We start from the raw sequence: 72,089 nt of genomic DNA, 5'->3' as shown, positions 1-72,089 counted from the left end.
TTAAAAACAATTCACAAGAAAGGAGAGGGAAGTTTTGGCCAGAAAGGAATATGAGGCAAGCACAGAAGGAGTGTGGGAAAAGTAGCCAATGGTGTCACCGTTTTTTCGGCCGTTTGGCTGGGGGAGGGAGGGCGCCAGACCGGGTCCGGGATGTCATCGGGCTGGCCTGTCCAGAGGCAGATGTTGTGGCCTCTGGACTAGGCACAGGGCTAGGCACATTTGGAGGATTGGCTGATGTTGTGCCAGAGGTGGAGGATCCTGATGTTCCGGCAGGAAGGGAGGTCGGCTCCACCATGTGCTGGCGAACGAGCTGCTCCAGAGCAGTGGCGATGCGAATGTTGGCCCTGGTATTTTCAGCCAGGGCCTGACCAATGGTCACGTTGGCCGCAGCATTTTGCTCCAGGGCCTCAGCCACCCGTACCAGACTGGCGTCCATCCTCTGCAGAATCTCCGTATGGAAATCCGATTTAAAATTGAGTTCTGTGAGGAGGGACACTGCCTGCGAGGGGGATTGCCCTGGACTGGCTTCTGCAGGGTCCTCAGCCGGATGTACTGGTTCCTCCCCTGCAGAGCCAGCAGAAATTCTGCGGCCAAGTCTCCCCTCTGGAGCAGACTCATCCGCCTGTGTCTCTGTTAGAAAAATGAGAAAAGACTCACATTAGAATCTACATATTGGCACAATAACATTTCAGAGTTGGTGACATCACAACATTTACCTGGGACAACACGAGGAGCCGCAAAGTCTGGCATGTCCGTATCCATGTTGGACACGCCAAACACCTCCACAGGCTGCACACACAACCCTGTGCCAGCTGTTCTAAATCAGTAAACTCCAATGACACAGGGGTGGGACCTCCACCTGTCCCCCTTGCATGCCTAGCCCTGTCCGCCATTTTTTGTTTCAGGCGATATTTGAAGTCGCCCCATCTGTGGGTGAAAAAGGAACCATTACTTTTTATTTGATTTTGTTTTTGGTTTTAGGGTGGTCAAGTGTTTACTTACTGCCGTTTGACATCCCGGGCTAGACGGACATAATCACCCACCCTATTGACCTCAACGGCTACCTCTTCCCACATTCTCCACTTCTGGCTTGAACTCATATTCCTGTCTGCCTGTGGCAGGATGTCCACACACTTCTGAATCAAAACCTCCATCTCCTTTCTTGTGAATTGTGGCTGCCTTTTCTTTTTGGCAGCTTTGCCCGGAATACTGGGCCCAGCAGCCTCTTCCATGTCATCCTCCTCACCTATTTGTGTAAATATGGAGAATTCTCAACTTCACAACTTGCACAATATTATGTTTCTAATTAATCATTGAGTCAAAATGCATGAAATACTTACCGCCAGACTGTTGTCCATTGTTTCTCTGGTCTGTAGCCATGTCTGAGCTCCAAACAAGAAATACACCAGAATTTTGTTTTTGTCTCGTGACGTATTTATACATGCGTCCTTATTTTGCGGCCGCATCATTGATTGTGCGTTCCTATGATCCCTCCTTAATTTGTGCGGGAAACAAAACACTATTTATGGCTTGGGGCGTCTCGATTCGAGGTGGCATTTTTTGAATGTTGGAGGTTACGTTGGTTGGAGTTGATTGTTGGCTGGTGTAGGAGTTTGCGTTTTTGGAAGTAGTTTTTTTGGATTTATTCGTTTTTTGATTTCCGTTCTTTTTTTTTCCGTTGTAATTTTTTTGGTCGTTTCCAGTTTTGGTAAGTTTGTGGAAGTCTAACTTTGGGTCAATTTGTCTCTCATTCTGGTTAAGATTTTTCTAATAATTTTTTTCCGTCATTTCATCTTTCTTAGGTTTTATTTTGGCTCTGCCCCTACGACCTTTTGATCCGGATTCTTATATATTATCTCTTGGTAAGTTCATTTGTTAAACTGTTTTGGAAATGTTCTTGTTTGTCTTTACGCAACTTTGGTTGGCCTTACACATGTAACCTTTGTTTTTCCAAATCCGAAATCTGTGTTTTAGTAAATTTTTATTTACGCTGCGTTTTTGTAACTTGTATTTGCGAACTAATTAGCGCATTTTTACTACTTACTATTGTGACTTGTATTTGCGAACTAATTAGCGCATTTTTACTACTTACTATTGTGACTTGTATTTGCGAACTAATTAGCGCATTTTTACTACTTACTATTGTGACTACTATTTGCGAACTAATTAGCGCATTTTTACTACTTACTATTGTGACTTGTATTTGCGAACTAATTAGCGCATTTTTACTACTTACTATTGTGACTTGTATTTGCGAACTAATTAGCGCATTTTTACTACTTACTATTGTGACTTGTATTTGCAAACTAATTAGCGCTTTGTGAAATGTTTATTCATCCCTTAAAATTGTTTGTGTTTTCTCGGGAGCATTTGTTGCTTACATTTGGCCTCAATTTGACGTAGTGTGCGCAACGTCGTTTTGCTCTTTGCCCAAATGTGTGTGTGTCCCCTTTTATGTTTTGTCTTGCTTAAATTTTTGAAACAGACACGGCCAGCATAAAATGATGTAGATTTATGTTGTGATTATTTCCAGTTTCAACATATCATGACAATACCCCGGCATGTAAGCATCAATGGATGGTATCTTCAAGCTAAGTAAAAATGTTTATTTTTGGGTGGGGTAAAAAGCCTGACATTCCAATCTTGCCTTTTCAGGTTGATATGGGTCGGATTGTTCTGGCCCTGCTCCCGGAAGCCGACCAACCTCAATCTCGTCCCAGGCGTAGGCATCGTAGGCGTGCAAGGCCCCAGATATTTCGAACACATGTCACCCTTTTTGGAATGCCCGATGATGAGGTTTTAAGACGCTACCGTCTTCCTCCAAAAATCATCATAGACACTCTCTCATTAATAGAGAGTGATCTTGAGGGGCAAATTGACAGTCCTACAGCAATATCACCACTTACGCAATTTATGGCGGTGTTACATTTCTGTGCCTCAGGATCGTTCCAAACAACGGTGGGAATAGTGGTGGGCATCTCACAATCCTCCTTTTCCCGGATCCTGAGGGCAGTGATGGAGGCACTTTTCAAGCACCTCCATCATTTTATTCAAATGCCTTTGGATATGGGTGCCCTTTGTGTGGCCAAGGCCAATTTTTACCAAATAGCTGGCTTCCCACACATCATAGGGGTTGTGGATGGTACTCACATACCACTTCAGCAATATTTAGAAACCGGAAACACTATCACTCCCTCAATGTAATGGTGGTATGTGATGCCTCCCTCCAGATCCTGTCCCTGAATGCAAAATTACCAGGAAGTGCACATGACTCCTTCGTCATCCGGCAATCAGGGATATGGCACAAATTAACCAACCTACAAGCTGGTGATGCGTGGCTTCTGGGTAAGTGGAGACCTTTAGTACATAACAATGTTAAGCTTCATACAGAGTGAGCCTGATGTTGACTATTGTTTTTCACAGGAGACAGTGGCTACCCTTGCATGCCCTGGCTGCTCACTCCTTATTTGGCTCCCACACCAGGGCCACAAAGTGAGTATAATTCCGCACTTACAGCCACCAGGCAAGTGGTGGAGCGCTGTATCGGCCTTTTAAAAGGCCGATTCAGATGCCTCCACCGCTCTGGTGGCGAGCTCATGTATTTGCCGGATATGGTTTCGAAAATTGTGGTCCTGTGTGGGATATTTCACAACATCGCCATAAGGAGTGGTGTCCCAATGCATCCAGAGGATGCCTTACCTGAGGATGGCCCCCCCGAGGTTGGTCGGAGGTCAGTATGTGGGGGGGCCATACGCGGTGATGTGGTGGCCCGATTTTTTAGGTAATTATTGACAAAACAACAGTGTTTATACCTAATGTGGTCGGGTTTGTTTGAGAACATCTAATTATTTTTTTTATTTTCTCCATCTTCTGTTTTTTCACATAATCTTTGGCACTCCAACGATGACTACTTCCTGCTACCCTTACAAAACCTGTATGTGGACATTTTGGGGATATATTCTGGAACCCATATTGCAACGCCATATTTGTGGAATCATGTTGGCATGGTCCTTCGTCAACCAGTTCTTGATTTGTTGTTTTTTTATTTGGTTTTGTTGGTATGTGTTGTATTTGTGATTATCACTGTGTGTTTTGTTTGTGAGTGACCACTTTGATTTTTCAGTTATGTTGTGAATAAATGTTTTGAGAGTGAAATGTTGTACCTTTTTTGGAACGTTACAAGCAAGTGTAACCAGGTTCACACACGTTACATTTGACTAAGTGGTAATCCAGTACTGACGCCAGTTGAGCTAAAATGTAATCTGTTTTCAGGGTCCAAACCAACACCCAAAGGAAGCCTGTACAATCATTTGGCTAAGTAAGATTGGCCTAAGCAGCTTGCACACCAACTAGGAACCTGTAAAATGTAGAAATATCTAATTGTGACTACACCAAAAAAGGGAAATGAGATTGTTACTGTTAGGTTTTTCTTGTGGCTGTTTTACATAAAAATACAACACTCAATCTTAGTGTAAAAAAATGGAAATCCTTGCAGGAACAGTCTACTTATGTCAGGGTAAACAATCTGTGATTTTAAAAAAATGAATGAGCCAGAACGTTACTTCGAAAATAACACTTTATTTAGATAATGAGCCAAAAAATAAAAAAACTAATCCCTAAGGAGGACCGACATACGGTCAAGGACCACCAGCACCCCGATTATATTGTGGCGCATCCGGGCCACACAGGCGGATAATTCTGCCCGACGCCTCTGTTCCTCTGTGGGTGAGAAAAGTGTGGGGATTAATACAACAATAGTGAAACCACATTAAAAAACAAGCCAAAACCAAACCCCAACAAAAAAAATAAAAAAAATAAAACATAAATACAGCATTAAAACACATCAAACTAAAATGGTGTAGGCCAAAAATACAAGGCCAATGTACAAATTCCGACAGGTGTGATATGTGTATGTTGAAATCAGCAGTACCAGGTAAAGGCAATCGCCCAAATCCCCAAAAGTGTAGCCAAAATCCCCCAAAAAAGGAACCACACATGATTACATACAAACAGTTTGTGTCGATAAAAAACCGCAAAGAAAAACATACCGGAAGATCCAACGCCAGCTCCGGAAGGCCCTCCATCGTCCTCCTCGGAGGTGCCTCCATTCCCCAAAGATCGGGGCGGGGTAATGACCGACTCCGGGGAGGGGGTAATTCTAAGAGGGGTGGTTGGAGGAGAGGGGGAATTGGGACGGAGGGGAAGGAGGCCCGAAATTTCAGCCTGAGGGTCTAGGAAGGCTGGGGAGGAGTGGGGAATAAGGGAATTACTATTGTTGGAGTGTTGGCTGGGGGTTGGGGAGAGTGGCCGTGAGCGCCGTTTGGCCGGACGATGACGGCGTAGTCTTCGCTGGGCCCCTAAAAGATGTGAAACAAATTGTGGTTAGTTTCAACACAAATCCGCGCAAAAAACCATTTTCGAATCCCCCCCCAAAAAAACGAAACATGCAGATATGAGGACAATGAATAAATATGAAATACATGGAAAACATGGCCATGCAGATATGAGGATAATGAATAAATATGAAATACAGGGAAAACATGGCCATGCAGATATGAGGATAATGAATAAATATGAAATACAGAGAAAATATGGCCATGCAGATATGAGGACAATGAATAAATATGAAATACATGGAAAACATGGCCATGCAGATATGAGGATAATGAATAAATATGAAATACATGGAAAACATGGCCATGCAGATATGAGGATAATGAATAAATATGAAATACAGAGAAAATATGGCCATGCAGATATGAGGATAATGAATAAATATGAAATACATGGAAAACATGGCCATGCAGATATGAGGATAATGAATAAATATGAAATACAGGGAAAACATGGCCATGCAGATATAAGGATAATGAATAAATATGAAATACAGGGAAAATATGGCCATGCAGATATGAGGATAATGAATAAATATGAAATACAGGGAAAACATGGCCATGCAGATATGAGGATAAGGAATAAATATGAAATACAGGGAAAACATGGCCATGCAGATATGAGGATAATGAATAAATATGAAATACATGGAAAACATGGCCATGCAGATATGAGGATAATGAATAAATATGAAATACATGGAAAACATGGCCATGCAGATATGAGGATAATGAATAAATATGAAATACATGGAAAACATGGCCATGCAGATATGAGGATAATGAATAACTATGAAATACAGGGAAAACATGGCCATGCAGATATGAGGATAATGAATAAATATGAAATACATGGAAAACATGGCCATGCAGATATGAGGATAATGAATAAATATGAAATACAGTGAAAACATGGCCATGCAGACATGAGGATAATGAATAAATATGAAATACAGGGAAAACATGGCCATGCAGATATGAGGATAATGAATAAATATGAAATACAGGGAAAACATGCACACGCAGTTAGGGCCTCAAAGACAAACATGAAAACCACAATCCATAAAACTTACTTTCTGCGATCTGCATGCGAAAGCATGCCAGCAAGCGGGGCGTCCGCCGTTGCAGGTCCGACCACCTGCACTCCAGCTGCCCGATCTGGCGGCGTGAGCAGAAGGAGCGCAGGCGGGCCCGTACCTCCGCATATGCGGAACGCTTCTCGCGGTTGGTGATGGGTGGAGGCTGGCTGGTGATCCGTCTATCCATCACCTCCATAAGCACCAGCAGCTCGCGCCTGGTGAATGCGGAGGCTCTCATGATGGCAATGGTGTTTTTCTTAAAAATCATTTTTGATAAAGTGCACCAAAATTTTATGATTGGCTAATGTATTTGGGTAATTAACAGGACCAATTCTATTGGTTAGTGTATGAGTCATGTGTTCGACAGGGCCAGAAATCTCTTGAGACTTATGATAGGCTTGATGCAGTGACATGCGTAAGCAAATTTAAATAAAGAAATGAACTCCGGGAAATATGCGGGCTGAAAAACAAATAGAACAATTATTTAATTGAGGCTAACATGTATTTTGACAATTAAAAGCGAATGTTTAAGCCGTACGTATTCTGCGGGTAAACACAAACACGGACATGAATAAAGTTTATTGCATTGTGTTAAAAAAATAAATAAATTTAGCGAATTGATATATTGATTGGCATGATACGATTGAGGGAGGTAGGCAGAATAAATGAGCAGTTAATCGAAATCTGACAGTCCAACTTTCGGGTAGTACTAGTGCGTGCGTTCCCTTCAAGCCACTTCGGGGATGTACGCTCGCTATTTGGCACGCTCGTTAGTTAGAGGAGGGGTCGCTTGAGTTTGGGGAGGATGTTTGGCTGCGTGCGAAAATACGAGCGTGTGCTTGAATTTAAATATTTTTTTACGTACGCCGAACGTACGAACGGTCACTTGCGTCCGGGTCTGAATGAGGGCCATAGTTAGTTAGTGGCCTCCAAACTGCCACTTAACCAGCACAAAGATATTACGGGGTAAATTTAATTTACTAAAGTGAGAGTTTTTAGAAGTGCATTTTAGAAGTGATGTTGCCCATAACAACCATCAGATTCTACTTAACATCACTTTCTAGAAGATAATAGCTAGAATCTGATTATTTTCTATGGGCAAGTAACATCACTTCTAAAACTCACTTCTAAAAACTCTCACTTTAGTAAATTAAATTTACCTATTAAGGGGCTCTATTTATTAACATTAGTTTTACTAAAATAAAGTGAAAAAGGGTGTTTTCACACCCTTTTCACATTATTTTAGTATCACCTATAGTTATTACAGGGCAATTGGAGTAGAATTCGTAAAATTCTACTCCAACCCCTAAGTATCACTTATTTTTAGTAAAGCAGATCGCATGTCCCATAATTGTAATGGGAAATGTGATCCGACCAAAGTTACTAAAAATAAACTGTAAAAAAATACAGGGGAAAGCCCTGTGACAATAACGCCACCTGGAGGTGGCGTTATCCAGGGTCTTCCCCGGTTACCGTTCTCCTGCTCTGCTCTAAAAGGCATAGCAGAGCTAAGAGCCTGCCCCAGTGATCAGCTGTGTGGTCTAAACAGACCGCAAGCTGATACACTGCAAAAAAAAAATAGTAAAAAAAACCATTCACTTACCTGACTCCAGGGACTGGTGATCGTGGCTCCAGTGATGACTCCCCTCCTGTTAGCTGGTCTTCCATGCTGCACTGCGGCCCGGTCATCAGGTGATCGGGTCCCAGTGCAGTATGGGATATCAGCTGACCGGAGGCATGGAAGACATCACCGGAGCACCGATGACTGCAGGTAAGTGCTATTAAGGGAGGGGGGTCGCGGGGGGATCCGCGATCATGGGGGGCGGGGCTTAGTTTTGGGGCGGGGCCAACTTCTGCTGCTAGGAGTGGATTTTCATCCCAGAAGGGGCCCAGGAAGACTGCTTTCCAAAACAATTGACCAATTGACTGTAAAATAATCCTTTGCAATGCTTCCACATTGAACATTTCCCAACATGTACAGGGACATTCAAAAAAACATAGTTAGTGGCCTCAAAGTGCCACTTAACCAGCACAGATATGTATACAAGCGTAAGATCTATGATTTAAGGCAGGGGTAGCCAACCCTGGTCCTCGAGAGCCACCAACAGTGCATGTTTTCCAGGTCTCCTCACAGAATCACAGCTGTAATAATTAACTCCACCTGTGGAACTTTTTGGAATGTGGTACTGTAATGAATACACCTGTGCAACTGCTAGGTGGTCTGGAAAACGTGAACTGTTAGTAGCTCTCAAGGACCGAGGTTGGCTACCCCTGATTTAAGCCTTACGTTGTGTCTTTCTTGAGAATCCTGCATCTGCTTCTGCGGCTAGGAATGGATTTTCATCCCAGAAGGGGACCAGGAAGAGTGCTTTCCAAAAACAATTGACTGTTAAATAATCCTTTGTAAACCTTCCGAAAAAGCATTTCCCAACCTGTACAGGCACATTAAAAAAAACATAGTTAGTTAGTGGCGTTCAGTTCAAACTGCCGTTGTACCCACTGTCCACTTAACTGGAGCAGATATTGTGGACAAGCAGAGCAGAGTAGCAATGCAACATTTAAGATTTAAGTCTTATGTTGTGTCTTGAGCGCCATGCCTGCTGCTGGAAGTGGATTTTCATCCCAGAAGGGATGAATACATTGTTTTTTTTTTCCCAACGGACACAGATCTGAAGAGATGTAAATACTGACAGGAAAAAGAGGCAATTTGGAGCCCTTACACAAAACTGCCTTTGCTTTACTTGAGCTGCCGACCTTCCAGTGTGTACTCAGAAAGAGTTTTCAGCACAGCCAGGAACCTTGTCAGTGATTGGCTTGAGACTACTTCCCCAAAATGTGGAAAAGATGATGCCCATCAAAATGAACTACAAATTCTACAAGAAAGACTATTACCGTCAATTATGTGCAAATATTACAGAGGCACCTGTAATGGTGGATTCCAGCGGGGACAAATTAATATTGTGTGAAGAGGATGATGTATTATTATTATTATCCTTTATTTATATGGCGCCACAAGTGTTCCGCAGCGCCTTACATAGTACATAGAACTAATAGGTGAACAAGAAACAAGTAACTTACAGTACATTACAGTGCAGGACAAGGACACAATGTATATACATTGCTGCAATAGCGATTAAAGCACTCACAATAAGCTGCCGGGAGTTGGCAGTCCCATGTTAGGTGCCCTTATGGGGAGTAAAGAGTAGAAGAAAATGTAAAGAGAGTCACATGAGGGAAGAGGTCCCTGCTCGTGAGAGCTTACATTCTAAAGGGGAGGGGCAGACAGACAGGCGTGACACCGAAGTGATGTATACAGATGTATACATCACCCAGATTATACCATCACCCAAGCCTATATCGTCATCCCATCCTGTGTTGTGTATAAATTACAGCTGCGCTCCCTGTTAGATTGGGGATTCATTGTCCACTTTAGTGGATGTGAGCTCCATTTTAGTACATATCATCACCACACCCCTATACATCTTCTCAGCTGGGCTACAGGAGGAGCAGCTGCACTCTGGAATTCGGTGCATGGAGTTGCCCCTCTGCCCTGCTGAAATTCAGGTAGAGGGGCTATGGGTAGGGACTGGGAGTAGGGACACTATAATCAGAGAACGCAATTTTTGCTGCTTTATTTAATTTTTTAAACCATATCCCTAATTTCACCTTTGAAAATGTTTATGCAAATCTCAGCAGAGGCGTTTACTGATGCCATGGCTTATGCGCACACACACACACACACAAAATAGATTGATTGATTGAATAAATTTTTGGGGGCACTTGGGAGGGAGAGCACCCTGAACGAGGCAGCAGCCTTTTGATAAAAGATCAATGGCAGTACCCCTGACACACACACAAAAAAAGATTGATTCATTGATTGAATAAATTTTGGGGGGGGCACTTGGGAGGGAGAGCACCCAAACGAGGCAGCAGCCTCATGTTAAATGACACATGCAGCATCCCTGACACACACACACACACACACACACACACACACACACACACACACACACACACACACACACACACACACACACACACACACACATATAAAAGATTGATTGATTGAATTAATGTTGTGGGGGCACTTGGGAGGGAGAGCACCCGAACGAGGCAGCAGCCTCTTGATAAATGACACAGGCAGCACCCCTGACACACACACACACACACAAAAAAAAAAAGATTGATTGATTGATTCAATTAATTTTTGGGGGCACTTGGGAGGGAGAGCACCCGAACGAGGCAGCAGCCTCTTGATAAACTACACAGGCAGCACCCTTGACACACACAAAAAAAGATTGATTGATTGAATTAATTTTTTGAGAGCACTTGGGAGGGAGAGCACCCGAATGAGGCAGCAGCCCCTTGATAAACAACACAGACAGTACCCCTTTTTTATGGACAAAAATGCACCCCTGCCTAGTGTGGACAGACCACCTGCAGAGTCACAAATATGTGGATGATAAACTTCGGCAGTGTCACCGTACAATAATAGCGCAGCTAAGTTGCTAACGCATACACAAAAAAAGAAAAAAAAGTACTATTATTTTTTTTACACTGGGGAGGAGCACCCCTAATTGACATAGCACCTCCCTAGACAACACAGCACCCCTTTATGGACTGCAGCCCTAGCCTGATGGACAGGACAAAAACACAGCAGCAGCCACAGTTAATTGACAGGACAAGTGACACAGCAGCTGCTGCATCCACTGAAGGAAGCCCCCCTTTATATACTGCAGCCTAAGCCCCTTTATGGACAACACAGCAGAAGCCTTCAGGCCAAGACCCCGACTGGACACACACGCTGAGTGACTGACAGTGAGTAACTATGTCTGCTAGCCTCTCTCTCTATAGCCGGAGTGAAAATGGCTCAGATCATGGGGACCTTTATATAATCCAAAACTGAGATTATCCGACAGCAGGAGGATGACGCGTTTTGCCTCGTTTTTGGATCCGAGTCAGGCAGGAAAACCCGAGCCTAGCTCGGTTCTCGCCTCGGATCTCGAAGTTCGGGTGGGTCTGTTTCTCAGAGAACCGGACCCGCTCATCTCTAGTTATCATCTACAAATAGATCTTACTGACTGCTTTAGGGCACATTTACATTTGGATATAAATCATTTGTAAGGCACACCTCTCAGATGTAGCAGTACATGCCCACTTTAACGCCATGCTCATAGGTGTTGCTTTCACAATCTCCTTGAAATGCTTTTTCAAAACTAGGCAAGTATGTTTTGATGTCCTTGATTTGGGACTATTATTATGGTTTGTTGACAATTTTCATGATAATGACAAATATATCCCATGTGCATCATATGACCGCTCCTGTAAATGCATTTATCCATATATACAGTCTAACTCCATTATACATCCCCTAACTTTACACTTTCCCATGTTCTATCATTTTTTCACAGTCCCTTTATTCTCTAATCCACAGGTTCTCAAACTCGGTCCTGAGGACCACAAACAGTTCATGTTTTCCAGATCACCTAGCAATTGCACAGGTGTATTCATTACTTACTAGCACAACTAATTATTTCACATGTGATTCTGTAAGGAGACCTGGAAAACATGCACTGTTTGGGGTCCGGAGAACCGAGTTTGAGAGCCTGTGCTGTAATCCATTTCCCAAAGTTTATACTACCCATTCCCACATTTTAAGCCTTCCTTCCTTCCTTATTTTATTACTTTAACAGTAAAATACTATTTGACTGTTATAGTAAAAAAAGGTGACAAATGCTAGAGGTCCTACTTGACCTCTAGCGTCTTTCAGAGAAGCACAGCATGTATAGAGAACTTCCGGGAACACTGGCACCGCCAGGAGAAGCATCTTCTGCCATAAAATCCCTGACAACGAGCATGAAACCCTTGGCAACGAGCCTGACTGTCACCCGGGGCACGTGCACTGCCTGTCACCCTCCCACTTTCCCTGCTGCACCCCTGCTGGACAGTGCTATTAATAAATAGCAAATTTAAATTTTCCATACCAAGTACAGTTAAATACAGATACAAATAGACAATGAAAGTACTAATTAAGTTAATATCAATACAAGCATTCATTTTATTTCCCTTTTAAAAAATCTAATGGGAATCTGCTTTATTGCTACGGACTGATTGTAAAGAACAAGTAAAAGTGACAAATAATTTGAAGCAGCCACACCACAATAGTACTATTATTAGAAGGAAGGGGGGTATACAGAATTAAACCAGCCAATCAGAAGCATTGTCCCATCATCATCACCACCAGTTCAAGAAATCAAGTACCCTTAAATTACTGACCTCCTGTAAGGCGCACATGCTTCTTTCTTATGGTCAGCATGCAGTGCATTTTGCCCGAGCGCCTCCTTAGTGTACACGCCCTCCTTCATGCTCCTTTCCACTTCTCTAAGCGCATTGGTTATTAAGAGCAAAGGGTCTGATTTGGAGATGTACGCAAAGAGATGTTTGCGTACATTTCTCATGGTGGGATGACTGGGCTCATGTGCAGAATGGGTCCTGCATCGTCGCACGCAGTGCCCCCAAGCATGTGGCCGTTTGGGGGTAGGGACAGGGCGGCGCTGCTTGCGTTTCCAGAAAACGGGCAAGTCGGCCCCGTTTTCTGGGACTGCCAAGGCCAGTATTTACATTTTCTGACGCAGATTTACTGGCCTTGCGTCCGGCCGTGAGGTGGCCATTCTGAGCAAGCTTTGGTTTACTCAGGTGACCGATGCTGCAAATATCGCAATGTTGATCAGATCCTGCATCTTCGGACGCAGGCATCGGATCTGAGATGCCAGCGGGAGGCGTCATTTTCCTTCAGATGCCCCCCGTAGGCATTAGCATGTTTTTGCAAAGCAGCCCAAAAGGCGTCCCAGTCGCCATAGTAACAGATGCATAAAATGTTTTAAGCAGTACAAAAAAACCCTGCAATTTGCAGGGGACAGAAACTCAAATGACATCGCTACATGAGGCACAATATGTACAGTAGCCATGTAATGATACTAATATTAACAGGTTAACAAACTGGAAGTGACTGTACTGTGACCTCTGTTTACTTTTCCTATTTAAGCCTCACTTCCGTTGCGCTCTGTTTAGCACAGTCTGATAGGTGGTCATCACCCACACTTAGATTTATGCATTAAGAGGGGATGTGGTCACATACTTATAGGGAAAAACTCTACGTCCCCGCAATGACAGGTGCTGTGTAACAGATTCTCTCAGTGAGTAGAGAAAAGGAGCATTTCATGGACAGAATTACACAAGAGGGAATAGAGTCATTTTAAGGACAAGAAAACAAGAAATTGCAAAAACAAAATAATGTAAACATCAAATTCTATGTATAGATGGGACAGTTTCTATATGTATGTGGTGTATTTCAACAACCCCAAAGCGTGGAGTCGGGACACAATATAACCTCACCGTATATCCATTGCATTTTACCAGTATCGGGGGTGGGTTTGAGTGCTGCATTGTCATGCAGTGTGACTGGCGCTAGATTGTGCATTTCATGTAAACATAAGAGGCCTGGAGTCCCGTCCCACGTCTGTCACATAGTAGTGACATCTAGTGATTGTTTGCAAACGCACATGCCCTGAACAATTCAGACGCACCTTGATGGAGGCTATGACCACGACTGGTTCTCTAATTCTTTGAAGTGCGTATTTCTGGGTGGCCACCTTTCGGTCGCATGCTAGGGATCCGTTTTGTGGAAGTGTCACTGAAGTGTCGTGGTCATGTTGCTATAGTAGCCTGCAGTGGCGTCCCTCACCATGGTGACACCCGGTGTGGGGAGGCTAAGCAGCGTGCTGGCAAAAAGGGGTGTGGCTTCGCAGCCCGAGCCCCTGTTTTAGTCACTCCGGGGGTCCCGGATGGGCGGACTGTCCCCGGGGATCACTCTGTGTGTAGTACCGGCTCCCTCACTGTGTCAGGAACTGAGTGCTGCACCTAATGCTACAGTGCAGCACCCGGTTCCTGTCACTGAGGCGTGTGTATGGCATAGGGATGCTTATATCAAACGGATCTCTTGCTTCTATGGGGTATGTGCAAGAGCCAATACTAACGATGTGGGTGGCCCGGCTCTGTGCTTGAAGGCGTTTGTATAGCTGTATAAGGCACTCACTTTGTCTGTGACTCAGAATCAGGCTTAATGAGAGCAATGCAAATATGGGCACTTAGCTGCTGAGTATATATGTGACAAATGTATATAAGTCACATATAGGGCCTGATTCTGATTTGCACGTGGTGCTGAGGTTCGCTGAGTTGAGCAACTTTTTGCTACTGTATGTGCACGAAAATCCCTACAAACTCCTACAGCGCAATCAGTACACAGTGTGTACACACTAAAAGGTGCCGTTATACTCCGGGGCATTTCTAGAGAGGAGGGGGCCCATGTGCAGTCTCCAACACGGGCCCCCTCCTCTACGTCTGGCTGCGCACTGAGCGGTGCTCGCCCAGCGTCACACTTATAGACTCTGGGCACTAGAGTGTGCCCAGAGTCTATAGTCTATGCACAGGTCACCGGGAAAATGGCCGCGGCAGCCATTTTCCCTGTACTGCGCATGCGCAGACGACGGCATAATTACTGCAGCGCCCACTTTCCAGCAGTGATTACAGGCGGAGACACTGGAGCCGATGTGGGACTCCGGAGAGGTAAGTTTTATTGGTGCAGAGTGTGCGGTGTGGGCCCCCCCTGGACTTAGGGGCCCGTGTGCCCTGCACACCCTGCACCCATTATATATACGCCCCTGGTTAAACTCCACCTGCACCTGTCACAGGGCTTGTGCAAGATTCAATGGTGTGACAGATGGTGGCGTCTTAAGACGTACCCTGCTGTATTACAGCATCTGCAGATGCTCAAAGTGGGCGTCTCAGTCCTTGCACATTCAGATGCCCGTTTAAACGCCAGGGTCGGACCGCCAAAGACGAAGGCGCGGCTGCATCCACGTTCACCTCTCAATTGAGTCCATGATATACACCCTGAAAAATCTGATCCTTACATTAATTGGAATAACTATTGTGATGGCTTTTGTCCAGGTTCTGAGTCAGTGTTTTGCTTACCCAGGAAATACTGTCTCGCTATCGCTGCTCATATTGCAAAACTGATATAACTGATACCTTATCTGCCCACACTGTGCTAAATACAGGATAAATAGCTAGAAAGCTGTAACATGGGGCTGATTCACTATGAGTAGCAGACAGGTAATACATTTGTTTAATGCAAACACAGACATTTTTACTAACAGCATCAATTAGCCTCAGGAAAGGGTGGGTACCGTAATTACAAATCCAAATAACTACAATTGCAAATGATAACTCAAATACAAATGCTAACTAATGACATGTCCATGCAAATACTGTTTTATAAGAGATTTCCACTTTCAGACAAATAGCTTCCACTAAGTAATTGGCCCCAGAACATAAACTACACTATGTAGACAAAAGTGATTGGACACTGACAGCAACTACTGTAGATCAACGAGATCTTATTGTCGTCAGTACTTTGTAGGTTCCCCATGTGCAGTGATTACTGCAGACACCCTTCTTGGCAAACTGTCCACAAGTTCCTGGACAACAGCAGGCGGTGTGTGCTTTGCCATTCTGCCTTATGTACAGTGACCAACTGTGACACTGAAGAACGTTGAGTCGGACAAGGACGCAACCCGGGTTACTGTGCACTGTGAAAGGGCCCAGTTGAAATAACCTGGGTCGAGTGACCCGGCATTTTAACTCTGGTAACGAGCAGGATTGAACACGAGTTCAACCCGGCTCGCGGTGCAGTGTGAACGGGTAACCCGGGTCGAGGTGGTGCGGGTCCTGTTCACTGCAGAGGGATAGCCGGCGCTTGGAGATTATCTCATCTCCAAGCAACGCCTCAGCAACGATGGCGGGTCGGGCCAACAGTCTGAAAGGGGTCTCAGGCGGGTTGCACCTGGGATGGACGCGTTCACATATCCCGCGTGTGACCCGCAATTGCGATGTGAAAGGGGTATTAGTGTTTACCTTTGGAAGAGTGTACTGGTTATTTAATATAACAAAAAAAGTGGAGAAAACCTGGTATATGAACCAGCCATTCCTGGTTTCTGGTGGGGCGATACTTAGCTTGGATGCTTTGGCTAACAGGCTTTATTACTATACAGTCTTACAGGTGTACCATTCACTCATCCTTTTTGCATCATATGACACGACTAAGGCTGGGTGCACATCAGAACAATGTGTATCTCAGGCGTCACGAGGCCCGATGGAATGATATATCAGTCGGCCGCACAATATAGCCTTCCATCCTCCACTTACCTGCATGCAGTTGTCAGCGTCGTCATCCCATCTAACGTGCTGCACAGCCAACGTGACGCTTACGATGTACAGGCACGCGCGATTGTGTGTACAGATAGACGACATGTCATTCCGATCCATGTCTGAGCGATATATCGTCCAATACATTGTCTAATGTGTATCCTCTGTTACAGTAGATGCTCCGCTGCAGGTAGCCACTCTGGGCCTTCATTTAGCATCTGTGTCTCATTGTAGCTGCATTCAAATTCACATACAGTGTGGGGGGCCCTTAAGAGAATTATTTTTTGCCACAATGGAGTTGGTATAAAGTCGCAGATTAAGCACAATAATGGCAGGATGCATGGCGCAGCTCACTTGTATCGGTCCTTGGTCTTTAGCCATTTTCCGCAGGTTAGTGCCTAAGATACACAACGCTGCTGCATGCAATGCCAGGGGCAGTGTCCACCCTACTTTTGGAGCATGTGTTGTGACTAAGGGCCTGATTCAGCAATGCACGCTAGTGCACTGCTGATTGCAGATTCCTGATTATCGGGAATCTGCGCGTGCGCAGGACCCATTCTGCGAGTGTGCAACAGTGTGTAACAGGCTTCTCAGTCTTCAAAGTCCAACCAAGCATAAATAATCTGCTTTATATACATAACCGATTGTTATGGGTGACGGGTCTGCTCTTGGGCATTTGGGAGGTGGAGCGGTGGGTGGTGACCAGGACCGTTTAATATGTGCGTGTTACCCCTGTTTTGTAGACATTCCAGGCCCAGGTTCTGCGTCGTCGGACACAGATTTCCTGGATCTGGCAGAGGGGTTCCAAAGGGCAGGCTGAGAAAACTTCAGCTTATGCAGATTGGCCGAGGGCAATGGTCGCCATGGGCAACATCTCCACTTATAGAAACCTGCACTTTAGTAAATATACCCCAAAATGTAAAGGAAAGTATGGTACGCTACTCCTCTTGTGGCATAATCTCAGCTGCTCCGGCCGCCTCGCCTCATATGGCATAGACACGCTAGGTGTGTGAGGACACATCTGTAAATTACAAATAACTGTTGTTATTCACTTTAAAAAACAAATGGACAGCTTCTTTCTTGCTGCAGTCCAAATGAAAGTATATATCAGTTATGCGAATAGAGGACTGTGGCTTCCGCTTATTGCCCGCCCCTAAGCTACACTAATCCATTAACTAGTGTAAGTGGAAGGGGTCAAAACAAAATCAGCCAATCAGAAGCAGCTAGATAGCACTGCTGATAGTTATCATCAACAATGAATCTTGTTAGGTGTATATATGCATCTGCCTCTAGTGTCTACTTTAGCCGCAGAATAAGCCCTCATTGTACTCACCCTATGTTTGATCACCGTCCTCCACTCTACAATCCCTTTCTCAATTTCATCTTTCCAGTCATAAAGTGTTGTAAGTGTAAGATCATACTTACCTACAGTTCCGAAAAATGTCTGGGAGACTACCGAATTTTTGTGTAGTCCCTCGGACTCCCAGAAGAATAGTTGGACCTCCAGCATCCCACCCACCTCCTAGTGAATTGGACAGGATGAGGAGCAAAAAAATGTAAATAGTGGGTCCACGGGAGGGGACGGTGCCAATATGGGACAAAGAATTTAGCCTCACCCCCATCAGCGATCAGCTGCATCTACCCTCCGGGCTTCTCCAAGAGGGGAGAATACAGAGCCAACATTAGGGGAAGACCACTGGGTAGATGCTTGGGACCAGAGCTATAGGAGGCCCCAAGCATCACTTTTTTAAAAAAATGTTTAAAAAGACAAACACCCCCAGCCAGGCCCATGGTCTCCCATCAGAGAGTTTCTTCACTACCTTACTGCCAGGATGCGCCACCATTTTTTCTGCCTATCTGTCGTGAGTCACTGTACAGGATATGATGGGACTTTCCTACGTACAATAGAACAATCAGAGCACTGTTGTTTGGAGCAGTGACAAGCCTGACCTATTGTTTGTACGTGGGCAACAGAACACATCCAGTTTTGTGATTTGGATCAATTCCACTAATTACCTGTTGAAACAGAATGACCTGGCCCAAGTCTGCCTATACACATAGATGTGTTATCACATAGGATTTAATACAACTACAGAATACCTGCAAGGTTAGATTACTTCTAAATGTAATCACTAAAACCAGCAATGGGCAACCTGACACACTTAAAAAATAATATATGTGTTGCCCTCAATTCTGTAAGAGAGCCGCACACTAACCTTAAACATAGTAAAACAGTTAAACTAGATACTTACAGTATAGGAAAGAAAGAGATGGTAGTATGTAATAATAAGATTATAGGGAATTTAATGTACAGTAAGATAAACAAGTGTTACAATCAATAAAAACAAATCTGACAATATAATGTGATTTCTTAGGTGTGTAAGGCTGGAGCAGGCACAGTGAAATTCTACAGAGAAATTTCTAACCGTTAAGTTATTATTATTATGGCCAGGGCCAGTGCTACCATTATGGAGCCCTAGACAGTCACCTAGGGCAGTGTTTGAGGGGCCCCTAAATCACAGAATGACGTTATGGGCCTGCTTCAGAGGTGGATGCAATTGAGCGATTATTTGCTACTGTGCATGTGCGAAAGTTTTGAAAACCCTGACGGTGCATGTGTTCCCCTGAGTGTACGCATAGACCGCTGTTGTGTACGGAGTTGCTGGCATTAGAACTGGTGGTGCAAAACCATGGACGTTCCTAGGAGGTGTCTGAGAGGTGATTGAAGTGGACACAAAAGGACATGTCACGGGCGTGTCATTGAATGCGGCTGTATTCCCAAACGCAGAGCTGCAGCCACAGAGGCCATGTTTAGAGCAATTTTAGAAGGAGACACTGTGTCTGCCATAGGCTGGTGCAAGGATCAATGATCAATGCGATGGTGGATCTGGTGGAGAGCCACACTGCATGACCTTCGTACATGCCAGAGGCTCAGCTTCCTGGTTCTGGCAGAGTCCTGGCCCACTCTTCATGACATCATGAGTGGGGGATGGGGAAGAGGAAGGAGGGCCTCCCGGCAACCTCTCCCCGGCACCCCCTCAAGTCCGGCACCCAGGTCATGTGCCCCCTTAGCCCTCCCCTAGTTGCAGCCCTTGGGTGTGGGGCAAAGGAATGAGAGCAGAGACCATGTGGTGCAGATAGAGCTTCCCTCCTCCATTGATCTCAAATCTCTGCTTTCTGTGGACAAGGTCACGTGACACAGAGGTCATCTGCTCCAGGAAATACATAAGCTTCACCAGGGGTTGCAGCACACATTTGGCAGAAGTGGGTTCAGATTGGTGCCAAATTATATCCTTTGATGTAAGCTTCTTAATAGTTCCTAATCCTTTGTCCAACCTAAATGAAATAACAGAGTCTACGAATTCCTGTCTGTTTACTTTAAGAAAAGATGGGGTCGTCCCTTGGTGCAATTTAACACCAAACTTAAGTCAGTATAAGACACTAACAATTCTTCAGAACAGCAATTACAATATGATGCAATATGATACAATTTCAATATTATACACCAACAATATTAATTGAACTACACTAAAGCTGCCCATCCACTAGGCGATGCGGGGGACGATGGCACAATTACGACGCCGTCGTCTCCCGCGGGGTGAACTGCATACACTGAACGTTCAGACATTCAGTGTATGCAGATCAATCATCCCCGAACATGGCAACCTGACGGCGGTCGTCAGGTTGACCGTCATGTTCGGGTGATGATTGATGTTAAAAACGACCAGCTGAGCGCGTGCATCGCTGGTCGTTTTTAACCTTTTACTTGCGGCCGATTACCAAGTGATGGAGCGATAACGACCGTCGTTATCGCTCCATCGCTAGGTATAATCACCTAGTGGATGGGCAGCATAACACTCTCTGTATTTTTATTTTACAGGAACCCACTCTCTGCGAAGATCGACGGAACCAACTGGAGCCCTGTGAAAGGTAAATGGTTAACCACAGAAATATATCACAACAATTTACACTTGCAATTAATTATTACCGGTAACGTATTTTCTAATAACATAACCCAGGGTTATTTAGTAGGTTCTAACTGGCCAGTTTTTAACTAACTTAACAGAACGTCTTATTTCAGTTTATAATAACTCACACTGACTCACTTAACGTTGCACGGGTTGATGAGGTCCAGAAATAATAATTTTGTATTTTGTCTGTTAACAAGTCTCCTAGGGGTAAGTTTACTAAAGTGAGAGTTTTTAGAAGTAAGTTTTAAAAGTGATGTTACCCATAGCAACCAATCAGATTCTAGCTATTGTCTTCTAGAAGGTGCTAGTTAAATGTTAAGTAGAACATCACTTTTAAAACTCACTCCTAAAAACTCTCACTTTAGTAAATTTACCCACTATAGTCTTTTTAGCGATTATTTATAGGAAACTCGATTCCTCTCTTGGATAATCTGCGGTGTTGATTAATACTAGCAGATTCCTCCTGTTTTAGCTACTTTGTTATTCCCTGCAGCGGTTTCAATAATAAAGTTCAATGTAGCTCTTATATGGCAATCATGTATCCATTAGTTACCATATAATTCAAGGCTATTGTCTACACTTGACTGAAGTTTACGATGCTATACTGTAGCTGTTTTTAAGGATATAGGACCTCATTCAGACCCGGTCGCAAGCACAGCGCCCTCGCAACCGGGTCGATGTTTTGGTCCTGCGCACGCGCAGCGACCACACTGCGCGTGCGCAAGCCCCAGAGTGAGAGAGAAACTCTCGCTACGGAGCTCACTACAAAAGGGCCGGCTTGCGATGTTGATCGACAGCTCGGCCCGTTTTGTAGGCGGGGCGGGGGGGTGGCTACACAAACGGAGGCGTTTCTTACGGAACGCTTGCCGTTTTGTGGGCGGCCGCACTGACATCAGTAGTGATGTCAGTGGGGAGTTTCCTGCTTGATTAGAGCAGGAAGCTCCCTGGGGCTTGCGGTTGCCGAGACCCAACCTTAGGGTCTCGTCGCAAGCCCCGATGGTCGCGATGGTCTTGACCATCGCTACCATCACCCTGGTCGGTCGCTAAGCTGTGGGTGGTAACCCACAGCTTAGCTAGCAACCAGGAGGCCGCACTAAAAAAAAGATTGCTTCTTGCGACCGACACTGAATGAGGGCCATAGTTCACAGCTGGTATTATGGTCTCTTTAATCTCCTAACTGAGGAATTAGGCATCCAGAGTCTGCAACTTATCCCTGACGATGTCTCACTACTATATTAGTGGTGGTGCTGATGATTAATAAACAGTATTCTGCAGCTGTAACGTAACTGAAGTCCTCTCGGTTCTGTAAAACTGGGCATCCACTACACAATTTTCTATCAGATATCTATCCAATCTAGATGGTTGGAATGAAAATCTGGTAATGTATGGGAGCAAATGACAATCGTCCACATACACTGGAAAATATCCAAAAATGGTTGTTCAGACAAATTCGTTAAAACACACAAATTTAACCGACTTGAAAAAAAAATGTTGACCTTTTTTCAGTGTTTAAAACCATATGATCGACTGTACTTCGATGTACTGGATTTCGGCGTTGGTCTGGATCACTCCTTCACAGACCAGTTCCCACTGTGAACATCCCCAGAGACAATAGATAGAGAGCTAAAGAGCATAGATAGGTAGAGAGCACCCGCGCACGCAGGGGGGGTTTCTGAGTACCTAGAAACCCCCCCTGCCCGCCACTCCATCGCAGCCCAGCTTAACAATATATATTTTTTTTGTTTAAAACATGTGAGCCCGGCAACTGTCCCTGGCTGAGCTGCCTGTAGGGGGAGCTGCAGCGCTTGCGCACAGCTCCTCCCGGGCAGTTCCCATAGGGCACAGCACACCAGCATTGTTGAGGCTGATACATCGGATCCTGCTGCGTGGCAGTGACCAGCGCTCTCTCCCAGAGCCGCACCACAGGTGGGTGTAATGTTTTCCATGTGGGGGGAGGGTGATCTTTGTCAGTGTGCCATCTGTGTGTGTATAGGTTTTGTCAGTGTGTGTGTGAGTAGGCTTTGTCAGTGTGTGTGTGTGAGTAGGCTTTTTCAGTGTGTGTGTGAGTAGGCTTTGTCAGTGTGTGTGTGTTTGTGTGAGTAGGCTTTGTCAGTGTGCCAGTCTGTGTGTGTATAGGCTTTGTCAGTCTGTGTGTGAGTAGGCTTTGTCAGTGTGTGTGTGTCAGTCTCTGTGTGTGTGTGTATAGGCTTTGTCAGTGCAGTGTCTGTCAGTGTGTGTGTGTCTAGGCTTTGTCAGTGTATATGTGTGTCAGTGTGTGTGTGTGTGTGTATATGCTTTGTCAGTGCAGTGTGTGTATAGGCTTTGTCAGTGCAGTGTGTGTGTTAGTGTGTCTGTGTCAGTGCAGTCTGTGTCAGTGTGTGCGTCTGTGTGCGTGTATATGTCACTGTGTATGTTTGCGGTACCGCCTTTTTTTTTCTTCAAGGAGCTGAAAAGCGCCATATAAATATAGTCAAGTAGACTCCAAATAAAAAAGTTCAACAGCCGGGTTGCAGATCCTAAGAACTAAGCAGACCGCTCAGTCTTGAACATACAATCACATACAGACAGCGCTCCTCAGGTACTCAATAATCCAAGCTTGTTAATCCATTATTGTGCAATGTTTCAGATGCAATTATTACATATTTCGTCAAGGCATTGATGAAATATGTAAAAAATTCATCTGAAACGTTGCACAGTAATGTATTAACAAACTTGGATTATTGAGTATTGATTATTGAGTACCCGAGGAGTGCTGCCTGTATGTGGTTAGATTTTTTGCCATTGGTTTTGTAACCAAGTATTGGAAACCCCCCTTTCAAAATCCTGCGTTTGCCACTGGAGAGCATAGCCAGAGAGCATAGATACACAGAGAGCAAAGATTGGTAGAGAGCATAGCCAGAAAGCATAGATAGGTAGCGATCATACTGTAGATAGAGAGAAAGCATAGATAGACAGAAAGCATAGATAGGTAGCGATCATACTGTAGATAGAGTGAAAGCATAGATAGACAGAAAGCATAGATAGGTATAGATCATACTGTAGATAGAGAGAAAGCAAAGATAGGTAAAGAGAATAGCTAGAATGCATAAATGGACAGAGAGCATAGCTAGACAGAAATTATAGATAGGTGGAGAGCATAGATAGCCCCTTTCAGCCTGGGGGGAAAACCAGAGCAAGTGGCCCAGCTTTTCTACCTGCAAATGCAATTTAAAAAATGGGCATAACAATAATGTTGGGGGTGTGTACCACAGTAAACTACTACATGCCTGATTTTTGAACCTATATGGTACACATAATAATTACCTTTTCCTTACTTCAATGACATTGAATTTACTACACTATAAGGTGCTTGTTTTTCACCTTCTGTCAAGTATATATATATATATATATATATATATATATATATACAGTGATTGAAGTGTGACGTATGAAATGGTATGTCATGCTGTCACTTCACTTCGGCACCCGTCCGGCACTGGGACTGTCCCAGTGCCGGTCAACAAGCGGCTGCTCTCTGCTTGTTTAAATTTTTCTCCTGCCACGAATCAATCATGGCTCGCGGAGCGGCAGCCAATCAGGGGAGGCCGGGGCTGGGACTATCACTGTCTCAGCGCCGGTCACCAAGCAGCTGCATGTTTAAATTTGGCTCCAGCCGCGAGCCAATCAAGGTTAACAGACCGGCATCCAATCAGGAGTAGCCACGTGGCCGCCCCTAATTGGCTGCCGGTCCGCGAGCTGTCATTTGCTGTTCACAGCCAGTGCTGAATTCAAAATGCCAGTGCCACCAAGGAGAAAGATTGGGGAAGGGCCCTGGGGGGAGCGCCGTGACGGCGGTCACCAGAGCAGAGCAGGGTGAGGTGGGCAGAGTGCTGTGGTGTGAAGTATGCTATGAGCTATGGTGTGTGGTGTGCTGTGACTGTGAGGGAATGTGTGCTGTGTGAAGTGGGGGTATGAAGATATAAAGGGGGCTCAGGATTTGGGCCTGCCTAAGTAAAGCCCCCCTGATATTTCAATACACACACACACACACTTAGTCAGCACACGCACACACAGTCACACTTAGTCAGCACACAAATATTTTAAGTAACAAAACAACAAAATTTTTATGCCACTGTGACACATTTATAAGCCCCACTCCACCCTCCACTTACCTGACATGAAGCAGGCACTCCTCATCTCCGCCCTTTCTCCTCCATGGGTATGATAAAAAAATTATTTTATCATTCAGCTCCTCTTTAGGCTCTTCCCACTCCCCCGATAGGCCACACCTCCTTTCTCATTCTCCAGCCTCTTGGAATTGTGGGTAGGGAAGCCTGGCTCCCCATTGGTCAACAGCGGCCATCTTTTTGTAGCCTGATATGGGGGCAGCCATTTTATTTTAGCCTCAGTTACCTGAATCGGATCTCTCTCTGGGCAGCAGCGCGGTAGCCAGAGTATCGCATCCTGTGCCTGCCAGCCCTGAAACACTAGAATTGTACCGGCCCAGGGGGCAGATGGCACCCTGCCCCCCAGCCCAGCCCGCAACTGGTAGAGAGCATAGCTAGAAAGCATAGATAGACAGAGACCATAGCTAGGTAGAGAGCATAGATAGGTAGAGAGCATAGCTAGAGAGAGGGGTTAAAGTGGGTAAGAACGGGGTGGAACTGAGTTCCGTCACCTCTAATGGTAGGTGGAACTAGTTCCACCTCCACCAAGTCCCTGCACAAAAGTACCACAGACCGAGAGCCACTCACTCAAGGTTCAATTTCTTCAGAGAAACCAGCATATACAGTAGGTAAGGAAAGAATCAAGCGAAGGCAATACATAGGGGTTGCAAAAAAACATTGGGCATCCAAGTGACATAGAATAGTTTGTGGGGACCCCATAAAAAACTCAGAGGCATGGCAGAAAAATAACACTGATGATATAGAATTTTTATTTTTAAGTGATCTAACATTGTAGACTCAGCTGATGTCAGGAGGGCTAAAAAAGCATCTAAAGTGTATTTCACACTGTCATTGCCCTTAAATGAGTTCCACCACCTTTCCAGGACCACTTTAAGCCCTGGCTAGGGAGCATAGATAGGTAGAGAGCATAGCTAGAGAGAATAGATTGACAGAGAGCATAGATAACAGCTATAAATCAGCTATAACACGTCATTACACGTCTAACACATCACCATTTACATCAACTTCTAACATTTATAAATCATCTCTAACATCTATACATCTATACATCACATCTAACATAAAAGCATCACCATCTAACAGTTATACATTACCTCTAATATCTATAAATCATCATCTACCATCTATACATCACATCTAACATATATGCATCACCATCTAATAGTTATACATTACCTCTAACATTTATAAATCATCTCTAACATCTATACATCACATCTAACATATATGCATCACCATCTAACAGTTATACATTACCTCTAACATTTATAAATCATCTCTAACGTCTATACATCACATCCTAACTGTGTGGAGTTTGTATATTCTCCCTGTGCTTGCGTGGGTTTCCTCCGGGTACTCCGGTTTCCTCCCACACTCCAAAAATATACTGGTAGGTTAATTGGCTCTCAACACAAATTAACCCTATTGTGTATGTGTGTGATCATGTGATAGGGAATATAGATTGTAAGCTCCACTGGGGCAGGGACTGATGTGAATGGTAAGATATGCTCTGTAAAGCGCTGTGGAATATGTGTGCGCTATATAAATAACTGGTAATAAATAAATAATAATCTAACATATATACATCACCATCTAACAGTTATACATTACCTCTAACATTTATAAATCATCTCTAACATCTATACATCACATCTAACATATATGCATCACCATCTAACAGTTATACATTACCTTTAACATTTATAAATCATCTCTAACATCTATACATCACATCTAACATATATGCATCACCATCTAACAGTTATACATTACCTCTAACTTCTATAAATCACAATCTAACATCTATACATCACATCTAACATATATGCATCACCATCTAACAGTTATACATTACCTCTAATATCTATAAATCATCATCTAACATCTATACATCACATCTAACATATATGCATCACCATCTAATAGTTATACATTACCTCTAACATTTATAAATCATCTCTAACATCTATACATCACATCTAACATATATGCATCATCATCTAACAGTTATACATTACCTCTAACATTTATAAATCATCTCTAACGTCTATACATCACATCCTAACTGTGTGGAGTTTGTATATTCTCCCTGAGCTTGCATGGGTTTCCTCCGGGTACTCCGGTTTCCTCCCACACTCCAAAAATATACTGGTAGGTTAATTGGCTCTCAACACAAATTAACCCTATTGTGTATGTGTGTGATCATGTGATAGGGAATATAGATTGTAAGCTCCACTGGGACAGGGACTGATGTGAATGGTAAGATATGCTCTGTAAAGCGCTGTGGAATATGTGTGCGCTATATAAATAACTGGTAATAACTAAATAATAATCTAACATATATAAATCACCATCTAACAGTTATACATTACCTCTAACATTTATAAATCATCTCTAACATCTATACATCACATCTAACATATATGCATCACCATCTAACAGTTATACATTACCTTTAACATTTATAAATCATCTCTAACGTCTATACATCACATCTAACATATATGCATCACCATCTAACAGTTATACATTACCTCTAACATTTATAAATCATCTCTAACATCTATACATCACATCTAACATATATGCATCACCATCTAACAGTTATACATTACCTCTAACATCTATAAATCACAATCTAACATCTATACATCACATCTAACATATATGCATCATCATCTAACAGTTATACATTACCTCTAACATTTATAAATCATCTCTAACATATATACATCACATCTAACATATATGCATCATCATCTAACAGTTATACATTACCTCTAACATTTATAAATCATCTCTAACATATATACATCACATCTAACATATATGCATCATCATCTAACAGTTATACATTACCTCTAACATCTATAAATCACAATCTAACATCTATACATCACATCTAACATATATGCATCATCATCTAACAGTTATACATTACCTCTAACATCTATAAATCACAATCTAACATCTATACATAACGTTGAACATCTACACATTTTTTCTAACATGTTAAGCAGTTTATATTTATTTTATGAGATCTATTTATTTCTGCTGGTATTACACTATTGTATTTCATCTATTTATTTTTTTTCGGTATTGCGTTGAGTGACGACCCCATCTTTTTCCTAACCAGTTACGTTAAGCTTAGTGGAGGATAAAGCATAAAATGGAATGGCGCGACCATTGAGTTATAAGGCAGGAAGCATCTGGGGCACACATGAAGGCTTGGCGGGCAGCAGATCGCCATAGAGTCACTTGTTGCCCATCACTGTTTTTAATCCATTAATTGAGACAAACTTTGATTCCCATGTACAATAGCAGAAAAAGCTGAACATTCACTTACACATGTGCAGCTGATACATCTCTATTACAAGGGTGTGGTGCCAGACATAACTAATTCATTCATTTGTCTGGATATAATTTGGTTGGAATTTCCAATCATGAAATAACACAACAGCAGCCTATTTCTGTGAGGCCCACGGGGCAGTGACAAACTACTTTTAATTACTGTTGGAGGGGCTGATTCACAGCATTGCGTGTACATAAATAATTGTGGACCTTCGCCCATATGCAGAGTTGGCCTCATCTATACAGTCGCGCTGTCCCATCCATCCATTTGCAGAAGTAGCCATCATTACCATCAGCGGGCATTTGCGCCATCCCTTTTTCTTGGTGCTAAAGATCTGTCCAAAACCAGATGGATCTCTTTGTACGTACAACTCTTCTTAGCCCACAACGCACGCGACGCGCCATCAATACCTTTAGCCTGCACGCAAATGGCCATTTAATGCCAAGTTACATCCATTCAGTAACAAGTGCAGGGTAAGCTTAACGGGTTGGCGCCGGGATTCTAATAGGTGTCGGGATTCCGGTGCCGGCATTCTGTCCGCCGGAATCCTGTGTGTCCGTATTATGACCGCATCCAAGATTAACAATGGGGTGAATGGAGCTCCAGCTCCCGGCCTCCACGTAAAAATAGGCCCATCATCATGGCAGGATGATGATAACCAGCTCCCCACACAGTTGGCTATAAATCAAAAGTATTAACATTTTATTTCTAGTTATCTCACAAAATGATGTAATTTTTGTATTATTGAAGACATTGGAGCTGATAGCGTAGGGGTGGACACACCCACATGACTCTGGCCACACCCACACAGCACTAGCCACAGCTCCTCCCCTTCTCAGTATAGGCCCTTGAACATTTTCAGCCCCGGTGGCCCTTATTTTGGCACTGTGCAAGTGGAGATGTGACTGGGTTGTATATAACACCCAAAGTTGCTCATACTGTAGTTGCCTATGCTCTGCTCGGAAACAAGTGCAGCGTGAAAATCACAAGTTTTGTACTAAAAAAGTCTTGTGTATGTGTCTGAATCGGCCCCTGATTGTTTCTCTGTAATAGGAATGTGTAATTTTTTGCTTAAAGATTATTGAAATAAGTTTTGTACAGTGTTACTACCTGCTGCAGAGTTACAAATTCATATACAGCATGTTATCAGGCCCGAAACTAGGATTTTTGTCACCCAGGGTAGGGCAGTCATTCCCCCCCCTCTCTATCTCACCATAACAATAGACTATGGAGCTCATTCAGACCCACTCGCTAGATGCATTCGCACGCAGCTACTTGGCTACTAATATATGCATAGGCTGCGATCGCACGGTAAGACATTAGTATGCTCACTATGTCTTAGCGTCAGTCTAATGATGTTCCTTCTCCATTCGCAGCGCACGTCATCTCCAGGAAGTGTGTGTTAAAACAGTAACATCGAGTGCCATCGGAGCCGCCCGAAACACTTGTGGTCGACCCTACTCCGCCGCAAGCACTGCGATCACTGCAGTGTGGAATACAACCAGGTGACGTGTACAATGACGCTCCGTGTTAATTATGCACGCCTATTAAACGCCGTTTGAATGCACTGGCACAACTGCGTTTGCACGTACACTCCTACATTTTCATGGACCATCCCCTGTCACCACCCACAAACGGCACTATCTGTCACTCATGCTGGCGAGTGGACTATGGCTGGCGTGCGATCGCTTCCCGATCGCAGAGACTGGTTCGCGCACACGCGCTGCGATGCATACGCATGCGCAGATAGCAAAAATCGGCCAGCTATGAGCGAACACAGCCTAGCAAGCCCCCCTATATCCTTTCAGAAACCTCCCCTGGTGTCTCTACAGCAGTCTGTGCCCCCCCCCCTTCTCGTATGACTGCAGCAGCCTCAGGGCCTGATTCTGACCCGCTCGCGAGCGCTCGCAAGCGGGTCGATGGTGCCCTAGTGCGCATGCGCACGACGGAGGGAGCTCCGTCGTGCGCATGCGCGAGACCCAACTAACGACGGGGTAGCCGTCATTATGGGTCTCGCATCAAAGGGGGCGTGCTGTTGATGGTGATTGACAGCACGCCCCCTTTGGTTGGCGTGCCGGGGGCGTGGCTGCCAGATGTCAAGCTCTGATAGAGCCAAAAGCACTCCTGGGCTTGCGGCAGCGAAACCCTACCGCAAGGGTCTCGTCGCAAGCCCGATGGTCGCGACCATCTTTTTGGCCGCTCGCATATGCTGTGGGTCACCCACAGCTATGCGGGTGGCCAGGAGGCCGCTCCAATATTAGGTAGGAGGGCCCTGATTCAGAGCGAGCGCTCTGGTCAGAGTGTCCGGCTCTGAATCAGGCCCTCTGTCTCTCCCCCCTATATCTCTGCAGCAGCAGCCTGTGTTTCTGTTAACCCTTCCCCCACCACCACTTACCTGGATCTTCACTTTGCTCTTCCTTAAGACAGCGCCGGCAGGCTCCTCACATACGTCACACCTCATGATGTCACACGCGCAGTGCAGATAGGATTTTTTTATATTGTGCTGGGTGATCCCGGTCCCTCTATTCCTGTGCCCTGCTGACTATTCCAGCCGCGCAGGCCCGGAGCCTAGTCACAATCACTGGACCGGACATCAGATAAAGATGGGCGGTGGAGCGCAGGCCGGGGGCCCTCTGAGAGTGAGGGCCTGGGGGTACTTTCCCCCTGTGCTCCCCCTTAATCTGGTGCTGGTCTACCATCTGAAGTTTACCCGCACCACGGCATGCTTCCTACTCATTACGGGTTTCCCTCTTTTTGTTTCCGACCATCTGGGCACCCCCTCAGATCCGGTGCTCGGGGCATGTGCCCTCCAGCTGCAGCCCTGTCACAGTCGCTCCTGCATAAATTGTATGCTTATAGGTGCGTTTATGTGCTAGTAACAAAGAGATTATAATAACTCCATCATAAAGAATAAAAAATGAGTACAAAATCTTTTTTTTTTTAAACAACCAGTGGAAAGAATAATTTAGCATTCACATTTGATATGTCCCTTTGTCTTTCTATACCCGAGGAACTGCTGGTTCAATAGCATACGTACAGATAGATACAGATACATATAGAGGGTCATATTTTATACACAACTATTTTGATAATGTGTTAGATCTCATCCTCTCAAGTGTATGGAAGCCATACAGAGCAACAAGTAAATTTACAATGAGGTTAGTTTCCAGTTATAAAGCAATTCTCCAATCTATCATAATTTGTCTTTGTAAAAAGTGAGAAAATATTATTTTTCAAAGGTGCTACTGTACAGATGGGACGCAGTCAGGAAGCCGATGGTCAAAATGCCGACCACCGGCTGTCTAATGACAGCGTCGAGATCCCGACGCCTGTCATTATACCTACGCCGGGAGCCCGACACCCAGCATACCGATCGAAGGTTAGGTTAGGGACTCCCAGGGGGGACTCAGGGTTTGGCACCCTCCCATGAGGGTTAGGCTAGGGAAAGGGGAGGTTAGGGTTAGGCACCCCCTCGGAGACTTAGGTTTAGGCTGCACGGAAGCGGGGGTTAAGTTCAGGCACTTACACACAGGGCACCACAGGTCAGGGGGCGCTGTTTGGGCCTGTCAAATTTCTGTTTATTATCATTCTTGCTTGTAGCTTCCTCTTATTTCATCCCCAGCATCTCCTGGCCTCCACTATCTCTTCCCTGGCTCTTCCCCATGAAGCCATGGCCCTTTTTTGGGTGCATTATGTCCCTTTGAAAAATTAGGGGGCGCCAATGCTCTTTCTGGCACAGGGCACCAAAATGTCTAGTCACGGCCCCTAAGGTACAGATAGGGTTGGGGGGGGGTGGGTTAGTAAACAGTTAAAATACCTACCGATCCCGTACAGATGTGTCCTCTCATGCCATGTGAGATGCTTGGCGTGACTAAGATCAGGCCCGCCAAGAGCCGTGGTGGGCCCCTGTAATAGGCATGGCCTAATCGCGGGAGGCGTGGCCATGCCCCTTGCCGAGAAAAAAAAAAGATTTTCAGCGTCGCGAAGCGACGCTGTGCGCTGGGGAGGGGGGGCGCTCTGAGCCCCCTCAGCCCGGTACAAAGCCAGGGGGGCGCGATCAGTGTGATCGCTCCCCCGCACAGGAATAGGAGACTGCTGTGGCCACGAGCAGTCTCCAACTGCAGCTCAGCACACGCTGTGTGCTGGGCTGCTGTGAGGAGGGGGGAGTGGCGCCGGACCCGGGCCCCCACCGGGCCCCTCAGGAATCCCGGGCCCGGGTAATCTGTACCCGCCCCACCCCCCTCTCGGCGCCCCTGACTAAGATGCTCTGACGCTGCTAGCGTAGCAAAACCTTTTAAAAAACATTTGCGTCCTAGGCTCATCGCAGCAGTAGACAAAGGTGCTCACAGTGTATCAGAGGTGCCAGGCTGCAACTTTTATCCCAGAGGAGTAGGTATAACACACGTACCAAGTGGCAGAAGAAGCGTAATGAAACGTGGCAGGTTGAATAGCCACGGCTGCACTTATCGGAACCATTTTCAGACAGATTTGAGACTCAGTCGCACACAGATGTACAAGTACCACAAGCCCCAGTGGTCAGTGGGCCTGATTCAGAGTCTGACGCTCTGAAAGAGCGCCCGCTCTGAATCAGGGCGTTTTTTTTTTTTGTGCGGCCTCTAGGCCGCTCGCATAGCTGTGGGTGACCACCCACAGCTATTGCGGATGGCCAGGTTGATGGTCGCGATGGTCAAGACCATCGCGACCATCGGGCTTGCGACGAGACCCTTGTGGTAGGGTCTTGTGGCCGCAAGCCCCAGAGAGCTTCCTGCTCTAATAGAGCCGGAAGCTCTCCCACTGACATCACTGGTGATGTCAGTGGGGCCGCACCCAAACGGCAGGTGTTCCTTCGGGAACACCTCCGTTTGGGCAGCAACCCCCCCTGCCCGCCTCCCAAACGAGGCGAGCTGTCAATCACCATCGTCGCTAGCCGGGTCTCGCGCATGCTCACGTCAGAGCCGGCTACGGCGTGCGATTGTGCAGGGGCCAAACATCGACCCGCTCGCGAGCGCATAGCGCCCGGAACTGGGTCTGAATCAGGCCCAGTGTACGCTTGCAATGTTATTTTGCCACTTCTAGTTGTTTTAGCAGTGTGAATAAAGAAGCACATTATGTCCAAATAAGACGCTCAGTGCGGCTGAGTCACATGGACCATGGTGTGCCGGAAGGGGCCATGTGGCGCAAATTGAGCCACAGTGTATGAGGAGACATCTGTAACTCAAAATATTATGTAATAATAATAATAATAATAATACACAATCGAATAATGTGATTCAGTTTTCCTGAAAACCAAATACACACAAACTTTGGGGTTCCGAGTCCCGGCTCAGATCACTTGTGGGATCTCAAGGAGAACTAAATCCTGGCTTGGATCTACTGTAAGATCGGAAATCATATTTAAAAAAAGGAATCTCGGAATTTGGATTGAGTGTATACAGGGCCTAATTCAGACCCGCTCGCGAGTGCTGAGCGCTCGCAAGTGGGTCGATGTTGGCCAAGTGCGCATGCGCACGACGGAGGCGGCTCCGTCGTGCGCATGTGTGAGACCCGAATAGCGACGGCCAAGCCGTCGTTACGGGTCTCGCACCAAAGGGGGCGTGCTGTCGATGGTGAGTGACAGCACGCCCCCTTTGGTGGGCGTGCCGGGGGCATGGCTGCCCAGACGGAGGCGTTCCCATGGGAACGCCTACCGTCTGGGTCCGGCCCCACTGACATCACTAGTGACGTCTGTGGGAGTGCTTTTGGATCTGATAGAGCCAAAAGCACTCCAGGGCTTGCGGCAACGAGACCCTACCGCAAGGGTCTCGTCGCAAGCACGATGGTCGCGATGGTCTTGATCATCGCGACCATCATTTTGGCCGCTCACTATAGCTGTGGGTGGTCACCCACAGCTATGCGAGCGGCCAGGAGGCTGCTCTTAAATTCAGAGGGCCGGCCCTGATTCAGAGCGAGCGCTCTGTTAGAGCGTCCGGTTCTGAATCAGGGCCACAGTTCCAAATTACATGATTTTACAAATTCAAAACAGAATTTTTACCAAAGCACTTGAGGGTGGTTTTCCCAAAACCAAAACCATAACATACTGTATGAGGGTGGTTTTGCCAAAGCCAAAACATAGGGGTCCGCGCACATCTCTATTATTTTGTCGGCTTGACAGAAAGATGACTAAATATAAATTGTAACTTTGTTTTTAAGTTACAAAATTACCAATATAACAAAAATGTGCCTGTCTGTGTTTCTCGTCATGTCAGGAGACAATGCGTTTCAGCACACCGGTCAGGAATGTTATAGTCTGATAAGAAATTGATGTCACACTGTATCTAACTATAAATATAATTGCATAGAGTTAAATGACAGATGTTTTACAAGTATGAACATGTTCCAGGTGAAAGTCTGCTTTCTTTTCTGGGGGATAACAAACAGCATGCCAATCCCGGCAAACAAACCATCAGAACAGACATTCCATTCCAATTATGATCTGCAGATTTTGAAGGTATGTACTAATTCAAGGGAATATATCATTACCTATGTTACCATTCGTGCCTCTAGGTAGTTTTAACATCAGGATTTATAGTCTTGTTTTGTGTGTATTTCTTTCTCTTATGCCTGTGTTTCAATGTTCGGCTCTCCAGTAAAGCTTTAAGCTAAATAAAGCATCTGATCAACCAATAGGCTGATTAGGCTGCAGCCTAAAGAGAGCCGGGACTTGGGGGGGCTCTGGGGGTCATTCAGACCCGCTCGCGAGCAAATGATGCTCGTGAGCAAATGACGCTCGCAAGCGGGTCGATGTTTGCCGAATGTGCATGCGCACGACGGAGGGAGCTCCGTCGTGCGCATGCGCGAGACCCGGTGAGCGACGACAAATACGTAGCTCGGGGTCTCGCACCAAAGGGGGCGTGCTATCGATGGTGACTGACAGCACGCCCCCTTTGGTGGGCGTGCCGGCCAGTAATGATGTCAGTGGGAGTGATTTTGGCTCTGATAGAGCCAAAATCACTCCTGGGCTTGCGGCAGCGAGACCCTACCGCAGGGTCTCGTCGCAAGCCCGATGGTCGCGATGGTCAAAACCCATCGCGAACATCTTTTTGGCCGCTCGCATATGCTGTGGGTGGTCACCCACAGCTATGCGAGCGGCCAGGAGGCCGTTCCATTTTCAGGTAGGAGGGCCCTGATTCAGAGCGAGCGTTCTGCTCAGAGCGTTCAGCTCTGAATCAGGCCCTCTATCCTGTTGGGGCACATCCTGAGCAAACCAGCACATCGGCTCCCTGTACATTTCATGATGTGGTCATTACCTAATGCTGCCTGTCAGTGTATACAGGAACCAATTGGACTATACTAAATCTTATAGAGCATAAAGGACGCAGCTTTTATGCCCATGAGCAGATCGTAATACTATGTGCTATGCTGCAGTGGTTTTGAGAGAGGGGTACGGGGTTTGTGATAAGAGTGTGTGTGGGAAATTCAGTTTAGCGTTCTCTGGCAATAAGCAGCCACCAGCTTTGAGGGTTTTCCCACACACCCCATGCAGGTGCAAAGGAAAATCTGCAATGTTGCTGCACTGTAATTCTTGGGAATGAGCCCAGCTGAACATTGCGTCACTTGCCGGGTCTCGTGCATGCGCACGACGGAGCCGGCTCCGTTGTGCGCATGCGCTGTGGGCCACCATCAACCTGGTTGCGAGCGCTCAGCGCTTGCGACCGGGTCTGAATCAGACCCAGTGTTCTAGGGATAACCATCTGTGATAAACATCGATGGTACAATAACAATCTGTGGTGAACCATTGATTGTTTGCACCACTCATTCTGGCTGCAGCTTCTGCATTGAGAACTAGTGATACAAGGCAGCCAGGTCAGCATAGCGGTCGGGGCATGGCTAGGGATATTACCCAGCATTATAAGCGGGTGTCGTGACCACGTGAATTGCATCATCGTTTGTGTGGGAGCTGCAAGGGGGTCCGGGGGGGGGACATGTTTGCAACCTTGTTGCATGAACACCGTGTATCACTGAGGGATAAAATTTTACATATAATAGTTACTTTATGCCGTCTATCATCCTACCAAATTTCATGAAAATCTGAGACGGTCGGGTTGATGATGACTTGGCATGGAATGACCCAATATTGAGTGTGACTGAAATAGTGACACCTTTGCTTTTAGATGTTTTCAGTGTTAACAAACTTTTTTTTTTAATGCACAAAATTATTAAAAATATTGTAGAAAATTAACTTCAGGCTGTGTGTATAAGGTGTATATGAAACATCAATGAATTTTGTGTATGTACACAAACTTTGTTTGATGTACAATATAATTAAAAATATTTTATACAATTACCCTAGAATTTTCTGCAGATCGGTGGGTCCACGCAGGGCCGGATTATAGGGGAGGAGCGACAGGGGCGGTCGTCCCTGGGCCCCCACACATAGAGGGGCGCCACACAGTCATCCCCAAGAATACATTAATGGAGGACAGAACAGCATTTCGCTGCCTGCACTACAGTTCTCCGTGGTTCAGCAGTTTGTTGAACCTGTCCCCGCCCCCGTCCTCAGCAGCAGCAGCAGCCAGTGAGAGGATTGGCAGAGAGGCCATAGCAGCACAAACCCCATCGCAGACTCCGCGCACAGGGATGGCCGCTGCTATTGCCGCTCGGGCTGATGACAGAAAGTCCCAATGCTGTCCTAGACTCTGAGTGCTTCCCCCACCGCTGCCGCTATACTTCAATGGTCAGGTGCCCGGCGGAGGAAGCGGATTCGCTGGACAGATGAAGAGGAGATGGAGATCCCCTGCTGTGCTCCACACACTAACCAGTAAGTATACTGGCATGTCTGGGCTGTGCCTGCCGCAGCACATCTTCTCTCCTGCGACAGGCCATCCGTCCCGCACACAGACCCCCAGCCATCGTGACTCACCACACTGGGGGCCCCCACAAGTTTGTTATTGCCCTGGGCCCCCACAAACCTCAATCCGGCCCTGGGACCACGAGTAGGAGGCGTGACCTAATGACGCGACTCTATGAGATTCGCTTCATTTGGCCATGCCCCTTATTTAAAGATGAGGCATTTGTGGCAAATTACTGTGACAGGGGCGTGGCTTAATGCAATTATTACCCATCCAGCCCCGCCCCCGGAACCTATCTGCGTCACCTCCCCGGGCTTATCCCAGTGGAGGAAAAGGTAAATGTCGGCAAGTAAGAATTACCTGCAGGCTGTGTGTTTAAGGTGTATATGAAGCATAAATGCATTCTGTGCTTAGATTTGGGTCCCATTCCCAAAATATCTCATTATGGTATGCAATTATTCCAAAATACTGAGTATTCCTATATCCAAAATACTTCTGGTCCCAAGCATTTTGGATATGGGAGACTCAACCTGTATTGAATACGTAATGGATTTGGGCCCTCATTCAGAGCCGTACGCTCTGAGCAGAGCGCACGCTCTGAATGAGGGCCGCCCTCCATAATTCTGGAGCGTCCTCCTGGACGCTCGTATAGCTGTGGGTCACCACCCACAGCCTATACGAGCGTGCAGTTTGATGGCCGCGATGGTCGTGGCCATCGCGACAATCGAAACTGCGAGCCGGAGCCTGCGGTTGAGGTTTTCAACCGCAAGGCCCGGAGTGATTTTGGCTCTATCAGAGCCAAAATCACTCCCACTGACATCACTAGTGATGTCAGTGGGCCGGCTTCTGACGGTAGGCGTTCCCTTGGGAACGCCCCCTCAGGGAGGCACGCCCCCGGCACGCCCACCAAAGGGGGCGTGCTGTCAATCGACATTGACAGCACGCCCCCTTTGATCAGACACAACGAGCGAAGGACTTTCCTTCGCTCGTCGCGTCTGGCGCATGCGCACGACGGAGCTCCCGCCGTCGTGCGCATGCGCAGTGCACAACATCGACCCACTTGCGAGCGGACAGCCGCTTGCGAGTGGGTCTGAATCAGGCTCTTGGTCTGCTGCAGCAAAGACAGCTAATCTTGTATTACCAATAAGATCTTAGAAGAGGTTCAGATCATTACATTTGATAGATTTGGTCTGCCACCCCCACAAAGACACCAATCCCATTACTGGCCTCCTTACCGACTGTGCACCCTTCAGCCTGTACATTCTGCCCATTTGTCTATGACTAAACTAAAGAAGTCCCCACACATTGTGGTCCTAGAAGATCCGCACAGACATGGGGATGAAGCCACTGATAGATTGGATTCACACACATAAACAATCCAATCTATTTCAGTCCAATTTTTTGTCTGTGCTATGTGATCATTTACTGTAGGTCTACACACCCAGTGGCTTCAATCTAGAAAAAGAAAAAGTCAAATGTGGCCGTCATCACTAAACAAGCTAAAGAACATTTGTAACTATTTATAATAAGCACATGTAACTAATATAATAAAATAAGCACATGTAACTAATATAATAATCAATACAAAATAAGGATAGTTATTTTATTAAGTCCAAATATAGATGGATATATAAAACAAAATATATTTGATAGAATTTAAAGAGTGTTACTGACTAAAAGTACTAAACATGTAAATATGACCATACAATAAATGTTATCTCTTGGCTGTATGCAGGGATATTTGGATATACTGAACACTGTCACTCACAAGAGACATGTCAGATCCACTGACAGTCAGACTGATTATACAATACAATCTTGTACTAATTTGCCCTTGAACTGGGTACGTGATATGGGGAAAGATAATAAGATGGATCTTCCAAAATGTGGTGTTCCCGATGTTGCAGACTATACAATAATAGAAAGCGGCTTAAAATGGTCTCCCACGATCATAAGTTACAGGTAAGGAAATACATTTGTGCGCAATAAATCTGCATATTGTCGAGTCTTATAATTATTATTACCACTTATGTATATAGCGCACACATATTCTGCATCACTTTACAATAAATATTTGGCCATTCACATCAGTCCCTGCCCCAGTGAAGCTTACAATCTATATTCCCTATCACATGCTCACACACATACACACTAGGGTTCATTTTTTGCTGGGAGCCAATTAACCTACAGTACCTGTATATTTTTGGAGCGTGGGAGGAAACCGGAATACCCGGAGGAAACCCAGGGAGAATATACAATTCGGGCTGTAGTGGGAATCAAACCCACAACCTCAGTGATGTGAGGCAGTAATGCTAACCCTTACACCGCAGCCTTTCCATCCCTACTTAATATCAGCCTTTTCTCTAATATAGGGCAGCATGGTGACACTTTAAGGCATTTATAATTCATTTTTATGGGTGAATATAATTGAGCACAATTTTTTAGCGATTAGCAGCAAGATATAAAACAGCAATACTTATTTCTCTTTAAAACAAAATCAGCTTTGATTTGCCTGAAAAAATATCAGCTGTTTTAAATCTAGTGGAAAAAAAATCACAGAAAAATCAGCACTTTTACAAATTCGTACCCTATAAAATCAATAAGGGGAAAGCGTTAGGTATATGCCATACGATATCTAGGAATATTTACCAATTTTATTATTTAGAGTTTAGACAATTATCCTGTACATATTCCTTTTGCTGCATTTTATTCTAGATTTGCTACATTTACTACAATGTGTGGTTAGAGGTCAATGATGTGTATATAACAGATGTATAGATGTAGCATAAATAAGCCAAAGTCATATAGACAAATATACCTGTATGTACTGCATTGTAAACTAAATCCTAGTTACAAAGGGTCTCATTCAGAGTTATAGGAACAATTATAGTAAAACAAGAAGGCTCAATAAAGAAGCAATTTGCCCCTTGGTAAAACCATATTGCACAGCAGGTGGGGCATATTATAAATGTGAAGAGAGATCTGCAGTTGTGTAATATTAATTCTAAATTTCAGTATTAAAATAAAAGCTGGTTAGTATTTATGCGCTAAAGCAACATGGTTTGTTCCAGGAGCAAATTGCTCATTTTTGCATTTGCAGGCTGTGAATCAGGCCCAAATTATTATATGGCTATTGTACGGCTACTTGGAATGTTTCCCCTAGTGGTCATTTTGGGAATTAAAGAGGTTTTTACTGCAAAGTTTACTTGTGTTAGAGGTGGGGACCTATCAGTGAGTGTGCCTGTGTGTACAAAGGGACATGTCTAGTTTAAATACTTAAGTTCTCCTCAATAATGTGGTCTGTACATTGTGTAGGATTGTTAATTACACTCCAGATTTGCGGCCATTCGAAGTGGATAGGGTGATACGTGAAGCCTTAAGAGTGTGGAGCACGGTGACTCCACTACAGTTCATGCAACTTCACAGTGGAACGGCTGATTTAATGATAACCTTTGGAATGCAAGGTAATCCCACCCTGTGTAGCTTATACCAGTAATGTTATGGATGCATACTAATTAATAAAAGACTGAAGACCATGGCCTTTCTCTTCTAGAACATGGAGATTTCTTCCCCTTTGACGGACCGTCAGGTGTGTTAGCTCACGCCTTCCCTCCTGGTGACCATCTTGGTGGAGATATCCATTTTGACGATGAGGAAATGTGGACTGTGGATTCAGAAGGTATTATTATGCATTTTGACAACTTGTCTAAGAAGACTTTGGGGTCTATTTACTAAGCAGTGTTAGGAGACAAAGTGAAAGGATATAAGGTACTAGCCAATCAGCTCCCAGCTGTCATTTTTCAAACACAGCCTGTGACATGGCAGTTAGGAGCTGATTGGCTGGTACCTTATCTCATTTCACTTTGTCTCCTAACACTGCTTAGTAAATAGACCCCTTTACCTGCAGAGGATTTATGTGAGTTACAGTCTCTCCTGTATGTTTGGACTGGCTAGCTGCAGTAACTCAATAGTGTATATTTACTAAAGTGCGGTTTTATACAAGTGGAGGTGTTGCCCATAGTAACCAATCAGATTCTTCTTACCATTTATCTAGTACCTTCTAGAAGATAATAGCTAGAATCTGATTGGTTGCTATGGGCAACAACTCCACTTCTAAAAACCTGCACTTTAGTAAATATGCCCCAAGGAGTCTGGTTTATTATATATGGTCTTTTGAGACTTTATGAATTGACAGTTTTTATATATTTGATTGAAATTGAGCTGCTTTGCTCTTTTGCTGTCACCCTCACGGATGGTGTCACCGAATAGCAGTGATGGATGGCACGTGCATGTGTATGTGCCATCCACGCTGTGCAGGGAGAGGCTGGGCGCTTCTCAGTAGCTACGCACAAGTGGTCATGACTGTCGCACTCGGGGATGCCGCTGGCTCCCCCATATCTTTAGCATAGTCACAGTGTCTTAACAGTATGTGATAAGGGACAAAAAGCTGAGATATTTATGTACACTCTTCTTTCCCTCCTGGAAGCAGTTCACAAGGGTTGCTCACCCTACAGTGTCCCTTTTGTGTACAACACACACACACGTATGCATACACGCACAAGCATGCCCATACACAAATGTAATTGAAATGATTGTGAAATTATTGTTACTAGCATACTGTAGGCTGTGAATAATAACGTATTAGCTTTCAAAATATTAACAAAGTGTGCACAGTGACCAGGGGGGAATTGGTATGAAATACCGGCGGCCGCATGGCCGGCGGTTCGATTACCGGCAGCCCGACATGAGCAGAGATCCCAGCAGCGGAAGCCCGACAGCACTGGAAATCCCGATCGTGGATAGGTAAGTATAGACTAACCTAACCTAACCCCCCTAACCCTCCTTAGGGGTGCCTAACCCTAACCTCCCCCCCAAGTGCCTAAACCTAATCCCCCCTCTAAGTGCCTAACCCTAACCACCCCCGGGGGGGTGCCTAACCCTAAGTACCCCCCGGGGGTGCCTAACCCTAACCCTCCCCCCCTAGCCTAACCCTAACCCTCCCGGGGGGTGCCTAACCCTAAGTCCCCCCCGGGTGCCCAATACCTAACCCTCCCCCCCGCGGCTGTCCGCTCGCGGCGCCTGGCATCACTACGATCGGGATGCCGGGCGCCTGTCTCCCGGCGTCGTGGAAATGCCGGGCGTCTACATCTACATTTCACCCATGCCGGGATATGAGAGTCGGGAAGCCGGCTGCCGGTATTTAGGCAGTCGGCTTCCCGATTGCATACCGACCAGGGGCGACACCCCTGGGACTCTGATGCCAGTACATGGTCCTATCTGTGCTCTCCACAAATCCAGGTCTGGGAGCCAGGCACATAACTACTCGCAGACTACAGTGTCTCCATGTTTGGGTCCACACCTCGGAAGACTGTATGTGTAATATAACAATAAGCAGAAGCGATGCCTTGTCCTGAAGGGTTTACAGTCTGTATATAACGCACCTCCTCTTCCTCACAGGCTTTGGCTTGTTTCCCGTGGCTGTACATGAGTTGGGGCACTCTCTGGGCCTGGCACACTCCAACAACCCTAACGCCCTCATGTATCCCCAGTACACGTACTTCAGTTCTGAATCCTTCACCCTCCCGGAAGATGACCTACAGGGAATACAGAAGCTGTATGGTAAAACTTTCCCTGTGTATGCCAAGTGATGTTAACATTTAACATTTTCTACATTTTTGTCACATTCATTTTAATGAAGGTCTGAGCGGTGCCATGATACTTATCCTAGAGGGCCATGTCCTGCTCTACTGAGGGGCCGGGTACATAAGAGCAGCTGGAAGCTCAGTTTGTCGCTTCCAGTTCCACAAAAAGAATACATTTTTCCCCAAAAATTTTATATAGAAAAAATAGTAGGTATGATATAAGTTATATACTATGACCTGATTTTGAGACGCAACTCACAAATAAGGCGACATACTTTGCCAGAGCCGTAACTAGACTTTTTGGTGCCCTGTGCCAAAGAGAGCATTGGCGCACCCCCCATTTTTTAAATAGCATAAGATAGTGCACCTTAAAAAGGGCCATGGCCTCATGGGGAAAGGCCAGGTAAAAGATAGGGGTACTCTTGGGGCAGCCAGGAGATGCCGGGGATAAGAGAAGAGGAAGCTACAAGTGAGAATGATGATAAACAGGAAAATTAACAGGCCCAAACAGCGCCCCCTGCCCTGTGGTGCCCTGTGCCATGGCACTGGTCGCACTACTATAGTTATGACCCTGTACTTTGCAGACTGTGCATGCGCTGCTGTAAACCTGTTCATCTCTGCATATGTCCGAGTCAGACGCATCTTGTCCATTTCTCTCCATCCTTCAGATGGGTGTTACTGGGTAGTAACTGGGCATAAACACGTGCAGGAACCGTCTAGGGGGCGTGCAGCGGGCGGTATAGCCAGAGTTATCCAATATTCTTCCGTGTGGCTATTTCAGTCGTATCTCTTGACGCTGGTAACGATGATGGCTACTTTTGCCGCCGCTTATGGAAAAAATGGGACGGTGCGATGCATACGCGTTAGGACATGTGTATGGTTATATTAGTATTCCATTTACAATCCAGTCTTATTAGAATAATGTAATCATGGGTTTAAGGCCATGTTGGATTTGGGGTTTGTTTTTAAGCTAAATTTGACATTTGGGGATTTGCTACTGTTAGTCAATGCATCATACATATATGAGGGAGGGGTTGGGTATTCGACGCCGGCGCTCGGGATCCCGATGGTCAGAATCCCAACGTCGGCATCCCGACAGGGTTAGGAAAACTTAAATGACCAGGGAAGGGGGGGAATAGGGGGATAAAGTTTGAGCACAGGATATAATATATTGGATATAATTAGTCAAAAGAATAATGAAAATCCACAATTATAAATATCAAACCCTAGTATAGGTGTCAAGCAAAAATATTGTAAAGTGTGGAGGTGCTCCCCATGAGAGTATAGATAAACGTAGTATGGGGAAGAAGAAGAAAACTCTCTTGTTGGGGGCACTCGAATGTAAAGGTTATAATAAGAATAATATATAAAAATAACTTTTATTAGATATATTTTAAAATACCAAAAACAAGTCTGAGCCTGTTACTTATTGGCATTACTGTTGGAATAACAGCTATAAATTATCACAAGCAGAACACGAACATACATAGAACATAAGACAACATATAATACAATACTTATCACAATTGTGTGAAGCTAAGTGAAATATTACAAATAGGTCTATAATTCTCTGTCTCATACAATATTGAGACCTATATAAAACATATACTAGTTCAATGACCTCATAATGTCGTCATAGCACAATGGCTAATCAGAATTACGGCAGAAGCATACAAGGAAATCTTCTAGAAAAGAATGTGATAATAACCATACAATATTCAATATAGGTTACGTGAGATATCACAGCACAATAACACTGAAAAGTAATCAGAGAAATACAATGATAAGGGGGTCAGATGAAATAATAGCTGACCCTGCAAATATCAAAATGAATATAAGTAAATCACAGGTTGTAATGAGAGGCAGATCACACGTAGGTCGCCTGTGATGCCACCCAGGTACTTGTAGACAGTAAGGTTATAGGAAAAAGTAAAGCTACTCCTTTATGTGGAGTTTACAAAATAGCAGCTGCTGCATGCCATTGTATAACCATTGAATGGCATGTGAGCGTACTATAAAGGTACTCCCAGGGTAGGGAATAAGTACAATGAGTATCTGCTGTTGGACTGCGTTAAAAAGAAGGTCCTGGTGTAAACATTGCAGGAACCTCTAATAGGCGCACCCCAATGAGAGTACTCATAGAGACAATAGTTATCGTAATGAAATAACACAGCATAGGTTTGCGATCTGTGCTGCTGCCAGTCATATACCAAAGGTAGTGGTGAGTGGTGGGAAACCCAGATCGCATATGCAGTGATAGGAAGAAAGAGTATGAGTGTAGCTGCACTATGGCTAGTACAGGACAAGTGGAGCTCTGTTGCCCTAAAGGTATTGCAGGGTCACAAACTTGTCTCTGTTGAATAAAGCCACTCAGTGCGCTAAAGAAAGTGTAGTATGAAAAAAACCTGAGCGCTCACCTCCAGGGAGCCGGTGTGTAGTATAGAAAATCTGCCACTAGAAGAGCCTGTCAGTATGCTGCCATGACGAATCCTGCCTGTACACAGCCGGATTCGCGGGTCTGAGACGCGCGTTTCACTGTCGCTTCCTCAGTCAGATGCATGTGGACTGTGATACACAGGTGATCTTTAACCTGCGTTGTAACCAATGGGAGAGCAGGTGCTGTGTGTTGCAGATGCAATACCCTTGTCAATAGGTCCAAGTGTTAACTCCCTCTATTGGTCCACAGCAACAGGAGGGAGTGAGTCATAGGAGGGGGGAGTGTTTGGGTTAGATGAAGCTCATTAAGATCGTTATGAGCTTCATCTAACCCAAACACTCCCCCCTCCTATGACTCACTCCCTCCTGTTGCTGTGGACCAATAGAGGGAGTTAACACTTGGACCTATTGACAAGGGTATTGCATCTGCAACACACAGCACCTGCTCTCCCATTGGTCACAACGCAGGTTAAAGATCACCTGTGTATCACAGTCCACATGCATCTGACTGAGGAAGCGACAGTGAAACGCGCGTCTCAGACCCGCGAATCCGGCTGTGTACAGGCGGGATTCGTCATGGCAGCATACTGACAGGCTCTTCTAGTGGCAGATTTTCTATACTACACACCGGCTCCCTGGAGGTGAGCGCTCAGGTACTTTTCATACTACACTTTCTTTAGCGCACTGAGTGGCTTTATTCAACAGAGACAAGTTTGTGACCCTGCAATACCTTTAGGGCAACAGAGCTCCACTTGTCCTGTACTAGCCATAGTGCAGCTACCCTCATACTCTTTCTTCCTATCACTGCATATGCGATCTGGGTTTCCCACCACTCACCACTACCTTTGGTATATGACTGGCAGCAGCACAGATCGCAAACCTATGCTGTGTTATTTCATTACGATAACTATTGTCTCTATGAGTACTCTCATTGGGGTGCGCCTATTAGAGGTTCCTGCAATGTTTACACCAGGACCTTCTTTTTAAAGCAGTTCAACAGCAGATACTCATTGTACTTATTCCCTACCCTGGGAGTACCTTTATAGTACGCTCACATGCCATTCAATGGCTATACAATGGCATGCAGCAGCTGCTATTTTGTAAACTCCACATAAAGGAGTAGCTTTACTTTTTCCTATAACCTTACTGTCTACAAGTACCTGGGTGGCATCACAGGTGACCTACGTGTGATCTGCCTCTCATTTAGAGATGAGCGGTTCGGATTCTGTGGAATCCGAACCGCTCCGAACATTGGGGATCCGAGTCCACCCGAACCCTGTTCGGGTGTTCACCGCCTGACTCGGATCCCCGTTCGGGGCCGAACGGCGGCCGCCTGATGTCGGATTCTCACTAGAGAATCCGACATCAGGTCTCCTCGCGTGTAGGGCAGAGCGCAGTGATAGCGCTCTGCCCTACACAGACACAGACACACAGCCGCCAGCGGCAGCTGTGTGTTTGTTACAGCAGCCAATGAGAGTCACACAGACTCTCATTGGCTGCTGCACGGAGGGAGCCGGCTGGAGCTCACACATGAGCTCCGTCTTCCGGCTCCCTCCTCAGCGTGTGACAGAGCGGACGGCGCGGGAGCGGGGATACAGGTAAGTTTTATTTTTTTTATTTTTTTACTTGTCAAAGGTCCGGGGGCGCTACTGGGGGGGGGGGGTCTGCACTACTGGGGGGGTCTGCTACTGGGGGGGGCTATACTACTGGGGGGGCCATACTACAGAGGGGCCTGCTACTGGGGGGGCTATACTACTGGGGGGGGGTCTGCACTACTGGGGGGGTCTGCTACTGGGGGAGGCAATACTACTGGGGGGGCCATACTACAGAGGGGCCTGCTACTGGGGGGGGCTATACTACTGGGGGGGGGGCATACTACTGGGGGGGATCTGCACTATTGGGGGGCCATACTACAGAGGGGCCTGCTACTGGGGGGGGGCTATACTACTGGGGGGGTCTGCACTACTGGGGGGGGTCTGCTACTGGGCAGGGCTATACTACTGGGGGGGCCATACTACAGAGGGGCCTGCTACTGGGGGGGGCTATACTACTGGGGGGGGTCTGCTACTGGGGGGGCCATACTACTGAGGGGCCTGCTACTGGGGGGGGCCATACTACTGGGGGGGCCTACTACAGGGGGGGCCATACTACAGGGGGGGGCCCATACTACAGGGGGGGCTACTACTGGAGCAGCCTACTACTGGGGGGGCCTGCTACTGGGGCAGCCTACTACTGGGGGAGCCATACTACTGGGGGGGCATACTACTGGGTGGCATGCTAATGGGGGGCATACTACTGGGGGGGCCTGCTAATGGGGGACATACTACTGGGGGGGCCTGCTAATGGGGGGCATACTACTGGGGAGCATTCAACTGGGGGCACTGCATAGTGGACCGTACTACTAAGGGGACTGCATAGGGGGCACCACTGCTGGGGGACATTGTGTAAGGGACACCGCTACTGTGGGCATTGTGTAAAAGGGTCACTACTGTGGGCATTGTGTAAAAGGGGCACTACTGTGTGTCGTAACATAAATAAGAGACACTACTTTATGGTGTAATGTGAATCAGGCCCTATGTGCGGTGTAATGCTAATAAGATTGTGCACTGTGACTCCTAGGCCGTAGCCCACTTTGTAAACAAGTACTGTGACTCTGCTGGCCGTACCCCACTGGGTGGGTGCACTACTTTTCATTTCTGCCACTGCTGTGTGGCAATGTGTCATAGATGTGCTTTATACTGTGGTGTCTGTGTCGTTGTGCCGCTGCTTTGTCGCTTAGTAACCAGTCAGCTCACTGCAACCTTTGGCCAATAATGTTGAAAACAATATTATAAGCTGTGATATGGTCTAAATTGACTGGAAATTAATGTTATTGAGGTTAATAATACTCTAGGAAGAAAAAAAAGACCAATTTATGTGATTTTAGCTTTTTTTGTCAATTTTTGTAAAAAAATCCAAATCCAAATCCAAAGCCAGTCACCGCAGTTTGGCAAATCCAAATCCAAATCCAAAGCCGGACGACGAATTAGAACCAAATCCAAATCCAAATCCGGCAAAAATGGTCCGACGCACATCCCTACTCTCATTACAACCTGTGATTTACTTATATTCATTTTGATATTTGCAGGGTCAGCTATTATTTCATCTGACCCCCTTATCATTGTATTTCTCTGATTACTTTTCAGTGTTATTGTGCTGTGATATCTCACGTAACCTATATTGAATATTGTATGGTTATTATCACATTCTTTTCTAGAAGATTTCCTTGTATGCTTCTGCCGTAATTCTGATAAGCCATTGTGCTATGACGACATTTTGAGGTCATTGAACTAGTATATGTTTTATATAGGTCTCAATATTGTATGAGACAGAGAATTATAGACCTATTTGTAATATTTCACTTAGCTTCACACAATTGTGGTAAGTATTGTATTATATGTTGTCTTATGTTCTATGTATGTTCGTGTTCTGCTTGTGATAATTTATAGCTGTTATTCCAACAGTAATGCCAATAAGTAACAGGCTCAGACTTGTTTTTGGTATTTTAAAATATATCTAATAAAAGTTATTTTTTATATATTATTCTTATTATAACCTTTACATTCGAGTGCCCCCAACAAGAGAGTTTTCTTCTTCTTCCCCATACTAGGGTTAGGAAAACTGTTGGTCAGTATCCTAACCCCCCTTTCCTACCCCTCCCTCCCCTCTGCTTAAACCTAACCCTCCCCCGCTAGTGCCTGAACCTAACTTTTCCCACAGTGCCTAACCCTCCCCCCCAAATGCCTAACCCTAATCCTAACCCTCCTCCGCTAGTGCCTGAACCTAACTTCTCCCACAGTGCCTAACCGTCCCCCCCCAAATGCCTAACCCTAATCTTAACCCTCCTCCGCTAGTGCCTAAACCTAACTTCTCCCCCAGTGCCTAACCCTAACCCTCCCCCAAGTGCCTAACCCTAATCCTAACCCTCCCCATAACCCCAGCACTTACCGTCGGGATTCTGACAGGTGTCGGGACTCTGACGCCAGCATTCTAGGCGCCAGCCTCCCGACTATCAAGATTATAACTACATCTCTTGAGGAAGTATCACCCTCCTTGCACCAGTGTATATACAGCATTGTACTGTATTATCATTACTGTGTTTCAGGTTCCAGACCCTCCAGTGTCATCCTTCCCACCATTTGTAGCCAAGAACTTCCAATGGATGCTATAACACGTTGGCGGAACAGCACACTAATCTTTAAAGACAGGTATAATGCACTGTATTTTATAACTTTCTTACTTCTTTACTTTACTTCTTTCCTTACTCTGTTGCTTACAGACAGCAGAGCGGAGGCCGCCATTTTGTAGGCTAAACTGATCTTCCTTGTAATGCAATCTATTAATTCACTAGGGGCAGCTGCTATCAGTGAACCATGAGGCACAAAGGTCTCTTTATCCACTTTGTATAGGCAACAGGAATATATTATTAAATTTACCAGTTAATTCATATTAACTGTACTATTTTACATCCAATTCATCTGAAACAATTGTGGGCTAAATTCCCAAAATGTAAACTATCTTATATATAAAATTCATTGGTCTGTTTGTTTGCTATGGATTGGACACCCCTGCACCGATTGGGATAAAACAAAATACGAGGTGATCCAGTTGGATCCTGGCCAGGTTTTAGGTGGGCTAGGGTCCCGGTCGGACCTCCCATTGGTGTACGCTGGGCAGAACTTTGACCCAGGGGGCCTGTTCCGAGCCTTCCACTGGATGGATTTGGACGAAAATTTCACAGAGTGGTAACATTGGATCCCAGAAGACATACATAGGGTGGTTGAGGTCCTGATCATCTAAAGACCTTTGACAGTCTCTATACTGTATAACAAGGTGATCTTAAAACTGGGATTAACTGAACTCCATATTATACACTACTTGTAAATACTGTGTTAATTACATCAGGCTTTAGGACATTAGCTCCATGTTATTAATGCTAGAATATTTTACTATAAAACTGACATTATTACTTGCTCCAAATTGATAAAAGTAGCCTGCAGTATTTGTGATTATGACTAGAAAACAGTTAATTATATGATATTTAAAGACACCATTAGCAGCATGTATCTGCCAGAACCATACAAACACACAGACTGCCAGAACCATACAAACACACAGACTGCCAGAACCATACAAACTTAAACTTACTGTAAATATTAACTTAACCTTTTATACTCAGATAATAACTTCAAAAATACAGACGGCATATTGTCAGCGTTGTACTCTACTAGTACCATGTATGGTCTATTTATTACTAATGCTGCCCATCCACTAGGCGATTAAACCTAGCGATGGGGCGATAACGACGGTCGTTATCGCTCCATCGCTTGGTAATCGGCCGCAAATCGGGCAGTAAAAGGTTAAAAAACGGCCAGAGATGGTCGTTTTTACCATCAATCATCGTCCGAACATGACGGTCAACCAGGTTGCTATGTTCGGGGATGATTGATCTGCATATACTGAACGTCTGAACGTTCAGTGTATGCAGTTCACCCCGCGGGAGACGACGGCGTCGTAATTGTGCCATCGTCCCCCGCATCGCCTAGTGGATGGGCAGCTTTAGTTACGTCTATTGCATGTTTACATGTCACAAAAATATTACAGCATTTACAGTAAGATGATTATCTTTGTTGTTAGTAGTGTATATGATACAGTCCTACTGGAATCCCCCTATGGCAAGAAATAATTTTGTAACCAAGGTTACTGCCAGTGACTCATGGAAGCTTAGTGTTGTCGTGTGTCCATTATGGCATTCACACAGCGTCAGCATACAGCAATATGAGTTCCCATCACACCAGTATGAGTATGCTGTATGAGCACTGCCTGCACAAGTCTCAATATTCACACTGTCTGCTATGTGCGAGCTAGAAAATAAAAGTGTTGCTCAATATGACCAACACTTATACATACACTATCAAACTATATTTATTTTACTATTTTGTTTATACAGTTCTAGGACATGTTATTTGCATGGTATGCAATGGCGTAACTATAGAGGGTGCAAGGGGGGTGCTTGCTATGGGGCCCGGCGGCTTAGGGTGCCAGCAGGCCCAGCAAGCAACCCCGTGCACCCTGCCAAGTACAGCGCCAATGTCATTTTTCATCAGAAGCCGGTCGCAAGCCAATAGGAACTCGCTGACCAGCAGCCAATCGGCAGTGGCTGCTGGTCTGCAAGTTTCGACTGTCTCGCAACCGGCGCCTGATTAAAAATGACATCGGCTCTCTTAGAAGCTGGAAGGAGGGGTGGCTATGATGATATCCCCGGAACACGGCCACGTCTCCTTCCAGCCTCAGTGAGGAGAGATGGAGCGGTACGCCGGGCTCAGGAGGAGGTAAGTATTACGGGGCTGGGGAGGGGGTAAATATTACGGGGCTGGGAGGAGCCCCGAGGAAATTTTGCTATGGGGCCCTCATACCACTGGTTACGCCACTGATGGTATGTGTCATAGAGTCTCATCAACAGAAATGCAAAATCCCTATTTACGTTAGATTTCCACCAGAGAATAGCAAAATTACATGATATCAGGGTATAATGGCCTATACTTATTATAGAGGGCCTATTGGCCCCCAATAATTACATATCCAACTTGCATTGAGTTGCGGCAGTGGATACTTAACTACCAGAGCAATTCAGTATTACTCCAGTGCAGGGACTTCTGCTCCGAAAAGTAGCCGGATCTGGATCTCCCCTGGTTTTGGATCTGAATCTGGTTTTGGATTTTTTTCCTCCGTGTTTTGTTTTCGTGTTTTGGTTTTGGATTTTTTTCTTAAAAAATCATAAAAACAACTAAAACCACATAATTTGGGCCTGCTTTGTTCCTACAGTAATATTAACCTGAATAACAATGATTTTCAGGCATTTCTAGGCATTTTTAACCACCTCACAGCTCACAATATGGATTTCACTATTTTTCACCAATATAGGCCAAAGGCTGCAGCGAGCTGGCTGGCTAATGTAAGTGACAGAGCATCAGCACAAATGCACGGCAGTTTAAAAAAATATAGGACATCTATGAAAAATTGCCACACAGCAGTGGCAGACAGGGTGGCAGTGTAATAAACTATAATAATGTCAGTCGGCAATGCCCCAAATTGTGCCAAATGTAAAGGAAAGAGATGCAAGATGGAATTGTCCCACCCACTCTTATGTGGGATATTAAAAAGGACATGCACAGTTTAACAAACCAAGCACTTTAACCACTAGGACTGATACTTTGAAGACTGAACTCCTTGGTTTGTTTGGGCCTCCACAAAACATTTTTTGGAAGGACTACCTTCAATTATTAAGGAGGAGGTTGATGATTTGGGTGTTGGTGGTGGAGATTGCATGTTATGGTCCAAACTGCTGGTAGCTGATACTGGACTGCTTGTTATTAATTTACAAATTATAATTCTGTTAAACAAATTGCATGAACTCGCTGCAAATGACGTAACAGGGAGGAGGTGCCTAGATGGTTAACATCCCTTCCTCTGCTAACTTTGGCTTTCAAATGGAACAGATGCCTTCACAACTGTTGTCAGAATTTAGATTAAAATAATTCCACACCCAAGACGTTGCTTTTCTGGCTTTCTTTTTATCATTAGCAAGAACTGCTGCCACTGGTGGCTGATTTACGCAAACCACATCCTTATCATCAACATTCACATTAGCGTCAGATAGGACATAAATTTCTCCCTCATCCTCCTTTTGCACTTCCCCCACACTATCATCCTCATTTTTTATTATTTCACCATCTAATACTAGCACAGCCGTCATGGCGTCAGTGATCCGTTGTGAAACTGGGTGACAGCTGTTATACTTACTTCCTCTATCAAAGGACTGTTTAATAGTCAATTGTTTTTTTAAATTACTTTTGATCACGAATGAGGATGTAGGTGATGATGTAGGTGTTGGTGTTGGAGAACGAAGGCGCTTGGATACCACAGAGAGGTAGCAGGTAGGTGACACTGGACTTGTTATGTTTTGAGTTTTGGAACTTGGCGACGTAGACTTTGACATTTGATGAATGTGCTCCTGACTGGAGTCGGGCAGCACAAGGTTGCAACGTGCGTTACTGGCTGGATCTTGTGCACTACTGCGGTTAAGCCGAAAACCCACCCACACAAAGAAGAAAAAAATATGACACTTTTATTGTTTTTTTTTTAAGAACGACTGGAGTCAGGCAGCACAAGGTTGCAATGTGCGTTGCTAGCTGGCTCTTGTGCACTACTGTGGTTAAGCATAACACGCATGCACACACGGAAAGATATAAAAAGACACTTTGATTTTATTTTTTTTTTGACTTTTTTTTTTTTTATGGTGTCCAGAACTTGGGCCCAGAGATGGACACAAAACAAGCCCAGGACACAGCAGACAGCCCAGATGGATCACCAGACAGCACAGTGACAGCACCGTGACCAGAGACCAGAATGGATCAGCACAGACAGCACAGTGATAGTGACAGCACCGTGACCAGAGGCCAGAATGGATCAGCACCAGCCCAGGACACAGCAGATAGCACCAGCACCTCTCCCAGCCCTACACTACCCACCCTCCCTGTTCAGTCTCCACAGCCGGAGTGAAATGGCGTCCGTCGCATGGTCCCTATATACTACATTGATCATAGAGACGAAAGCTCGCGAACCGCGAGATTTCCATCTCTATGGTCTTGCCTCGGTTTCGAGAACCGAGTAAGGCAGGAACCTCCGAGCCTGCCTGGATCCGACTCGGATATGCTAAATTCGGGTGGGTTCAGTTCTCTGGGAACCAAACCCGCTCATCTCTAGTAGATACTTTGCCTAATCGTACACAGGGCCTGATTCAGAGCCGGACGCTATTTGCGCTCGCTCGTTCAGAAAAAGGGGCCGGATATTTAAATTGAGCGCTCGCTCTTTGCGGTCTGTTGACACCTCTATGTCTGAGCGAGAGAACGAAATATGCGCTCGCTATTTTGTAAATACGCCCCCTGGCCGTTCGCATCATACATCATCTCCGCTATTTATTAGATTAATCGAGTACATCGAAAGGCGAATGAACTGCTCGCAGTGCTTTCGGTTGGATTTTCCTACCGCAATCATGCGAACAGTTCAGGCTCAGAAACAACCAAGTGACGTGGTCGATGACGCTGCTTTGTTAATTATGCACACCCTTAAAACGCCCGTTTTGACCGTTTGGCACGCCTGCGTTCGGATCTCCACTCCCTGTTTTCAAGCACCTTCCCCTGTTACCACCCACAAAGGCCTCATCCTTTCACTCAAATTAGCAGGCATTCGCTATTTTGCGAACACACGATTTCTGACCGCACTGACTGGTTGGCGCATGCGCATTACGACCCATACGCATGCGCAGATGTGCGAACATTGCTCGGAGCGAACGAGCGGCCGCTTACGAGTGGCTCTGAATCAGGCCCACTGTTCCATTCAGCCGCTGCAACCTACTTACTTTATAATTATAATACCAGAATCCATCCTTGTACAGTATACTGAGAATCCGCGTGACTGCAGGTGGAAGCCTATTCTACTTACTGTTTTTATGTCCAGAACTATATCCAAACTTACTTGCATCCACCCCATGCTGGGTGCAAAAGATCTGTCCACACATGTCGGCCTACATGCCCGTGACACTTCTATGGGACTGAACGGGATGTAGTTATGAGACCGGCGGCTGCGATGCCACCAGTCTCATACCAACACCCAAATCCTGACAAGGGACTTAAGACAGGTGTCGAAGTACCGACGCCTATCTTAATTCGGATGCCGGAATTGCAAAAGGACGCCAAGCCGAACGTGGTAAGTCCGGGGAGCCCCTAGCGTCAGCCGCGCGGGGGGGGGGGTTAGGTTTAGGGAGCGTAGTGGGGTTAGGGTTAGGCTTTGGTGGGGGGGTCATGGTTAGGCACCCCTAATGGGGAGGGTTAGGGTTAGGCACCACTGGGGGCCTTAGGGTTAGGCACTAGGGGGAGAGGGTTAGGTTTAGGCACGAAGAGGGGGGGTTAGGTTTAGGCACTAACGGGGATGGTTAGGGTTAGGCTACAAGAAAGGAGGGTTAGGGGGGGAAGGGTAAGTATACTTACCCGACCCCTGTCGGGACACCAACCATCAGGATGCCGCTGTCGTTATTCTGGCAGGAGGCATTCCGACAGCTGGCATTACATACCCATTCCGACTGAACAGTTCTGAGTGTTTGTTAGGTCACCCTTCAGAAATGCCCATTTCTCATAAAGGGCTCTATTTACTACAATCCGCATTAAAATGCAGATTGTAGTGTGATATTACCGACTGAATTCACATCGCGAATTCATGCAATATCACAGGGATTTATTAAAAATCCCTTGCAGGGACAGAGCTTGCGATAAAGCTCTGGGCCTGATTCAGAGCCGCTCGTAAGCGGCCGCTCATTCGCTCCGAGCGATGTTCGCACATCTGCGCATGCGTATGGGTTGTAGTACGCATGCGCGAACCAGTCAGTGCGTTCGAAAATCGTGTGCTCGCAAAATAGCGAATGCCTGCTAATTTGAGTGACAGGATGAGGCGTTTGTGGATGGTAACAGGGGAAGGTGCTTGAAAACGGGGAGTGGAGATCCGAACGCAGGCGTGCTTAAAGGTCAAAACGGGCGTTTTATGGGTGTGCATAATTAACAAAGCAGCGTCATTGACCACGTCATTTGGTGCCTGTTAGCCTGAACTGCTCGCATGATTGCGGTAGGAAAATGCTACCACAAGCACTGGGAGCAGTTCATACGCCTTTCGATGTACTCGATTAATCAAATAAATAGCGGAGATGACGTATGATGCGAGCGGCCAGGGGGCGTTTTTTCCAAAATAGTGAGCGCATGTTTCGTTCGCTCGTTCAGACATAGAAGCGTCAACAGACCGCAAAGAGCGAGCGCTTAATTTAAATAGCCAGCCCCTTTTTCTGAACGAGCGTCCGCAAATAGCGTCCAGCTCTGAATCAGGCCCTCTGTCCCTGCGAATTCCCTCCCCAGCCTTATCACGTTATTTTTCTGAAAATATACAGTGACAAGGTGCCCATGCATGCACCGACCAGCAGCCGAAACCTCCCCGTGATCGCGCCAACCCCCCCTGCGACCCCCCCTTAATTTAACTTACCTCTCGTGATCGGTGCTCCGGTGATGTCCTCCGTGGCTCCGGTCAGCTGGTCTCCCATCCTGCTCTGTGATTATGTGTGGGCACACTACTGTGACACTTGCTGTATAGTGTCAGCTAACTTCCACTGGTCTCTCACCATGGACCAGTCTCTGCAGGCTTTAGCTTAGAGACACTGGGTGCAATCCAGAACAGCCAAAGAACGGAATAGCATTCTGCTCTATTCTAGTGGTCACAGGGTACAAGCAGATGCGTTGTCTTGAGGCAAGATGTTTATTGCTCAATGTCTTGAAAAATACAATTCCTCCACTGCATACAGGTACTGTATTCATCAGAAGTATAAACCTCTCTGAGGGGTAAATTTACTAAAGTGAGAGTTTTTAGAAGTGGAGATGTTGCCCATAGCAACCAATCAGACTAGCGATTATCTTCTAGCAGGTGCTAGTTAAATGTTAATTGGAATCTGCTATGGGCAACATCTCCACTTCTAAAAACCCTCACTTTAGTAAATATTCCCCTAGTCATACACACATTCAGGGGTCACAGACACCTGTTTATCCTGTTCTTACGTACAGTACCACAGGGGCTAAACCCACCCTGGGTCCCTTAACCAATGAAACTGTCTCACACAATATAAATAAATACATCCTACATTTCAAAGGAGCTAACCAAATGTCTTCCCTCCTTTCATGCATATACCACTTGAACCAGTTTGTCATTCCTAAAATACAAACTGATTTAACATATAACTGTCTCTCTAAGGGGCCTATTCATTATGTTAATTATCGGGGTCCGAATGGATCTGCACATCAGATGGGACGATGCATAGAAGAATGTGGTGCTGTTACAGCACGTAACGTCACATTGCGCCATCGTACACCGTATCGTGCAGCGTGTACGGCGCGCACAATGTTACATAGCTTCACACAGTCGGCTGGGTCACACATCGTATAGTGTGTAACCAGCTTAAAAACATAATAACATGTTTTTTTGGTTGATAATTGTAGTGTTAAATTAATTACTTCATTCTGCCTTATATTTTTTTATTTATAGACATGTATGGTATCACCATCCCAACCTGCCTGAATCTAAAGCATTCTCAGCCAGTTCCCTTTGGGAAGACTTTCCCGGTTCAATAGATGCTGCTTATAACTACCCAGCAGAGGACACTATTTATTTATTCCAAGGTAAGTACGGATTTATATTACATGTAATTACATGCATTAAACACTGTTATCAGGTTTTGTATATTAGTTAGACAGTCACAATGTCGACATTCAGCATGACGGCACAGATTTATTTCACCATTGTTATAGTTTTCTTCTTCTTCTGTCCCTAACAGTAACCATAACGGCGACCCTAATCCTAGCCCTAGCACTAACCCTAACAGCGACCCTAATCCTAACCCTAATGGCGACTCTAATCCTAACCTTAGCGCTAACCCTAACGGAAACCTTATATCAATCTCTAACCCTAACCATAGCCCTAAGGGCAACCCTTATGGGAACCATAACCTGGAAATGTCGATATTATTACAATGTTGATGTTACCAATGTCAACATTATGTCAACATCGGAATTTTGCAGGTGTCGACATTAATGATGTCGACATTTTGACCATGTCGACATCATCAATCTTAACCACCGACTGCATACCTTGTTGACTGTATTTTGTCAACAATTCAGGGAGGATGTTCTGGCCGGTCAATGGATCCACCCTGATAAGCGGAGAACCACAAGATATAACTAGGTTTGGCTTCCCGGAGAACGTGAGGAAAATAGATGCAACGTTTCATGACAACGAGAACGAGAAAACCTTCTTTTTTACTGGAGACCTGTGCTGGAGGTATGATAGTGTATAGATTACCAGGATTGGGGCTATAGGAAAGCAGGAACATAAAAGTGCTATAGGTAATGCTTTGAAAACAGAGCAGTTACATTTGGTGGAAGTACAGGATAGTCACCAGAGACACTTCTGGTACATACCCCATAGTCTTCTGTATCTGGTTTATTTGTTCCTATTTCCCGCATCCCATTCAGTATTCCTGGTCCAGAAGTAAAAAAAATATACAGTCTAACTATCCAGGATCACGCCGGTGCCTGCATCTCCAGCGTCATTCCATAAGGCCCATTGTCTCCCTCGGCTCATGGTTACATATAACAATCACAGGGAGGCTGCCGGTTTAGCCTTGTCCAGGGAGAAAATTAACATTTCTTAATGATGTACAAATGTTGTTGATTTCCACATTGTGCTGCCGGAGACCCTGCATTTCATGTTCCATCTGCCCCTCTCCTCACATTATTCCATTATAGCCTGCATTAGGATATGGAGGATGTACAGGAAGTGTATCACTGAAGCACTTTCTGTTTATGGGGGAATAATACAATTAGGTGCGATAACTGTCTTATACCGCACACAGCCTTTTTGGGGTGCGAGGGTAAAGTAGAGAAGATTTTGGTCGCAAAGTTCCTTCATATGGCCGATCTGGATGCATCTCATGCCATCGCACTGAATGCCTCGCTATGTGTACTAGTGTCACCACTGTGAAATGACTTTGACCATCTTTCCCACTGTTATTTATGTAGGTATGATGAAAGACAAAACCTGATGGAGAGTGGATTCCCTGTGCCTCTGGAGTCACAATTCCCCGGCATTGGGAAAAATGTAGACGCAGCCTACATCCATGAGAACGGTAAGTTAGCTTACAATTTACAGATAAGCAATGAGCCACAAAAGCTTTACTTGTCTTCTGAACTTCCAGGGGGCACCACTTGTTTTACATATATTTGTAGAGAGTCCACAGGTAATTTTTTATTCTTCCACCTGTCCTCTGCTCTGTTGAATGACAGATCTTGAATTATGTCTTTATGGGGCCTATTCATCAGTGGAGGCCGTATGGCCCCCTATGATTAAATAATCATCTCGCTTCGAGGGATACTTAAGTATCCAACTCGCAGCGGGGGCAACTTGACACCGAAGCAATTCATCAATGCTCCTGTGCGGGGACAGCTGCTCCAAAAAGCAGCTGTTCCCTCGGTTAGTATCACAGCTACAGATGTAGCTGCGTTACTTACCTCCTCCCCGATGGCCTGGCTATGCATGCTTGACCTGAGGTCACTCATGCGCAAATCTGCCGGGAAGTAGTGAGGAGGTGGCAGAGGGATCCGCTCGGATCCCTCTTCGCATCCCCGGAACTCCTTCCCATAGGGGATCCGAGAACAAATGCTGTCTGAAGGTGGCCCTTGTTCTTTTAGTTTTCAGAGTTTGTTGAATACCAGTTGGTTCTACCGGACCCCTGATGATAAATGGCCCGGTAACTAAAATATGCGGAAGCTAGCATTTCCTCATGGTTACTGGGCTATTATCGCTAATGAATAGGCCCCTATGGCTTTATATTGTATAGGTTTGCCTTTCTTATTATCACAACTCAGCTTACCTTTATCACAGCTCTGATTCTCTGTATAACAGCTCTGCTTTTCTTTATAATGGCTCGGCATCTCTTTATCACAGCTCTGCTTCTCATTATCACATCTATGCACCAATTTATCACAGCTCTGCATCTCTTTATCACATCTCTGCTTCTCTTTATCACAGCTCTGCACCTCTTTATCACAGCTCTGCATATCTTTATCACAGCTCTGCATCTCTTTATCACATCTCTGCTTCTCTTTATCACAGCTCTGCACCTCTTTATCACATCTCTGCTTCTCTTTATCACAGCTCTGCACCTCTTTATCACAGCTCTGCACCTCTTTATCACAGCTCTGCACCTCTTTAACACAACTCTGCTTCTCTTTATCACAGCTCTGCACCTCTTTATCACAGCTCTGCATCTCTTTATCACAGCTCTGCATCTCTTTATCACATCTCTGCTTCTCTTTATCACAGCTCTGCATCTCTTTATCACAGCTCTAGATCTCTTTATCACAGCTCTGTTTCTCTTTATAATAATGATTAATCTCCTTATAATAACTCTGCATCTCTTTATTGCAGCTCTGCATCTCTTTATCACAGCTCTGCTTCTCTTTATCACATCTCTGCTTCTCTTTATCACAGCTCTGTATCTCTTTATCACAGCTCTGCATCTCTTTATCACAGCTCTGCATCTCTTTATCACATCTCTGCTTCTCTTTATCACAGCTCTGCATCTCTTTATCACAGTTCTAGATCTCTTTATCACAGCTCTGTTTCTCTTTATAATAATGATTAATCTCCTTATAATAACTCTGCATCTCTTTATTGCAGCTCTGTGTCTCTTTATCACATCTCTGCTTCTCTTTATCACAACTCTGAATCTCTTTATCACAGCTCTGTATTTCTTTATCACAGCTCTGTATTTCTTTATCACAGCTCTGTATCTCTTTATCACAGCTCTGTATTTCTTTATCACAGCTCTGTATCTCTTTATCACAGCTCTGTATCTCTTTATCACATCTCTGTATATCTTTATCACAGCTCTATATCTCTTTATCACAGCTCTGTATCTCTTTATCACAGCTCTGTATCTCTTTATCACAGATCTGCATCTCTTTACAGCTCTGCGTCTCTATCACAGCTCTGCTTCTCTTTATCACATCTCTGCTTCTCTTTATCACAGATCTGAATCTCTTTACAGCTCTGCATCTCTTTATCACATCTCTGCGTCTCTTTATCACATCTCTGCGTCTCTTTATCACATCTCTGCTTCTCTTTATCACAGCTCTGCATCTCTTTATCACAGCTCTGTATCTCTTTATCACAGCTCTGTATGTCTTTACAGCTCTGCGTCTCTTTATCACAGCTCTGCGTCTCTTTATCACATCTCTGCTTCTCTTTATCACAGATCTGAATCTCTTTATCACAGCTCTGTATCTCTTTATCACATCTCTGTATCTCTTTATCACAGCTCTATATCTCTTTATCATATCTCTGTATCTATTTATCACAGCTCTGCATCTCTTTATCACAGCTCTGCTTCTCTTTATCACAGCTCTGTATCTCTTTATCACATCTCTGTATCTCTATCGCAGCTCTGTATCTCTTTATTACATCTCTGTATCTCTTTATCACAGCTCTATATCTCTTTATCACAGCTCTGCATCTCTTTATCACATCTCTGTATCTCTTTATCACAGCTCTGCTTCTCTTTATCACAGCTCTGTATCTCTTTATCACAGCTCTGTATCTCTTTATCACAGCTCTGCGTCTCTTTATCACAGCTCTGCATCTCTTTATCACATCTCTGCTTCTCTTTATTACAGCTGTGAATCTCTTTATCACAGCTCTGTATCTCTTTATCACAGCTCTGTATTTCTTTATCACAGCTCTATATTTCTTTATCACATCTCTGTATCTCTATCACAGCTCTGTATCTCTTTATCACATCTCTGTATCTCTTTATCACAGCTCTATATCTCTTTATCACATCTATGTATCTCTTTATCACATCTCTGTATCTCTTTATCACATCTCTGCGTCTCTTTATCACAGCTCTGCGTCTCTTTATCACAGCTCTGCGTCTCTTTATCACATCTCTGTATCTCTTTATCACAGCTCTGTATCTCTTTACAGCTCTGTATCTCTTTATCACAGCTCTGTATCTCTTTACAGCTCTGCACTCTTTATCACAGCTCTGCGTCTCTTTATCACAGCTCTGCATCTCTTTATCACATCTCTGTATCTCTTTATCATAGCTCTGTATCTCTTTACAGCTCTGCGTCTCTTTATCACAGCTCTGCGTCTCTTTATCACAGCTCTGCATCTCTTTATCACAGGTCTGTATCTCTTTACAGCTCTTCGTCTCTTTATCACAGCTCTGCGTCTCTTTATCACAGCTCTGTATCTCTTTATCACAGCTCTGCTTCTCTTTATCACAGCTCTGTATTTCTTTATCACAGCTCTGTATCTCTATCACATCTCTGTATCTCTTTATCACATCTATGTATCTCTTTATCACATTTCTGTATCTCTTTATCACATTTCTGCATCTCTTTATCACATCTCTGCTTCTCTTTATCACAGCTCTGCACCTCTTTATCACATCTCTGCTTCTCTTTATCACAGCTCTGCACCTCTTTATCACAGCTCTGCACCTCTTTATCACAGCTCTGCACCTCTTTATCACAGCTCTGCACCTCTTTAACACAACTCTGCTTCTCTTTATCACAGCTCTGCACCTCTTTATCACAGCTCTGCATCTCTTTATCACAGCTCTGCATCTCTTTATCACATCTCTGCTTCTCTTTATCACAGCTCTGCATCTCTTTATCACAGCTCTAGATCTCTTTATCACAGCTCTGTTTCTCTTTATAATAATGATTAATCTCCTTATAATAACTCTGCATCTCTTTATTGCAGCTCTGCATCTCTTTATCACAGCTCTGCTTCTCTTTATCACATCTCTGCTTCTCTTTATCACAGCTCTGTATCTCTTTATCACAGCTCTGCATCTCTTTATCACAGCTCTGCATCTCTTTATCACATCTCTGCTTCTCTTTATCACAGCTCTGCATCTCTTTATCACAGTTCTAGATCTCTTTATCACAGCTCTGTTTCTCTTTATAATAATGATTAATCTCCTTATAATAACTCTGCATCTCTTTATTGCAGCTCTGCATCTCTTTATCACATCTCTGCTTCTCTTTATCACAACTCTGAATCTCTTTATCACAGCTCTGTATTTCTTTATCACAGCTCTGTATTTCTATATCACAGCTCTGTATCTCTTTATCACAGCTCTGTATTTCTTTATCACAGCTCTGTATCTCTTTATCACAGCTCTGTATCTCTTTATCACATCTCTGTATATCTTTATCACAGCTCTATATCTCTTTATCACAGCTCTGTATCTCTTTATCACAGCTCTGTATCTCTTTATCACAGCTCTGCATCTCTTTACAGCTCTGCGTCTCTATCACAGCTCTGCTTCTCTTTATCACATCTCTGCTTCTCTTTATCACAGATCTGAATCTCTTTACAGCTCTGCATCTCTTTATCACATCTCTGCGTCTCTTTATCACATCTCTGCGTCTCTTTATCACATCTCTGCTTCTCTTTATCACAGCTCTGCATCTCTTTATCACAGCTCTGTATCTCTTTATCACAGCTCTGTATGTCTTTACAGCTCTGCGTCTCTTTATCACAGCTCTGCGTCTCTTTATCACATCTCTGCTTCTCTTTATCACAGATCTGAATCTCTTTATCACAGCTCTGTATCTCTTTATCACATCTCTGTATCTCTTTATCACAGCTCTATATCTCTTTATCATATCTCTGTATCTATTTATCACAGCTCTGCATCTCTTTATCACAGCTCTGCTTCTCTTTATCACAGCTCTGTATCTCTTTATCACATCTCTGTATCTCTATCGCAGCTCTGTATCTCTTTATTACATCTCTGTATCTCTTTATCACAGCTCTATATCTCTTTATCACAGCTCTGCATCTCTTTATCACATCTCTGTATCTCTTTATCACAGCTCTGCTTCTCTTTATCACAGCTCTGTATCTCTTTATCACAGCTCTGTATCTCTTTATCACAGCTCTGCGTCTCTTTATCACAGCTCGGCATCTCTTTATCACATCTCTGCTTCTCTTTATTACAGCTGTGAATCTCTTTATCACAGCTCTGTATATCTTTATCACAGCTCTGTATTTCTTTATCACAGCTCTATATTTCTTTATCACATCTCTGTATCTCTATCACAGCTCTGCACTCTTTATCACAGCTCTGCGTCTCTTTATCACAGCTCTGCATCTCTTTATCACATCTCTGTATCTCTTTATCATAGCTCTGTATCTCTTTACAGCTCTGCGTCTCTTTATCACAGCTCTGCGTCTCTTTATCACAGCTCTGCATCTCTTTATCACAGCTCTGTATCTCTTTACAGCTCTTCATCTCTTTATCACAGCTCTGCGTCTCTTTATCACAGCTCTGTATCTCTTTATCACAGCTCTGCTTCTCTTTATCACAGCTCTGTATTTCTTTATCACAGCTCTGTATCTCTATCACATCTCTGTATCTCTTTATCACATCTATGTATCTCTTTATCACATTTCTGTATCTCTTTATCACATTTCTGCATCTCTTTATCACATCTCTGCTTCTCTTTATCACAGCTCTGCACCTCTTTATCAGATCTCTGCTTCTCTTTATCACAGCTCTGCACCTCTTTATCACAGCTCTGCACCTCTTTATCACAGCTCTGCACCTCTTTATCACAGCTCTGCACCTCTTTAACACAACTCTGCTTCTCTTTATCACAGCTCTGCACCTCTTTATCACAGCTCTGCATCTCTTTATCACAGCTCTGCATCTCTTTATCACATCTCTGCTTCTCTTTATCACAGCTCTGCATCTCTTTATCACAGCTCTAGATCTCTTTATCACAGCTCTGTTTCTCTTTATAATAATGATTAATCTCCTTATAATAACTCTGCATCTCTTTATTGCAGCTCTGTATCTCTTTATCACAGCTCTGCTTCTCTTTATCACATCTCTGCTTCTCTTTATCACAGCTCTGTATCTCTTTGTCACAGCTCTGCATCTCTTTATCACAGCTCTGCATCTCTTTATCACATCTCTGCTTCTCTTTATCACAGCTCTGCATCTCTTTATCACAGTTCTAGATCTCTTTATCACAGCTCTGTTTCTCTTTATAATAATGATTAATCTCCTTATAATAACTCTGCATCTCTTTATTGCAGCTCTGCGTCTCTTTATCACATCTCTGCTTCTCTTTATCACAACTCTGAATCTCTTTATCACAGCTCTGTATTTCTTTATCACAGCTCTGTATTTCTTTATCACAGCTCTGTATCTCTTTATCACAGCTCTGTATTTCTTTATCACAGCTCTGTATCTCTTTATCACAGCTCTGTATCTCTTTATCACATCTCTGTATATCTTTATCACAGCTCTATATCTCTTTATCACAGCTCTGTATCTCTTTATCACAGCTCTGTATCTCTTTATCACAGCTCTGCATCTCTTTACAGCTCTGCGTCTCTATCACAGCTCTGCTTCTCTTTATCACATCTCTGCTTCTCTTTATCACAGATCTGAATCTCTTTACAGCTCTGCATCTCTTTATCACATCTCTGCGTCTCTTTATCACATCTCTGCGTCTCTTTATCACATCTCTGCTTCTCTTTATCACAGCTCTGCATCTCTTTATCACAGCTCTGTATCTCTTTATCACAGCTCTGTATGTCTTTACAGCTCTGCGTCTCTTTATCACAGCTCTGCGTCTCTTTATCACATCTCTGCTTCTCTTTATCACAGATCTGAATCTCTTTATCACAGCTCTGTATCTCTTTATCACATCTCTGTATCTCTTTATCACAGCTCTATATCTCTTTATCATATCTCTGTATCTATTTATCACAGCTCTGCATCTCTTTATCACAGCTCTGCTTCTCTTTATCACAGCTCTGTATCTCTTTATCACATCTCTGTATCTCTATCGCAGCTCTGTATCTCTTTATTACATCTCTGTATCTCTTTATCACAGCTCTATATCTCTTTATCACAGCTCTGCATCTCTTTATCACATCTCTGTATCTCTTTATCACAGCTCTGCTTCTCTTTATCACAGCTCTGTATCTCTTTATCACAGCTCTGTATCTCTTTATCACAGCTCTGCGTCTCTTTATCACAGCTCTGCATCTCTTTATCACATCTCTGCTTCTCTTTATTACAGCTGTGAATCTCTTTATCACAGCTCTGTATCTCTTTATCACAGCTCTATATTTCTTTATCACATCTCTGTATCTCTATCACAGCTCTGTATCTCTTTATCACATCTCTGTATCTCTTTATCACAGCTCTATATCTCTTTATCACATCTATGTATCTCTTTATCACATCTCTGTATCTCTTTATCACATCTCTGCGTCTCTTTATCACAGCTCTGCGTCTCTTTATCACAGCTCTGCGTCTCTTTATCACATCTCTGTATCTCTTTATCACAGCTCTGTATCTCTTTACAGCTCTGTATCTCTTTATCACAGCTCTGTATCTCTTTACAGCTCTGCACTCTTTATCACAGCTCTGCGTCTCTTTATCACAGCTCTGCATCTCTTTATCACATCTCTGTATCTCTTTATCATAGCTCTGTATCTCTTTACAGCTCTGCGTCTCTTTATCACAGCTCTGCGTCTCTTTATCACAGCTCTGTATCTCTTTACAGCTCTGCACCTCTTTATCACAGCTCTGCGTCTCTTTATCACAGCTCTGTATCTCTTTATCACAGCTCTGCTTCTCTTTATCACAGCTCTGTATTTCTTTATCACAGCTCTGTTTCTCTATCACATCTCTGTATCTCTTTATCACATCTATGTATCTCTTTATCACATTTCTGTATCTCTTTATCACATTTCTGTATCTCTTTATCACAGCTCTGTATCTCTTTATCACATCTCTGTATCTCTTTATCACATCTCTGTATCTCTTTATCACAGCTCTGTATCTCTTTACAGCTCTGCGTCTCTTTATCACAGCTCTGCGTCTCTTTATCACATCTCTGTATCTCTTTATCACAGCTCTGCTTCTCTTTATCACATCTCTGTATCTCTTTATCACAGCTCTGTATCTCTTTATCACATCTCTGTATCTCTATCACATCTCTGTATCTCTTTATCACAGCTCTGCATCTCTTTATCACAGCTCTGCTTCTCTTTATCACATCTCTGTATCTCTTTATCACAGCTCTGTATCTCTTTACAGCTCTGCGTCTCTTTATCACAGCTCTGCGTCTCTTTATCACAGCTCTGCGTCTCTTTATCACAGCTCTGTGTCTCTTTATCACAGCTCTGCTTCTCTTTATCACAGCTCTGTATTTCTCTATCACAGCTCTGTATCTCTTTAACATGTCTGTATCTCTTTATCACAGCTCTATATCTCTTTATCACAGCTCTATATCTCTTTATCACAGCTCTGTATCTCTTTATCACAGCTCTGCTTCTCTTTATCACAGCTCTGTATCTCTTTATCACATCTCTGTATCTCTTTATCACAGCTCTGTATCTCTTTATCACATCTCTGTATCTCTTTATCACATCTCTGCTTCTCTTTATCACAGCTCTATATCTATTTATCACAGATCTATATCTCTTTATCACAGCTCTGCATCTCTTTATCACATTTCTGTATCTCTTTATCACATCTCTGTATCTCTTTATCACATCTCTGTATCTCTTTATCACAGCTCTGTATCTCTTTATCACAGCTCTGTATCTCTTTATCACAGCTCTGCATCTCTTTGTCACAGCTCTGCTTCTCTTTATCACATCTCTGTATCTCTTTATCACAGCTCTGTATCTCTTTATCACAGCTCTGTATCTCTTTATCACATCTCTGCTTCTCTTTATCACAGCTCTATATCTCTTTATCACAGCTCTATATCTCTTTATCACAGCTCTATATCTCTTTATCACAGCTCTATATCTCTTTATCACAGCTCTATATCTCTTTATCACAGCTCTGCATCTCTTTATCACATCTCTGTATCTCTTTATCACAGCTCTGTATCTCTTTATCACAGCTCTGTTTCTCTTTATCACAGCTCTGTATCTCTTTTTCACAGCTCTGTATCTCTTTATCACAGCTCTGTATTTCTTTATCACAGCTCTATATTTCTTTATCACATCTCTGTATCTCTATCACAGCTCTGTATCTCTTTATCACATCTCTGTATCTCTTTATCACAGCTCTATATCTCTTTATCACATCTATGTATCTCTTTATCACATTTCTGTATCTCTTTATCACATCTCTGTCTCTTTACAACTCTGCGTCTCTTTATCACAGCTCTGCATCTCTTTATCACAGCTCTGCGTCTCTTTATCACAGCTCTGCATCTCTTTATCACATCTCTGTATCTCTTTATCACAGCTCTGTATCTCTTTACAGCTCTGCGTCTCTTTATCACAGCTCTGCGTCTCTTTATCACAGCTCTGCATCTCTTTATCACATCTCTGTATCTCTTTATCACAGCTCTGTATCTCTTTACAGCTTTTCGTCTCTTTATCACAGCTCTGCGTCTCTTTATCACAGCTCTGTATCTCTTTATCACAGCTCTGCTTCTCTTTATCACAGCTCTGTATTTCTTTATCACATCTCTGTATCTCTATCACAGCTCTGTATCTCTTTATCACATCTCTGTATCTCTTTATCACAGCTCTATATCTCTTTATCACATCTATGTATCTCTTTATCACATCTATGTATCTCTTTATCACAGCTCTGTATCTCTTTACAGCTCTGCGTCTCTTTATCACAGCTCTGCGTCTCTTTATCACAGCTCTGTATCTCTTTATCACATCTCTGTATCTCTTTATCACATTTCTGCTTCTCTTAATCACATCTCTGTATCTCTTTATCACAGCTCTGTATCTCTTTATCACATCTCTGTATCTCTTTATCACAGCTCTGTATCTCTTTATCCCAGCTCTGTATCTCTTAATCCCAGCTCTGCTTCTCTTTATCACATTTCTGTATCTCTTTATCACAGCTCTGTATCTCTTTACAGCTCTGCGTCTCTTTATCACAGCTCTGCGTCTCTTTATCACAGCTCTGTATCTCTTTATCACAGCTCTGCTTCTCTTTATCACAGCTCTGTATTTCTTTATCATATCTCTGTATCTCTATCACAGCTCTGTATCTCTTTATCACCTGTCTGTATCTCTTTATCACAGCTCTATATCTCTTTATCACAGCTCTGTATCTCTTTATCACAGCTCTGCATCTCGTTATCACAGCTCTGCTTCTCTTTATCACAGCTCTGTATCTCTTTATCACAGCTCTGTATCTCTTTATCACAGCTCTGTATCTCTTTATCACATCTCTGTATCTCTTTATCACATCTCTGCTTCTCTTTATCACATCTCTATATCTCTTTATCACAGCTCTATATCTCTTTATCACAGCTCTGCATCTCTTTATCACATTTCTGTATCTCTTTATCACATCTCTGTATCTCTTTATCACAGCTCTGTATCTCTTTATCACAGCTCTGTATCTCTTTATCACAGCTCTGCTTCTCTTTATCACATCTCTGTATCTCTTTATCACAGCTCTGTATCTCTTTATCACAGCTCTGTATCTCTTTATCACATCTCTGCTTCTCTTTATCACAGCTCTATATCTCTTTATCACAGCTCTATATCTCTTTATCACAGCTCTATATCTTTTTATCACAGCTCTGCATCTCTTTATCACATCTCTGTATCTCTTTATCACAGCTCTGTATCTCTTTATCACAGCTGTTTCTCTTTATCACAGCTCTGTATCTCTTTTTCACATCTCTGTATCTCTTTATCACATATCTGCATCTATTTATCACATCTCTGTATCTCTTTATCACAGATCTACATCTCTTTATCACATCTCTGTATCTCTTTATCACAGCTCTGTATCTCTTTATCACAGCTCTCCTTCTCTTTATCACAGCTCTGCTTTTCTTTATCACATCTCTGTATCTCTTTATCACAGCTCTGCTTCTCTTTATAATAATGATTAATCTCCTTATAATAACTCTGCATCTCTTTATTGCAGCTCTGCATCGCTTTATCACAGTAGTGCTTCTATAACAGCTCTGTGTCTCTTTACACCAGTTCTGCATCTATGCAGTGACCCCTCCCATTACTGGCTTCTTGGAGCTTTTATATGTGGGGACTCACCCCCTCTATAGTCATTAATGCTCCCGTTTTAAGGGCCATTCTCCCTCTTCATATATGGGCTCTTTGCACACCTACTTTGTATGGTATTTCCCACCATTAAATAACTGGGGGTATCTTGCCCTCTCCAGCAAATTTTACGGCACCGGGTATGGGCTGTGGATGAGATTTCTCCCCCTGTTGTTCTCGCTGACGGGAATCACCACAGCTCTCTGTTTACCTCCTCCCCTCATTCTCTGACAGGACAAATCACAGAGCTGTATTACTCCGCCCGTTTCTTCACTGACAGATCACACAAACAGAGCACTGTATCACTCCACCTCCTGTCACAGGGGGGTGTTACATGTAGAATGCGTTAAACTCTGCTTTGTCATATTTGCTTGCACTCGTTTTACGAGCATGCACAGTGCAAATTCATGCAGATATGCTACACAGCCAAGTGTACATCCACCTCTGCATCAATTTGTTATCATCTATCTTAGCATATATAATATAGCAATACTGGATTATTACTATATCGGTTCTCAGGTTGTTGTTTTTTTTTTATAACAAATCTCACACCAGTAATATTCCCATCTATTTCCCATGTAGTCTTTCTGGTTATTAAAGGTAAGTTCACCAGCTGGGAGTATAACAGGGTAGCCTGTAAGAATAAATAAATAAATAATTTCCAGTACAAAAGCTGTGTTCTAAATATAAGTTGCCTGGTAAAACAGCATTAGACATAGGAAAATTCAGAACTTAATTTTTTCTATAGGGTGCCATATACTCTATATATAATATTATACAATTAATATTTAAGGGGTTGTCCACTTTGGACAATGCCTTCTTAATCAATACTGCTCCCCGCATACTGTACAGAATAGGAAGATCCCACAATGCTACCTGGATCTACTGACAGTCCTTTGGCTCTAGAGTACTCAAGGGGAGATTTATCAAATCTTGGGGAGAAATAAAGTGGAGAACTTGCCCATAGCAACCAATGGAACGTAGTTGATTGGTTGCTATGAGCAACTTCTCCACTTTATCCCTCTCCAAGATTTGATAAATCTCCCCCTCAGGGGTCTATTTACTAAGCAGTTTTAGGAAACAGAGTGAAAAGTGATAAGAAAGTGATAAGGTGCCAGCCGATCAGCTCCCAATTGTCATTTTTCAAACACAGCCTGTGAGATGACAGTTGGGAGCTGATTGGCTGGCACCTTGTCACTTTCTTATCACTTTTCAATCTGTCTCCTAACACTGGTTAGTAAATGGACCCCTCAGTCTCTTTATTGCACTTCAGTATACGGCTATAGGCAACTTGCAGTCAGCTGACCAATATAGGTAACAGGTGAGGTTCCCAGGGCTACGGTCCTATTTACTATACAATGCATTGGCGTCAGAATTGGTTAGGAAGGTATGGTGACATTATATATATTATATACCATTGTCTTGCTTTAATGTATTTCCATTCTTGTAAGTTTGTTAATGATCTTGTCTCATACAGGGTACATCTACTTTTACCGTGAAAAAACACAGATTGTGTACAACCCAAGGAATAATTATATTTCAGATGTCTCCGAGAAATTCTCACACTTGTGTTAACAATATGTCTATTCTTTAAGTTTATCTAATAACAGGTATTATTTATATACAAGACACATATATGTTTTGTTAAATGTTCAGGTATTTAAATTTTATAATAAAGCATATGCCTTCTTTGTATTCTACTAATTGTTCCTTCCTTGTGTTCACTATATTTATTGGGTCAGTGAGAGACCGAAGACCTTTATTTAAAAGCTAACAGACATAAAAGCTAGGGGGTATATTTCCTAAAGTAAGAGTTTTTAGAAGTTATGTTGTTGCCCATAGCAACCAATCAGATTCTACTTATTTATCTAGCACCTTCTAGAACAGGGGTGGAGAACCTTTTTTCTGCCGAGGGCCGATTTGATATATATAACATTAGTTGCTGGCCCTGTGCAGGCCATGCCCCCTCCATGTGATGTCACACAGGGGCGGGGACACAATCACTGGTCATTACAGCAATGCCCGGATCATCCTGACGATGATCCGGGGAGCAGTAAGGGCAGCGGTGTGACCGTCAGAAGCGTCCTAAGGACACTATGTAGCAGTGTTGCCTGGAGATTCTGGCTGCAGGGTGCTATTCTAGGCACCCTGCTAGCCAGATGAGGTTAGC

The 72,089-nt window shown here is 44.3% G+C and overlaps 1 protein-coding gene across 2 annotated transcripts; it reads left to right on the top strand.

The window, feature by feature from the left end:
• The first annotated feature begins 34,591 nt into the window (after positions 1-34,591).
• Positions 34,592-71,494, top strand: LOC148477475 (collagenase 3-like). 2 transcript variants are annotated; one of them, XM_088456693.1, is made up of 12 exons: positions 34,592-34,714; positions 38,155-38,161; positions 38,204-38,215; positions 38,918-39,017; positions 40,371-40,519; positions 40,609-40,734; positions 42,513-42,674; positions 49,278-49,380; positions 57,308-57,441; positions 57,940-58,099; positions 58,840-58,946; positions 71,397-71,494. In XM_088456693.1, exons 1-12 carry the CDS (start codon positions 34,592-34,594, stop codon positions 71,492-71,494), a joined length of 1,281 nt encoding a protein of 426 aa, XP_088312819.1. The 2 variants fall into 2 exon arrangements, with proteins under 2 accessions (XP_088312819.1, XP_088312820.1); XM_088456694.1 differs by lacking the exons at positions 38,155-38,161; positions 38,204-38,215 and having other exon boundaries at positions 38,791-39,017.
• Positions 71,495-72,089: the final 595 nt, after the last annotated feature.

The sequence above is a fragment of the Taudactylus pleione genome, unplaced genomic scaffold (genome assembly GCF_031769625.1).
Source record: "Taudactylus pleione unplaced genomic scaffold, aTauple2 ptg000711l, whole genome shotgun sequence".
Classification (NCBI taxonomy): Eukaryota; Metazoa; Chordata; class Amphibia; order Anura; family Myobatrachidae; genus Taudactylus; species Taudactylus pleione.
This window is presented reverse-complemented; position numbering and strand designations above follow the sequence as displayed.

Bases quoted from the DNA above. Each gene is read 5' to 3' on its own strand.
- LOC148477475 (XM_088456694.1), top strand. From the start codon at position 34,592: ATGAACATGTTCCAGGTGAAAGTCTGCTTTCTTTTCTGGGGGATAACA. The intron at 40,520-40,608 runs GTAATCCCACCC...TTTCTCTTCTAG, and splicing joins GATAACCTTTGGAATGCAAG to AACATGGAGATTTCTTCCCC. The intron at 42,675-49,277 runs GTAAAACTTTCC...ACTGTGTTTCAG, and splicing joins GGGAATACAGAAGCTGTATG to GTTCCAGACCCTCCAGTGTC.